The 60,948-nt window shown below is 37.3% G+C and overlaps 7 protein-coding genes across 9 annotated transcripts; 2 read left to right on the top strand and 5 right to left on the bottom strand.

Moving 5' to 3' along the window:
• Positions 1-10,976: 10,976 nt before the first annotated feature.
• Positions 10,977-12,422, bottom strand: LOC119559297. Its single transcript, XM_037872374.1, has 4 exons — positions 12,216-12,422; positions 11,984-12,147; positions 11,629-11,899; positions 10,977-11,573 (listed from the first exon to the last, which is right to left on the bottom strand). Exons 1-3 carry the CDS (start codon positions 12,375-12,377, stop codon positions 11,863-11,865), a joined length of 363 nt encoding a protein of 120 aa, XP_037728302.1. The 5' UTR covers positions 12,378-12,422; the 3' UTR covers positions 10,977-11,573; positions 11,629-11,862.
• A 1,971-nt stretch (positions 12,423-14,393) lies between these two features.
• On the bottom strand, positions 14,394-15,846 carry LOC119559293. The gene is made up of 4 exons (XM_037872370.1): positions 15,630-15,846; positions 15,398-15,561; positions 15,044-15,313; positions 14,394-14,988 (listed from the first exon to the last, which is right to left on the bottom strand). The coding sequence occupies exons 1-3, from the start codon at positions 15,789-15,791 to the stop codon at positions 15,277-15,279; spliced, it is 363 nt and encodes a 120-aa protein (XP_037728298.1). The 5' UTR covers positions 15,792-15,846; the 3' UTR covers positions 14,394-14,988; positions 15,044-15,276.
• Positions 15,847-17,995: 2,149 nt separating this feature from the next.
• On the bottom strand, positions 17,996-19,438 carry LOC119559295. The gene is made up of 4 exons (XM_037872372.1): positions 19,232-19,438; positions 19,000-19,163; positions 18,646-18,915; positions 17,996-18,590 (listed from the first exon to the last, which is right to left on the bottom strand). Exons 1-3 carry the CDS (start codon positions 19,391-19,393, stop codon positions 18,879-18,881), a joined length of 363 nt encoding a protein of 120 aa, XP_037728300.1. The 5' UTR covers positions 19,394-19,438; the 3' UTR covers positions 17,996-18,590; positions 18,646-18,878.
• A 1,108-nt stretch (positions 19,439-20,546) lies between these two features.
• Positions 20,547-21,501, top strand: LOC119559298. Of its 2 annotated transcripts, none has more exons than XM_037872377.1 (4): positions 20,547-20,764; positions 20,834-21,017; positions 21,075-21,212; positions 21,276-21,501. In XM_037872377.1, the coding sequence occupies exons 1-4, from the start codon at positions 20,719-20,721 to the stop codon at positions 21,409-21,411; spliced, it is 504 nt and encodes a 167-aa protein (XP_037728305.1). In that variant the 5' UTR covers positions 20,547-20,718; the 3' UTR covers positions 21,412-21,501. The 2 variants fall into 2 exon arrangements, with proteins under 2 accessions (XP_037728305.1, XP_037728303.1); XM_037872375.1 differs by having other exon boundaries at positions 21,072-21,212.
• A 95-nt stretch (positions 21,502-21,596) lies between these two features.
• LOC119559294 lies at positions 21,597-23,015 on the bottom strand. Its single transcript, XM_037872371.1, has 4 exons — positions 22,833-23,015; positions 22,601-22,764; positions 22,247-22,516; positions 21,597-22,191 (listed from the first exon to the last, which is right to left on the bottom strand). The coding sequence occupies exons 1-3, from the start codon at positions 22,992-22,994 to the stop codon at positions 22,480-22,482; spliced, it is 363 nt and encodes a 120-aa protein (XP_037728299.1). The 5' UTR covers positions 22,995-23,015; the 3' UTR covers positions 21,597-22,191; positions 22,247-22,479.
• Positions 23,016-24,147: 1,132 nt separating this feature from the next.
• LOC119559300 lies at positions 24,148-25,068 on the top strand. 2 transcript variants are annotated; one of them, XM_037872379.1, is made up of 4 exons: positions 24,148-24,365; positions 24,435-24,618; positions 24,676-24,814; positions 24,878-25,068. In XM_037872379.1, the coding sequence occupies exons 1-4, from the start codon at positions 24,320-24,322 to the stop codon at positions 24,920-24,922; spliced, it is 414 nt and encodes a 137-aa protein (XP_037728307.1). In that variant the 5' UTR covers positions 24,148-24,319; the 3' UTR covers positions 24,923-25,068. The 2 variants fall into 2 exon arrangements, with proteins under 2 accessions (XP_037728307.1, XP_037728306.1); XM_037872378.1 differs by having other exon boundaries at positions 24,673-24,814.
• A 104-nt stretch (positions 25,069-25,172) lies between these two features.
• LOC119559296 lies at positions 25,173-26,623 on the bottom strand. Its single transcript, XM_037872373.1, has 4 exons — positions 26,407-26,623; positions 26,175-26,338; positions 25,820-26,090; positions 25,173-25,764 (listed from the first exon to the last, which is right to left on the bottom strand). Exons 1-3 carry the CDS (start codon positions 26,566-26,568, stop codon positions 26,054-26,056), a joined length of 363 nt encoding a protein of 120 aa, XP_037728301.1. The 5' UTR covers positions 26,569-26,623; the 3' UTR covers positions 25,173-25,764; positions 25,820-26,053.
• Positions 26,624-60,948: the final 34,325 nt, after the last annotated feature.

Here is a 60,948-nt window from a genome sequence, read left to right as displayed (position 1 = left end):
CATTGATTTGAATTTTGCGAAGGTTTACAGAAATGGGCCTTCTCTCCATTTTTAAAAGCTCATAACTTGGCCAAAAGGACTCGGATTGCGAAATGGCATACCTTTATGGGCTTGTGGAATGATTATGTTGTTATCTACATTACAATATATAACTTTAAAGGTAGTAAAAAGTTTGACCGTTTTTATGTCATTGATTTTATTTTTGCGAAGGTTTACAGAAACGTGCCTTCTCTCCATCTTTAAAAGCCCATAACTTGGTCAAAAGGACTCAGAATTCGATATGGCATACCTTTATGGGCTTGTGGAATGATTATGTTGTTATCTGCATTAAAATATATAGCTATAAAGGTAGTAAAATATATGACATTTTTACGTCATTGATTTTAATTTTGTGAAGGCTTACAGAAATGGGCCTTCTCTCCATCTTTAAAAGAACATAACTTGGCCAAAAGGACTCGGATTTCGATATGGCATACCTTTATGGGCTTGTGGAATGATTATGTTGTAATCTGCATTAAGATATATAGATTTAAAGGTAGTAAAAAATATGACCGTTTTTATGTCATTGATTTTAATTTTGCAAAGGTTTACAGAAATGGGCCTTCCCTCCATATTTAAAAGCCCATAACTTGGCCAAAAAGACTCGGGTTTCGATATGGCATACCTTTATGGGCTTGTGGAATGATTATGTTGTTATCTGCATTAGAATATATAGCTTTAAAGGTAGTAAAAAATATGACCGTTTTTATGTCATTGATTTTAATTTGGCGAAGGCTTACAGAAATGGGCCTTCTCTCCATCTTAAAAAGATCATAACTTGGCCAAAAGAACTCGGATCTCGATATGGCATACCTTTAAGGGCTTGTGGAATGATTATGTTGTTATCTGCAATAAGATATATAGATTTAAAGGTAGTAAAAAATATGACCGTTTTTATGTCATTGATTTTAATTTTGCAAAGGCTTACAGAAATGGGCCTTCTCTCCATCTTTAAAAGCCCATAACTTGGCCAAAAAGGCTCGGGTTTCAATATGGCATACCTTTATGGGCTTGTGGAATGATTATGTTGTTATCTGCATTAGAATATATAGCTTTAAAGGTAGTAAAAAATATGACCGTTTTTATTTCATTGATTTTAATTTTGTGAAGGCTTACAGAAATGGGCCTTCTCTCCATCTTTAAAAGCCCATAACTTGGTCAAAAGGACTCAGAATTCGATATGGCATACCTTTATGGGCTTGTGGAATGATTATGTTGTTATCTGCATTAAAATATATAGCTATAAAGGTAGTAAAATATATGACATTTTTACGTCATTGATTTTAATTTTGCGAAGGTTTACAAAAATGGGCCTTCTCTCCATCTTTAAAAGCCTATAACTTGGCCAAAAAAGACTCTGGTTTCGATATGGCATACCTTTATGGGCTTGTGGAAAGATTATCTTGTTATTTGCATTAAAATATATAGCTTTAAAGGTAGTAAAAAATATCACCGTTTTTATGTCATTGATTGATTGAAATGGGCCTTCTCTCCATCTTTAAAAGCCCATAACTTGGCCAAAAAGACTCGGATTTCGATATGGAATACCTTTATGGGCTTGTGGAATGATTATGTTTTGTATCTGCATTAGAATATATAGCTTTAAAGGTAGTAAAAAGTATTACCGTTTTTATGTCATTGATTTTAATTTTGCGAAAGTTTACAGAAACGGGCCTTCTCTCCATCTTTAAAAGCCCACAACTTGGACAAAAGAACTCGGGTTTCGATATGGCATGCCTTTATGGGTTTGTGGAATGATTATGTTTTGTATCTGCATTAGAATATATAGCTTTAAAGGTAGTAACAAATATGACCGTTTTTATGTCATTGATTTTTATTTTGCGAAAGTTTACAGATATGGGCCTTCTCTCCATCTTTAAAAGCACACAACTTGGTCAAAAGAACTCGGATTTCGATATGGCATGCCTTTATGGGCTTGTGGAATGATTATGTTTTGTACCTACATTAGAATATATAGCTTTAAAGGTAGTAAAAAATATGACCGTTTTTATGTCATTGATTTTAATTTTGCGAAGGTTTACAGAAATGGGCCTTCTCTCCATTTTTAAAAGCCCATAACTTGGCCAAAAGACCTCGGATTTCGATATGGCATACCTTTATGGGCTTGTGGAATGATTATGTTGTTATCTACATTACAATATATAACTTTAAAGGTAGTAAAAAGTTTGACCGTTTTTATGTCATTGATTTTAATTTTGCAAAGGCTTACAGAAACGGGCCTTCTCTCCATCTTTAAAAGCCCATAACTTGGTCAAAAGGACTCTGATTTTTATATGGCATACCTTTACGGGCTTGTGAAATGATAATGTTATTATTTGCATTAGAATATATAGCTTTTAGGGTAGTAAATATTATGACCGTTTTTATGTCATTGATTTGAATTTTGCGAAGGTTTACAGAAATGGGCCTTCTCTCCATTTTTAAAAGCTCATAACTTGGCCAAAAGGACTCGGATTGCGATATGGCATACCTTTATGGGCTTGTGGAATGATTATGTTGTTATCTACATTACAATATATAACTTTAAAGGTAGTAAAAAGTTTGACCGTTTTTATGTCATTGATTTTATTTTTGCGGTTTACAGAAACGTGCCTTCTCTCCATCTTTAAAAGCCCATAACTTGGTCAAAAGGACTCAGAATTCGATATGGCATACCTTTATGGGCTTGTGGAATGATTATGTTGTTATCTGCATTAAAATATTGTAGCAGGATTGCTACGTCGTAGTATGTATGTATGTGTATGTTATTGTATTCCTTCTAGATCATTCATGTTAGTTCTAAGAATAAGTTGTTGTTGTTGTACGATGCCGCTCACTGTTCTCTAACTCTCTCTCTCAATCTCATCGCTCTCACACTCTCTCAATGAATCGGGGGTTGATGCGGATCGGGAGCTGAGAGCGAGGGCAGTTGAACGCCGACCGTGATCCTGAACATACCAAATTATAAAATAAAAGAAAAGACTAGAAGTATATATTTGTGTTGGTGTTTACCCCTACAAAATCAGAAGTGGGCCGATCACGAGCCAATTAATTAAAGTAAAGACAAAAGAAAATCAAAATGGAATTAAATAATGCTTCGATCGAACAATTAAAAAGGTGGTTGAGTGTGTTGAAGCTATCAACAACCGGAACGAAAAAGGAATTGATCTTGCGGTTAAATAAAGTACCAAAGGAAGTTCGTGGAAAAGTTGGTGAAATGGCGAAACAAAAAGATGATGAAGATGGCGACAAAAGTAAGGGCAATGACAGCAGCGACGAAATTTTCGAAGACGGCGGCGGAATTTTCCAGAAAGAAGGCGGCGACGGAAGTAACGGCAAAGACGGAGATAAAAGTAACGGCAAAGACGGCGGCATCCAGAGCTACGACGAAGAAGACGGCGACAAAAGTGACGGCGGCATTGAGAATTACATCGAAGAAGACGGCGAAACTAACGGCGAAGATGGTGCAGCGAATGACGAAGTGGCTGGCAGCATTCTCAGAATTATAGGCAAACGGAGCAACGAGAAAATTCTAGAAACGCAAAAAGCAGCGAACGTAAAGCGGTGGTGGAAAATTTTAACGAGAGCATCGACGTCTCGTTGGGCATGGCAACACAGGTATTGAGTGAGTTTTCTGGCGAGTCGTGTGCCCGCAAATGGACTACTCAGGTGCAGAATATCGCGACCATTTATGGAATAAGAGGAAAATTCGTAAAGATGCTAATGCTAAGCAAAATAAAGGGCAAAGCTTATGAGTGGCTGCATGCAAATTCTGACCGCGTGTTGCTACCGTTGGATGACCTAATGGCAGAGCTGATCTCAATGTTTGGAGAAAAATCATCGAAGTTGGAGATACGGCGCAAGTTCGAAGGGCGCAAATGGAAGCAAAGCGAAATTTTCGGGAGTTATGTCGACGTCAAGATAATGCTTGCTCAGGGCCTTAATATTGATGCAGATGAAATGTTGAGCTGCATCATCGAAGGTATCCCCAATCAAGGGCTACGCAATCAGGCGCATATTCAATGCTTTGTGGATGTTGGGCACATAAAGAGAGCGTTTGCGGATGTAAGCTTGCCAAAGCTATATGGAGTTGGCAGGCCGACGACATCAACGGATCCCAAGGACAGCAAGGAGACTCGTTGTTTCAATTGCAATGCAAAAGGGCATTGGGCGTACGAGTGCAGGAAGTCAAAGAGGGAGAAAGGATCGTGCTATGCGTGCGGTGAGATGGGACACTTTGTTGCGAAATGCTTGAAGAACAAAAACAAGAACGAGGGCGAAAACAAATATGTAAGATATGTTGAAATTAAGTTTGTAAACGATTCTAATACCAGGTTAATTGCAGAATGCCTCATAGATACAGGAAGCCCAATTTCATTTATTAAAATATCCAAAGTGCCAGAAGACATTTCGAAATTACCAGTTTTAAGTTCGTATTATGGTTTAAACAAAAGTTACCTGAAGACTTATGGAAAAATATTATGTTATGTTTTGAAAAATTTAAATAAAGTACATTTTAATTTAGTTATTGTGGCAAACGAATCTATGAGTCATGATGTAATCTTGGGACGAGATTTTATGGATGCTTGTAATCTAAATTTAAGCCTTGACACTTTGAAAATGGTTACAGTTGAGAATATTGAAAATCCTTCAGATGTTAGTGATGAAAAGCAGATAGTTAGCGATGATGTTAGTGATGAAAAGCAGATAGTTAGCGATGATGTTAGTGATGGAAAGCAGATAGTTAGCGATGATGTTAGTGATGAAAAGCTGATAGTTAGCGATGATGTTAGTGATGAAAAGCAGATAGTTAGCGATGATGTTAGTGATGAAAAGCAGATAGTTAGCGATGATGTTAGTGATGAAAAACAGATAGTTAGCGATGATGTTAGTGATGAAAAGCAAATAATTAGCGATGTTGTTAGTAATGTTAGGGATAAAAATACAATTTTTAGCGATGTTAATCATGGAATTAGGGACAGCAGGGAAACAATTAAAGAAATTTTTAGTAAAATCAGAGATAAAGAAGAAGTTACGAATAAAAATTATGTTGAGCCGGAAATAAATCTTGTGGAAAAGGAATTATTTAATATAAATTTAACGGATGAAAGTGTAGAACACAAAGTTGGTGATCATGTGAATTATAATGTTAGGTGTCAGTTTGTTAGGATGGTAGAAAGTTGTTATGTTAATAAAGAAAGGCCAAAGGAACCGGAGGTTAGATGCGAAATGAAATTAAGATTAGAGGACTCAAAACCTTTCAGTTGTTCGCCCAGACGTTTAGCTTACACAGAGAAAGAAAAATTACAGGTGATGTTAGACGAATACTTAAGTGAAGGAATAATAAGGCCAAGTTAATCTGAGTATGCATCTCCAATAGTGTTAGTTAAAAAGAAGTCAGGCGACTTACGACTACGTGTAGATTACCGAAAGCTTAACAAGACTATGGTGAAAGATAATTATCCGTTACCTTTGATTGACGATTTATTAGATACATTAGTAAATAAAACAATATTTTCGAAATTAGATTTAAAGCATGGCTGCTTTCATGTGTTTGTGGATAGGGAATCGATAAAATATACCTCATTTATGACGCCTTTGGGACAATTTGAGTTTATGCGGATGCCAATGGGGCTGAAGAATGCACCAGCGGTGTTTCAACGATTTATCAATAAGATTTTTGCAGACATGATAAGGGATGGTAAGGTAGTTATATACATGGACGATATCATGATTGCGAGTAAAGAAATGCAAGAACATTTAAGTGTTCTTAGAGAAGTTTTTGATCGATTAGCATGGAACAAACTAGAATTAAGATTGGACAAGTGTGAGTTTCTACAAGCAAGTGTACAATACTTAGGATTTTTGGTAACTAGCAAAGGAATACAGGCTAATGACAAAGGAATAGAAGCTGTTCGAGATTTTCCCGTTCCAGACAAAGTACACGGTGTTAGAAGCTTTCTGGGTTTGTGTTCGTATTTTAGAAGGTTCATTAAAGATTTTTCGATGATCGCTAAACCTCTATATGAATTGTTAAAAAAGGATAAAGAATTTGTATTTGAAGAAAAGGAATTGCAATGTTTTGAAATGCTTAAGAAAAAGTTAGTAGAAGCTCCAGTGTTAGGATTATATTATTACAAGGACGAGGTAGAATTGCATACAGACGCCAGTGCACAAGGTTTTGGAGCAGTTTTGCTGCAAAGAAAAGAGGATAAAAAGCTTCATCCAATATTTTATTTTTCGAAAGCAACAACAAAAGACGAAGCAAAGTATCATAGTTTTGAACTGGAAACGTTAGCAATAATTTACGCTCTTAGAAGATTTAGAATTTATGTGCAGGGTAGACGATTTAGAATAGTCACAGATTGTAACTCACTGACGTTGACGTTAAATAGAATTGAGTTAAACCCCCGTATTGCACGGAGGGCATTAGAATTGCTAGAATATGACTTTGAATTAGTTCATAAATCGGGAAAACTTATGCAACATGTTGACGCGTTAAGTAGAAATACAAACATAATGGTAGTAGAAACGAATAGCTTTGAAGATAATTTAATTATTTGTCAAGCGAAAGATGAAAAATTAAAAGATGTTAGAAAAAAGTTAGAAAATGAGGAAGATAAAATGTTTGAGATGAGGAATGGAGTTATATATAGAAAGTCGAATGATGGAAAGTTATTATTTTGTGTTCCAGAAGAAATGGAGGAAAAGATATTATACAAATATCACAATGAATTAGGTCATTTAGGAAGAGATAAAGTTATGGATGCTATTGTTAGGACGTATTGGTTTTCGAATATGAAAGAGAAAGTGGTTAGACATATTGAAAATTGTATAAGATGTGTAGCATATTTGCCAAAGTCAGGGAAAGGAAATGTGCCATTCGAAATTATACATATTGATCATTATGGACCGGTTGATAATGGAAGAGCAAAGAAACATCTATTTGTGGTTATAGACGGATTTACCAAAAATGTTAGGCTATATGCAACAAAGACGACGAACACAAAGGAAGTTATTATAGCATTGAAAGACTACTTCAGGTCTTACAGCAGACCAACTTGTATAGTTTCGGATAGGGGAAGCTGTTTTACGTCGGAAGATTTTGGAAAATTTATGGAAGAATTTAATATTAAACATGTCAAAATTGCGACTGGGTCACCTCAAGCCAATGGACAAGTAGAAAGGATTAATAGATGTGGGACCAATGATAGCTAAATTAGCAGATCCAGAACAGAAAATGCATTGGGACACAGTTGTGGAAGATGTTGAGTTTTCATTAAACAACACGAAGCAAAGAAGCATAGCACAAATGCCAAGTAAAATGTTGTTTGGAATCGAGCAGAAATGAAAAGTTATTGATGAATTGAGACAAAAGTTAGAAGAATTAGATAATGTTAGTGATGTTAGAGATTTAGACAAAATTAGAAAAGATGGTTCAGAAGCGCAAAGAAAATTACAAAAAGACAACGAACAGAGATACAATGAAAAAAGGACAAAGAGTTCGGAGTACAAAGTTGGAGACTATATTTTGGTAAACAATTTTGATAGCTCAGTAGGAGTTGCAAGAAAGCTAATACCTAAACACAAGGGCCCTTATGTTATAGATAAAGTTTTGAGAAATGATAGATACTTGATAAAAGATGTTGAAGGTTTTCAATTATCGCGTTGCCCTTATCAAGGTGTCTGGAGTAGCCAAAATATTAAGCATTGGATTGGAAAACGAAAATAAAGTTGTAAATATATCAAGAAATTTGTAAATAAAAAACTAAATTATAGAAACTAAGATAAATACAAGCCGAAATCAATTGTAAATTAACACAAGATCAGGGGATCTTAAAATGTCAGGACGGCCGAATTGTAGCAGGATTGCTACGTCGTAGTATGTATGTATGTGTATGTTATTGTATTCCTTCTAGATCATTCATGTTAGTTCTAAGAATAAGTTGTTGTTGTTGTACGATGCCGCTCACTGTTCTCTAACTCTCTCTCTCAATCTCATCGCTCTCACACTCTCTCAATGAATCGGGGGTTGATGCGGATCGTGAGCTGAGAGCGAGGGCAGTTGAACGCCGACCGTGATCCTGAACATACCAAATTATAAAATAAAAGAAAAGACTAGAAGTATATATTTGTGTTGGTGTTTAACTTCAGGGGAATACGTTATACCCCTACAATATATAGCTATAAAGGTAGTAAAATATATGACATTTTTACGTCATTGATTTTAATTTTGCGAAGGTTTACAAAAATGGGCCTTCTCTCCATCTTCAAAAGAACATAACTTGGCCAAAAGGACTCGGATTTCGATATGGCATACCTTTATGGGCTTGTGGAATGATTATGTTGTTATCTGCATTAAGATATATAGATTTAAAGGTAGTAAAAAATATGACCGTTCTTATGTCATTTATTTTAATTTTGCAAAGGTTTACAGAAATGGGCCTTCTCTCCATCTTTAAAAGCCCATAACTTGGCCAAAAAGACTCGGGTTTTGATATGGCATACCTTTATGGGCTTGTGGAATGATTATGTTGTTATCTGCATTAGAATATATAGCTTTAAAGGTAGTACAAAATATGACCGTTTTTATGTCACTGATTTTCATTTTGCAAGGGTTTACAGAAATGGGCCTCTCTCCATCTTTAAAAGCCTATAACTTGGCCAAAAAAGACTCTGGTTTCGATATGGCATACCTTTATGGGCTTGTGGAATGATTATGTTGTTATTTGCATTAAAATATATAGCTTTAAAGGTAGTAAAAAATATGACCGTTTTTATGTCATTGATTGATTGAAATGGGCCTTCTCTCCATCTTTAAAAGCCCATAACTTGGCCAAAAAGACTCGGATTTCGATATGGAATACCTTTATGGGCTTGTGGAATGATTATGTTTTGTATCTGCATTAGAATATATAGCTTTAAAGGTAGTAACAAATATGACCGCTTTTATGTCATTGATTTTTATTTTGCGAAAGTTTACAGATATGGGCCTTCTCTCCAGCTTTAAAAGCCCACAACTTGGTCAAAAGAACTCGGATTTCGATATGGCATGCCTTTATGGGCTTGTGGAATGATTATGTTTTGTATCTGCATTAGAATATATAGCTTTAAAGGAATTAAAAAATATTACCGTTTTTATGTCATTGATTTTAATTTTGCGAAGGTTTACAGAAATGGGCCTTCTCTCCATTTTTAAAAGCCCATAACTTGGCCAAAAGGCCTCGTATTTCGATATGGCATACCTTTATGGGCTTGTGGAATGATTATGTTGTTATCTACATTACAATATCTAACTTTAAAGGTAGTAAAAAGTTTGACCGTTTTTATGTCATTGATTTTAATTTTGCGAAGGTTTACAGAAATGGGCCTTCTCTCCATCCTTAAAAGCCCATAACTTGGTCAAAAGGACTCGGATTTCGATATGGCATACCTTTAAGGGCTTGTGGAATGATTATGTTGTTATCTGCATTAAAATTTATAGCTTTAAAGGTAGTAAGAAATATGACCGTTTTTATGTCATTGATTTTAATTTTGCAAAGGTTTACAGAAATGGGCCTCTCTCCATCTTTAAAAGCCTATAACTTGGCCAAAAAAGACTCGGGTTTCGATATGGCATACCTTTATGGGCTTGTGGAATGATTATGTTGTTATCTGCATTAAAACATATTGCCTAGTACTCACATCGACGAAAACCGCGAGCTAACCATAGGAGTGAGCGAGAGGCAAATACTCGACTAAAACTTTTCGTCGGGTCTGTTTTTCAGCGCGGTACTCAGATGAGCTAAGGAAATACCAGAAAAAATACCAGATTTTGCGAGTGAACTTTCGATGAACGCCGTTAGCCGCGGCCCAAAGAATAAGAAATTTATTCTTTGGCTGTGTTAGTCCAGAAGCGGGTGGAAACCAAAATTCAAAAATGGAATAAAAAACTCAAAAACCACGCCAAAAACGTCTTCAAAAGTTTAGTTCTGAGGAAAAAGTGCGCTTAATTCAAGCTGTGGAGGAGCGCCCAGTGTTGTGGGACTTGGTCCACAAAAAGCATTTCGATGCTGTGTTTATGAAGAGAACCTGGGAGGAGATTGCACTGGTCATGGACAAAGATTGTAGGTTATAATTTTGCGTTATTAAATATTTGTGAACATAAGTATATAATATATACTTGTTATGCTTAGATAATAGTTGCAAGCTGGCTTGGAAGTCCCTGCGGGACAGCCTCAAGTATCACAACAAGGTCAGAAAGCAGAAGAGTGGAAGTGCTGGAGGAGATCTACTGGAGAAGCCCAGTGGAAAGGAGTGTGCCGAGTGGGAATTCGCTCCGTACATGGACTTCTTGCCGGACGTGTCCTCGCAAAGAAGGTAGGTTCTGGCCAAATGAATTTGGTTACGTTTTACTAATCATTTCAATTATAGCAGAACCACCAGTAGTGCGATCTCAGACGAGATCTCCATTGAAGACTGGACACTGGACTCCACCACAATCAGCTACTCTGCAGCTGAAGCGGAGCTGGAGGCCGCGCTACAGGATGAGGTACCCGAGGAATTATATACCTACGTAAGTTGCTCTACTCGTGTTTGATTTTGTAACATTTATATGATTTTACTTTTACTTTCATAGGGAGAAGGAAAAAAGCCACCCCCAAAGAAGCGAAAGCTGGATGGTGATGGCTCACCAGCCGTGGCCATGTGTAACATGCTGGGGGAATTCCTGCAGCATCAGCGGGACAACACCACTGTTTCAAGGCCCATATTGACCTATTGGAATGGGGAGCTGAACGCCATGCGTCCGGAAGATGCTGCCAGGGTGGAGAAGAAGATGACGCAGCTTCTGTGGGACGAGAAAGAATCCCTATACTACTAATTTAGATTAATAAAAACATTTGTTGAACATTTCAATTATTTTAATTTTATTTTATTCATACACCAGCAGACTCGTCTTGCCAAGGTACTTGAGAATACCCAGCACTACCGTTCAGGTATTCCATCAGGTTGTTTCGAACTTCCTTACTGAAATCCTGGGGGCGACCTCGTCGGCAGGCTCGCAGGTCGACAAGCACGTTGCTCGGTACTTCGAGCAACGTGTAAGTTGTAGGGATTTTCCGCATTAAGAAATTATGCAGGGCGCAACAGGCTGCAATGACTTTCTGAGACTTGCTCGGGTTGCTCAGCAAAGTACGTTGCACAGCCATCCACCGTGCACTAAGAATTCCAAATGCATTCTCAATGCAACGACGAGCACGACTCAGCCTATAGTTAAATATTCGCTCCTTCCGATGCAGGTCCTTGCCACTGTATGGCTTCATAATGCATTTGTGAAGCGGAAATGCATCATCGCCGATTATGAAGTAGGGAGTTCGATGCCCGTTTATCACTTTGTCATCGGGAAACGGCAGCTCATCCATAAGTAGGCGTTTTCCAAGCGTACTGTGGGAAAATGCGTTCATGTCACCCTCGCTCCCGAACGCCCCGGCTTCTACATAAGTGAACCGGTAGTGAGCGTCGCAGATTGCCATGAGAACAATCGAATGAAATCCCTACATTATAATAGATTTACTTATTACATTTTCTTTGAAATTTAAAAATACATACCTTGTAATTGTAAAAAAGGCTTCCGCTATTAGTGGGGGCCTTTATCGTCACATGCTTCCCGTCGACGGCACCAAGACAGTTTGGAAAATTCCATTCGTCTTCGAAGTCTTTCGCCCACCTCAGCATGTTGTCGGTTGTCCACTTCGAAAATTCCCCTTGCAACGCAGTCCAAATTGCTGCACAAACCTGGTCGAGGACGATTCCGAAGTGTTGTTTGCTGATCCGATAAGTGGATCAAACATGGCGTTGCAGATCTCCAGAAGCAAGAAATCTAACAAAAGAATATTAAATCACAATATTAAAATACAATAATGGTATCAAAGTCTAAACATATATGTATATATATTCTACTTACTCCAAAACGATGGCCAACTTCGCTTTTAGCGGTGTAGCATCTGGCCGGGTGTTCCGCTTCGGGATAAGGTATTGCTCCACCAATCCAAGGAGTGCGTTGAAGCTGCTCTCCGGCATGTGGAAGTTTTCGAAGAACATGGATGGAGTGTTAACCAAGTTCTGAAACTTTAAAATAGAAGAAAATTCTCACGGGTGCAAAGAGTATTACTTTATTTTTCAACAATATTACTTACGTCTGAAGCATAGCGGCCTTTGAAGGAGCGTTCCTTGAGATACGGGCTCACCCAATATTTCCGCCTCTGTGTCCTTATTTCCGCCTCCTCCTGCTCTCCTGCGGCAATGCACATAGCCATGCCAACTGCAAAGGTAAAGCTCGCGTCCTTGGTGTTCCACATTTTGTAACTTTTAAATTTCAAATTTTCAATTTGTTTGATTTTTGTTTGTCAACAAACCCAGCTGATTGACAGTAAGACCATTCTATATGCTTTGCGGATGAACTTTGAAAACTTCGGTCACACTACAAAGAATAAGATTTTTCGACTAGTGAAACTCTTAGACGATCTGAGTACTAGGCTTATAGCTTTAAAGGTAGTAAAAAATATGACCGTTTTTATGTCATTGATTTTAATTTTGCGAAGGTTTACAGAAATGGGCCTTCTCTCCATCTTCAAAAGCCCATAACTTGGTCAAAAGGACTTAGATTTCGATATGGCATACCTTTATGGGCTTGTGGAATGATTTTGTTGTTATCTGCATTAAAATATATAGCTTTAAAGGTAGTAAAAAATATGACCGTTTTTATGTCATTGATTTTAATTTTGCAAAGGTTTACAGAAATGGGCCTTCTCTCCATCCTTAAAAGCCCATAACTTGGTCAAAAGGACTCGGATTTCGATATGGCATACCTTTATGGGCTTGTGGAATGATTATGTTGTTATCTGCATTAAAATTTATAGCTTTAAAGGTAGTAAGAAATATGACCGTTTTTATGTCATTGATTTTAATTTTGCAAAGGTTTACAGAAATGGGCCTCTCTCCATCTTTAAAAGCCTATAACTTGGCCAAAAAAGACTCGGGTTTCGATATGGCATACCTTTATGGGCTTGTGGAATGATTATGTTGTTATCTGCATTAAAACATATTGCCTAGTACTCACATCGACGAAAACCGCGAGCTAACCATAGGAGTGAGCGAGAGGCAAATACTCGACTAAAACTTTTCGTCGGGTCTGTTTTTCAGCGCGGTACTCAGATGAGCTAAGGAAATACCAGAAAAAATACCAGATTTTGCGAGTGAACTTTCGATGAACGCCGTTAGCCGCGGCCCAAAGAATAAGAAATTTATTCTTTGGCTGTGTTAGTCCAGAAGCGGGTGGAAACCAAAATTCAAAAATGGAATAAAAAACTCAAAAACCACGCCAAAAACGTCTTCAAAAGTTTAGTTCTGAGGAAAAAGTGCGCTTAATTCAAGCTGTGGAGGAGCGCCCAGTGTTGTGGGACTTGGTCCACAAAAAGCATTTCGATGCTGTGTTTATGAAGAGAACCTGGGAGGAGATTGCACTGGTCATGGACAAAGATTGTAGGTTATAATTTTGCGTTATTAAATATTTGTGAACATAAGTATATAATATATACTTGTTATGCTTAGATAATAGTTGCAAGCTGGCTTGGAAGTCCCTGCGGGACAGCCTCAAGTATCACAACAAGGTCAGAAAGCAGAAGAGTGGAAGTGCTGGAGGAGATCTACTGGAGAAGCCCAGTGGAAAGGAGTGTGCCGAGTGGGAATTCGCTCCGTACATGGACTTCTTGCCGGACGTGTCCTCGCAAAGAAGGTAGGTTCTGGCCAAATGAATTTGGTTACGTTTTACTAATCATTTCAATTATAGCAGAACCACCAGTAGTGCGATCTCAGACGAGATCTCCATTGAAGACTGGACACTGGACTCCACCACAATCAGCTACTCTGCAGCTGAAGCGGAGCTGGAGGCCGCGCTACAGGATGAGGTACCCGAGGAATTATATACCTACGTAAGTAGCTCTACTCGTGTTTGATTTTGTAACATTTATATGATTTTACTTTTACTTTCATAGGGAGAAGGAAAAAAGCCACCCCCAAAGAAGCGAAAGCTGGATGGTGATGGCTCACCAGCCGTGGCCATGTGTAACATGCTGGGGGAATTCCTGCAGCATCAGCGGGACAACACCACTGTTTCAAGGCCCATATTGACCTATTGGAATGGGGAGCTGAACGCCATGCGTCCGGAAGATGCTGCCAGGGTGGAGAAGAAGATGACGCAGCTTCTGTGGGACGAGAAAGAATCCCTATACTACTAATTTAGATTAATAAAAACATTTGTTGAACATTTCAATTATTTTAATTTTATTTTATTCATACACCAGCAGACTCGTCTTGCCAAGGTACTTGAGAATACCCAGCACTACCGTTCAGGTATTCCATCAGGTTGTTTCGAACTTCCTTACTGAAATCCTGGGGGCGACCTCGTCGGCAGGCTCGCAGGTCGACAAGCACGTTGCTCGGTACTTCGAGCAACGTGTAAGTTGTAGGGATTTTCCGCATTAAGAAATTATGCAGGGCGCAACAGGCTGCAATGACTTTCTGAGACTTGCTCGGGTTGCTCAGCAAAGTACGTTGCACAGCCATCCACCGTGCACTAAGAATTCCAAATGCATTCTCAATGCAACGACGAGCACGACTCAGCCTATAGTTAAATATTCGCTCCTTCCGATGCAGGTCCTTGCCACTGTATGGCTTCATAATGCATTTGTGAAGCGGAAATGCATCATCGCCGATTATGAAGTAGGGAGTTCGATGCCCGTTTATCACTTTGTCATCGGGAAACGGCAGCTCATCCATAAGTAGGCGTTTTCCAAGCGTACTGTGGGAAAATGCGTTCATGTCACCCTCGCTCCCGAACGCCCCGGCTTCTACATAAGTGAACCGGTAGTGAGCGTCGCAGATTGCCATGAGAACAATCGAATGAAATCCCTACATTATAATAGATTTACTTATTACATTTTCTTTGAAATTTAAAAATACATACCTTGTAATTGTAAAAAAGGCTTCCGCTATTAGTGGGGGCCTTTATCGTCACATGCTTCCCGTCGACGGCACCAAGACAGTTTGGAAAATTCCATTCGTCTTCGAAGTCTTTCGCCCACCTCAGCATGTTTCGGTTGTCCACTTCGAAAATTCCCCTTGCAACGCAGTCCAAATTGCTGCACAAACCTGGTCGAGGACGATTCCGAAGTGTTGTTTGCTGATCCGATAAGTGGATCAAACATGGCGTTGCAGATCTCCAGAAGCAAGAAATCTAACAAAAGAATATTAAATCACAATATTAAAATACAATAATGGTATCAAAGTCTAAACATATATGTATATATATTCTACTTACTCCAAAACGATGGCCAACTTCGCTTTTAGCGGTATAGCATCTGGCCGGGTGTTCCGCTTCGGGATAAGGTATTGCTCCACCAATCCAAAGAGTGCGTTGAAGCTGCTCTCCGGCATGTGGAAGTTTTCGAAGAACATGGATGGAGTGTTAACCAAGTTCTGAAACTTTAAAATAGAAGAAAATTCTCACGGGTGCAAAGAGTATTACTTTATTTTTCAACAATATTACTTACGTCTGAAGCATAGCGGCCTTTGAAGGAGCGTTCCTTGAGATACGGGCTCACCCAATATTTCCGCCTCTGTGTCCTTCTTTCCGCCTCCTCCTGCTCTCCTGCGGCAATGCACATAGCCATGCCAACTGCAAAGGTAAAGCTCGCGTCCTTGGTGTTCCACATTTTGTAACTTTTAAATTTCAAATTTTCAATTGGTTTGATTTTTGTTTGTCAACAAACCCAGCTGATTGACAGTAAGACCATTCTATATGCTTTGCGGATGAACTTTGAAAACTTCGGTCACACTACAAAGAATAAGATTTTTCGACTAGTGAAACTCTTAGCCGATCTGAGTACTAGGCTTATAGCTTTAAAGGTAGTAAAAAATATGACCGTTTTTATGTCATTGATTTTAATTTTGCGAAGGTTTACAGAAATGGGCCTTCTCTCCATCTTCAAAAGCCCATAACTTGGTCAAAAGGACTTAGATTTCGATATGGCATACCTTTATGGGCTTGTGGAATGATTTTGTTGTTATCTGCATTAAAATATATAGCTTTAAAGGTAGTAAAAAATATGACCGTTTTTATGTCATTGATTTTAATTTTGCAAAGGTTTACAGAAATGGGCCTTCTCTCCATCTTTAAAAGCCCGTTACTTGGCCAAAAAGACTTGGGTTTCGATATGCCATACCTTTATGGGCTTGTGGAATGACTATGTTGTTATCTGCATTAAAATATATAGCTTTTAAGGTAGTAAAAAATATGACCGTTTTTATGTCATTGATTTTAATTTTGCGAAGGTTTACAGAAATGGGCCTTCTCTCCATCCTTAAAAGCCCATAACTTGGTCAAAAGGACTCGGATTTCGATATGGCATACCTTTATGGGCTTGTGGAATGATTATGTTGTTATCTGCATTAAAATTTATAGCTTTAAAGGTAGTAAGAAATATGACCGTTTTTATGTCATTGATTTTAATTTTGCAAAGGTTTACAGAAATGGGCCTCTCTCCATCTTTAAAAGCCTATAACTTGGCCAAAAAAGACTCGGGTTTCGATATGGCATACCTTTATGGGCTTGTGGAATGATTATGTTGTTATCTGCATTAAAACATATTGCCTAGTACTCACATCGACGAAAACCGCGAGCTAACCATAGGAGTGAGCGAGAGGCAAATACTCGACTAAAACTTTTCGTCGGGTCTGTTTTTCAGCGCGGTACTCAGATGAGCTAAGGAAATACCAGAAAAAATACCAGATTTTGCGAGTGAACTTTCGATGAACGCCGTTAGCCGCGGCCCAAAGAATAAGAAATTTATTCTTTGGCTGTGTTAGTCCAGAAGCGGGTGGAAACCAAAATTCAAAAATGGAATAAAAAACTCAAAAACCACGCCAAAAACGTCTTCAAAAGTTTAGTTCTGAGGAAAAAGTGCGCTTAATTCAAGCTGTGGAGGAGCGCCCAGTGTTGTGGGACTTGGTCCACAAAAAGCATTTCGATGCTGTGTTTATGAAGAGAACCTGGGAGGAGATTGCACTGGTCATGGACAAAGATTGTAGGTTATAATTTTGCGTTATTAAATATTTGTGAACATAAGTATATAATATATACTTGTTATGCTTAGATAATAGTTGCAAGCTGGCTTGGAAGTCCCTGCGGGACAGCCTCAAGTATCACAACAAGGTCAGAAAGCAGAAGAGTGGAAGTGCTGGAGGAGATCTACTGGAGAAGCCCAGTGGAAAGGAGTGTGCCGAGTGGGAATTCGCTCCGTACATGGACTTCTTGCCGGACGTGTCCTCGCAAAGAAGGTAGGTTCTGGCCAAATGAATTTGGTTACGTTTTACTAATCATTTCAATTATAGCAGAACCACCAGTAGTGCGATCTCAGACGAGATCTCCATTGAAGACTGGACACTGGACTCCACCACAATCAGCTACTCTGCAGCTGAAGCGGAGCTGGAGGCCGCGCTACAGGATGAGGTACCCGAGGAATTATATACCTACGTAAGTTGCTCTACTCGTGTTTGATTTTGTAACATTTATATGATTTTACTTTTACTTTCATAGGGAGAAGGAAAAAAGCCACCCCCAAAGAAGCGAAAGCTGGATGGTGATGGCTCACCAGCCGTGGCCATGTGTAACATGCTGGGGGAATTCCTGCAGCATCAGCGGGACAACACCACTGTTTCAAGGCCCATATTGACCTATTGGAATGGGGAGCTGAACGCCATGCGTCCGGAAGATGCTGCCAGGGTGGAGAAGAAGATGACGCAGCTTCTGTGGGACGAGAAAGAATCCCTATACTACTAATTTAGATTAATAAAAACATTTGTTGAACATTTCAATTATTTTAATTTTATTTTATTCATACACCAGCAGACTCGTCTTGCCAAGGTACTTGAGAATACCCAGCACTACCGTTCAGGTATTCCATCAGGTTGTTTCGAACTTCCTTACTGAAATCCTGGGGGCGACCTCGTCGGCAGGCTCGCAGGTCGACAAGCACGTTGCTCGGTACTTCGAGCAACGTGTAAGTTGTAGGGATTTTCCGCATTAAGAAATTATGCAGGGCGCAACAGGCTGCAATGACTTTCTGAGACTTGCTCGGGTTGCTCAGCAAAGTACGTTGCACAGCCATCCACCGTGCACTAAGAATTCCAAATGCATTCTCAATGCAACGACGAGCACGACTCAGCCTATAGTTAAATATTCGCTCCTTCCGATGCAGGTCCTTGCCACTGTATGGCTTCATAATGCATTTGTGAAGCGGAAATGCATCATCGCCGATTATGAAGTAGGGAGTTCGATGCCCGTTTATCACTTTGTCATCGGGAAACGGCAGCTCATCCATAAGTAGGCGTTTTCCAAGCGTACTGTGGGAAAATGCGTTCATGTCACCCTCGCTCCCGAACGCCCCGGCTTCTACATAAGTGAACCGGTAGTGAGCGTCGCAGATTGCCATGAGAACAATCGAATGAAATCCCTACATTATAATAGATTTACTTATTACATTTTCTTTAAAATTTCAAAATACATACCTTGTAATTGTAAAAAAGGCTTCCGCTATTAGTGGGGGCCTTTATCGTCACATGCTTCCCGTCGACGGCACCAAGACAGTTTGGAAAATTCCATTCGTCTTCGAAGTCTTTCGCCCACCTCAGCATGTTTCGGTTGTCCACTTCGAAAATTCCCCTTGCAACGCAGTCCAAATTGCTGCACAAACCTGGTCGAGGACGATTCCGAAGTGTTGTTTGCTGATCCGATAAGTGGATCAAACATGGCGTTGCAGATCTCCAGAAGCAAGAAATCTAACAAAAGAATATTAAATCACAATATTAAAATACAATAATGGTATCAAAGTCTAAACATATATGTATATATATTCTACTTACTCCAAAACGATGGCCAACTTCGCTTTTAGCGGTATAGCATCTGGCCGGGTGTTCCGCTTCGGGATAAGGTATTGCTCCACCAATCCAAAGAGTGCGTTGAAGCTGCTCTCCGGCATGTGGAAGTTTTCGAAGAACATGGATGGAGTGTTAACCAAGTTCTGAAACTTTAAAATAGAAGAAAATTCTCACGGGTGCAAAGAGTATTACTTTATTTTTCAACAATATTACTTACGTCTGAAGCATAGCGGCCTTTGAAGGAGCGTTCCTTGAGATACGGGCTCACCCAATATTTCCGCCTCTGTGTCCTTATTTCCGCCTCCTCCTGCTCTCCTGCGGCAATGCACATAGCCATGCCAACTGCAAAGGTAAAGCTCGCGTCCTTGGTGTTCCACATTTTGTAACTTTTAAATTTCAAATTTTCAATTTGTTTGATTTTTGTTTGTCAACAAACCCAGCTGATTGACAGTAAGACCATTCTATATGCTTTGCGGATGAACTTTGAAAACTTCGGTCACACTACAAAGAATAAGATTTTTCGACTAGTGAAACTCTTAGCCGATCTGAGTACTAGGCTTATAGCTTTAAAGGTAGTAAAAAATATGACCGTTTTTATGTCATTGATTTTAATTTTGCGAAGGTTTACAGAAATGGGCCTTCTCTCCATCTTCAAAAGCCCATAACTTGGTCAAAAGGACTTAGATTTCGATATGGCATACCTTTATGGGCTTGTGGAATGATTTTGTTGTTATCTGCATTAAAATATATAGCTTTAAAGGTAGTAAAAAATATGACCGTTTTTATGTCATTGATTTTAATTTTGCAAAGGTTTACAGAAATGGGCCTTCTCTCCATCTTTAAAAGCCCGTTACTTGGCCAAAAAGACTTGGGTTTCGATATGCCATACCTTTATGGGCTTGTGGAATGATTATGTTGTTATCTGCATTAAAATATATAGCTTTTAAGGTAGTAAAAAATATGACCGTTTTTATGTCATTGATTTTAATTTTGCGAAGGTTTACAGAAATGGGCCTTCTCTCCATCCTTAAAAGCCCATAACTTGGTCAAAAGGACTCGGATTTCGATATGGCATACCTTTATGGGCTTGTGGAATGATTATGTTGTTATCTGCATTAAAATTTATAGCTTTAAAGGTAGTAAGAAATATGACCGTTTTTATGTCATTGATTTTAATTTTGCAAAGGTTTACAGAAATGGGCCTCTCTCCATCTTTAAAAGCCTATAACTTGGCCAAAAAAGACTCGGGTTTCGATATGGCATACCTTTATGGGCTTGTGGAATGATTATGTTGTTATCTGCATTAAAACATATTGCCTAGTACTCACATCGACGAAAACCGCGAGCTAACCATAGGAGTGAGCGAGAGGCAAATACTCGACTAAAACTTTTCGTCATGTCTGTTTTTCAGCGCGGTACTCAGATGAGCTAAGGAAATACCAGAAAAAATACCAGATTTTGCGAGTGAACTTTCGATGAACGCCGTTAGCCGCGGCCCAAAGAATAAGAAATTTATTCTTTGGCTGTGTTAGTCCAGAAGCGGGTGGAAACCAAAATTCAAAAATGGAATAAAAAACTCAAAAACCACGCCAAAAACGTCTTCAAAAGTTTAGTTCTGAGGAAAAAGTGCGCTTAATTCAAGCTGTGGAGGAGCGCCCAGTGTTGTGGGACTTGGTCCACAAAAAGCATTTCGATGCTGTGTTTATGAAGAGAACCTGGGAGGAGATTGCACTGGTCATGGACAAAGATTGTAGGTTATAATTTTGCGTTATTAAATATTTGTGAACATAAGTATATAATATATACTTGTTATGCTTAGATAATAGTTGCAAGCTGGCTTGGAAGTCCCTGCGGGACAGCCTCAAGTATCACAACAAGGTCAGAAAGCAGAAGAGTGGAAGTGCTGGAGGAGATCTACTGGAGAAGCCCAGTGGAAAGGAGTGTGCCGAGTGGGAATTCGCTCCGTACATGGACTTCTTGCCGGACGTGTCCTCGCAAAGAAGGTAGGTTCTGGCCAAATGAATTTGGTTACGTTTTACTAATCATTTCAATTATAGCAGAACCACCAGTAGTGCGATCTCAGACGAGATCTCCATTGAAGACTGGACACTGGACTCCACCACAATCAGCTCTCTGCAGCTGAAGCGGAGCTGGAGGCCGCGCTACAGGATGAGGTACCCGAGGAATTATATACCTACGTAAGTTGCTCTACTCGTGTTTGATTTTGTAACATTTATATGATTTTACTTTTACTTTCATAGGGAGAAGGAAAAAAGCCACCCCCAAAGAAGCGAAAGCTGGATGGTGATGGCTCACCAGCCGTGGCCATGTGTAACATGCTGGGGGAATTCCTGCAGCATCAGCGGGACAACACCACTGTTTCAAGGCCCATATTGACCTATTGGAATGGGGAGCTGAACGCCATGCGTCCGGAAGATGCTGCCAGGGTGGAGAAGAAGATGACGCAGCTTCTGTGGGACGAGAAAGAATCCCTATACTACTAATTTAGATTAATAAAAACATTTGTTGAACATTTCAATTATTTTAATTTTATTTTATTCATACACCAGCAGACTCGTCTTGCCAAGGTACTTGAGAATACCCAGCACTACCGTTCAGGTATTCCATCAGGTTGTTTCGAACTTCCTTACTGAAATCCTGGGGGCGACCTCGTCGGCAGGCTCGCAGGTCGACAAGCACGTTGCTCGGTACTTCGAGCAACGTGTAAGTTGTAGGGATTTTCCGCATTAAGAAATTATGCAGGGCGCAACAGGCTGCAATGACTTTCTGAGACTTGCTCGGGTTGCTCAGCAAAGTACGTTGCACAGCCATCCACCGTGCACTAAGAATTCCAAATGCATTCTCAATGCAACGACGAGCACGACTCAGCCTATAGTTAAATATTCGCTCCTTCCGATGCAGGTCCTTGCCACTGTATGGCTTCATAATGCATTTGTGAAGCGGAAATGCATCATCGCCGATTATGAAGTAGGGAGTTCGATGCCCGTTTATCACTTTGTCATCGGGAAACGGCAGCTCATCCATAAGTAGGCGTTTTCCAAGCGTACTGTGGGAAAATGCGTTCATGTCACCCTCGCTCCCGAACGCCCCGGCTTCTACATAAGTGAACCGGTAGTGAGCGTCGCAGATTGCCATGAGAACAATCGAATGAAATCCCTACATTATAATAGATTTACTTATTACATTTTCTTTAAAATTTCAAAATACATACCTTGTAATTGTAAAAAAGGCTTCCGCTATTAGTGGGGGCCTTTATCGTCACATGCTTCCCGTCGACGGCACCAAGACAGTTTGGAAAATTCCATTCGTCTTCGAAGTCTTTCGCCCACCTCAGCATGTTTCGGTTGTCCACTTCGAAAATTCCCCTTGCAACGCAGTCCAAATTGCTGCACAAACCTGGTCGAGGACGATTCCGAAGTGTTGTTTGCTGATCCGATAAGTGGATCAAACATGGCGTTGCAGATCTCCAGAAGCAAGAAATCTAACAAAAGAATATTAAATCACAATATTAAAATACAATAATGGTATCAAAGTCTAAACATATATGTATATATATTCTACTTACTCCAAAACGATGGCCAACTTCGCTTTTAGCGGTATAGCATCTGGCCGGGTGTTCCGCTTCGGGATAAGGTATTGCTCCACCAATCCAAAGAGTGCGTTGAAGCTGCTCTCCGGCATGTGGAAGTTTTCGAAGAACATGGATGGAGTGTTAACCAAGTTCTGAAACTTTAAAATAGAAGAAAATTCTCACGGGTGCAAAGAGTATTACTTTATTTTTCAACAATATTACTTACGTCTGAAGCATAGCGGCCTTTGAAGGAGCGTTCCTTGAGATACGGGCTCACCCAATATTTCCGCCTCTGTGTCCTTCTTTCCGCCTCCTCCTGCTCTCCTGCGGCAATGCACATAGCCATGCCAACTGCAAAGGTAAAGCTCGCGTCCTTGGTGTTCCACATTTTGTAACTTTTAAATTTCAAATTTTCAATTTGTTTGATTTTTGTTTGTCAACAAACCCAGCTGATTGACAGTAAGACCATTCTATATGCTTTGCGGATGAACTTTGAAAACTTCGGTCACACTACAAAGAATAAGATTTTTCGACTAGTGAAACTCTTAGCCGATCTGAGTACTAGGCTTATAGCTTTAAAGGTAGTAAAAAATATGACCGTTTTTATGTCATTGATTTTAATTTTGCGAAGGTTTACAGAAATGGGCCTTCTCTCCATCTTCAAAAGCCCATAACTTGGTCAAAAGGACTTAGATTTCGATATGGCATACCTTTATGGGCTTGTGGAATGATTTTGTTGTTATCTGCATTAAAATATATAGCTTTAAAGGTAGTAAAAAATATGACCGTTTTTATGTCATTGATTTTAATTTTGCAAAGGTTTACAGAAATGGGCCTTCTCTCCATCTTTAAAAGCCCGTTACTTGGCCAAAAAGACTTGGGTTTCGATATGCCATACCTTTATGGGCTTGTGGAATGATTATGTTGTTATCTGCATTAAAATATATAGCTTTTAAGGTAGTAAAAAATATGACCGTTTTTATGTCATTGATTTTAATTTTGCGAAGGTTTACAGAAATGGGCCTTCTCTCCATCCTTAAAAGCCCATAACTTGGTCAAAAGGACTCGGATTTCGATATGGCATACCTTTATGGGCTTGTGGAATGATTATGTTGTTATCTGCATTAAAATTTATAGCTTTAAAGGTAGTAAGAAATATGACCGTTTTTATGTCATTGATTTTAATTTTGCAAAGGTTTACAGAAATGGGCCTCTCTCCATCTTTAAAAGCCTATAACTTGGCCAAAAAAGACTCGGGTTTCGATATGGCATACCTTTATGGGCTTGTGGAATGATTATGTTGTTATCTGCATTAAAACATATTGCCTAGTACTCACATCGACGAAAACCGCGAGCTAACCATAGGAGTGAGCGAGAGGCAAATACTCGACTAAAACTTTTCGTCGGGTCTGTTTTTCAGCGCGGTACTCAGATGAGCTAAGGAAATACCAGAAAAAATACCAGATTTTGCGAGTGAACTTTCGATGAACGCCGTTAGCCGCGGCCCAAAGAATAAGAAATTTATTCTTTGGCTGTGTTAGTCCAGAAGCGGGTGGAAACCAAAATTCAAAAATGGAATAAAAAACTCAAAAACCACGCCAAAAACGTCTTCAAAAGTTTAGTTCTGAGGAAAAAGTGCGCTTAATTCAAGCTGTGGAGGAGCGCCCAGTGTTGTGGGACTTGGTCCACAAAAAGCATTTCGATGCTGTGTTTATGAAGAGAACCTGGGAGGAGATTGCACTGGTCATGGACAAAGATTGTAGGTTATAATTTTGCGTTATTAAATATTTGTGAACATAAGTATATAATATATACTTGTTATGCTTAGATAATAGTTGCAAGCTGGCTTGGAAGTCCCTGCGGGACAGCCTCAAGTATCACAACAAGGTCAGAAAACAGAAGAGTGGAAGTGCTGGAGGAGATCTACTGGAGAAGCCCAGTGGAAGGGAGTGTGCCGAGTGGGAATTCGCTCCGTACATGGACTTCTTGCCGGACGTGTCCTCGCAAAGAAGGTAGGTTCTGGCCAAATGAATTTGGTTACGTTTTACTAATCATTTCAATTATAGCAGAACCACCAGTAGTGCGATCTCAGACGAGATCTCCATTGAAGACTGGACACTGAACTCCACCACAATCAGCTACTCTGCAGCTGAAGCGGAGCTGGAGGCCGCGCTACAGGATGAGGTACCCGAGGAATTATATACCTACGTAAGTTGCTCTACTCGTGTTTGATTTTGTAACATTTATATGATTTTACTTTTACTTTCATAGGGAGGAGGAAAAAAGCCATGGCTCACCAGCCGTGGCCATGTGTAACATGCTGGGGGAATTCCTACAGCATCAGTGGGACAACACCACTGTTTCAAGGCCCATATTGACCTATTGGAATGGGGAGCTGAACGCCATGCGTCCGGAAGATGCTGCCAGGGTGGAGAAGAAGATGACGCAGCTTCTGTGGGACGAGAAAGAATCCCTATACTACTAATTTAGATTAATAAAAACATTTGTTGAACATTTCAATTATTTTAATTTTATTTTATTCATACACCAGCAGACTCGTCTTGCCAAGGTACTTGAGAATACCCAGCACTACCGTTCAGGTATTCCATCAGGTTGTTTCGAACTTCCTTACTGAAATCCTGGGGGCGTCCTCGTCGGCAGGCTCGCAGGTCGACAAGCACGTTGCTCGGTACTTCGAGCAACGTGTAAGTTGTAGGGTTTTTCCGCATTAAGAAATTATGCAGGGCGCAACAGGCTGCAATGACTTTCTGAGACTTGCTCGGGTTGCTCAGCAAAGTACGTTGCACAGCCATCCACCGTGCACTAAGAATTCCAAATGCATTCTCAATGCAACGACGAGCACGACTCAGCCTATAGTTAAATATTCGCTCCTTCCGATGCAGGTCCTTGCCACTGTATGGCTTCATAATGCATTTGTGAAGCGGAAATGCATCATCGCCGATTATGAAGTAGGGAGTTCGATGCCCGTTTATCACTTTGTCATCGGGAAACGGCAGCTCATCCATAAGTAGGCGTTTTCCAAGCGTACTGTGGGAAAATGCGTTCATGTCACCCTCGCTCCCGAACGCCCCGGCTTCTACATAAGTGAACCGGTAGTGAGCGTCGCAGATTGCCATGAGAACAATCGAATGAAATCCCTACATTATAATAGATTTACTTATTACATTTTCTTTGAAATTTAAAAATACATACCTTGTAATTGTAAAAAAGGCTTCCGCTATTAGTGGGGGCCTTTATCGCCACATGCTTCCCGTCGACGGCACAAAGACAGTTTGGAAAATTCCATTCGTCTTCGAAGTCTTTCGCCCACCTCAGCATGTTGTCGGTTGTCCACTTCGGAAATTCCCCTTGCAACGCAGTCCAAATTGCTGCACAAACCTGGTCGAGGACGATTCCGAAGTGTTGTTTGCTGATCCGATAAGTGGATCAAACATGGCGTTGCAGATCTCCAGAAGCAAGAAATCTAACAAAAGAATATTAAATCACAATATTAAAATACAATAATGGTATCAAAGTCTAAACATATATGTATATATATTCTACTTACTCCAAAACGATGGCCAACTTCGCTTTTAGCGGTATAGCATCTGGCCGGGTGTTCCGCTTCGGGATAAGGTATTGCTCCACCAATCCAAAGAGTGCGTTGAAGCTGCTCTCCGGCATGTGGAAGTTTTCGAAGAACATGGATGGAGTGTTAACCAAGTTCTGAAACTTTAAAATAGAAGAAAATGCTCACGGGTGCAAAGAGTATTACTTTATTTTTCAACAATATTACTTACGTCTGAAGCATAGCGGCCTTTGAAGGAGCGTTCCTTGAGATACGGGCTCACCCAATATTTCCGCCTCTGTGTCCTTCTTTCCGCCTCCTCCTGCTCTCCTGCGGCAATGCACATAGCCATGCCAACTGCAAAGGTAAAGCTCGCGTCCTTGGTGTTCCACATTTTGTAACTTTTAAATTTCAAATTTTCAATTGGTTTGATTTTTGTTTGTCAACAAACCCAGCTGATTGACAGTAAGACCATTCTAGATGCTTTGCGGATGAACTTTGAAAACTTCGGTCACACTACAAAGAATAAGATTTTTCGACTAGTGAAACTCTTAGCCGATCTGAGTACTAGGCTTATAGCTTTAAGGGTAGTAAAAAATATGACCGTTTTTATGTCATTGATTTTAATTTTGCGAAGGTTTACAGAAATGGGCCTTCTCTCCATCTTCAAAAGCCCATAACTTGGTCAAAAGGACTCGGATTTCGATATGGCATACCTTTATGGGCTTGTGGAATGATTTTGTTGTTATCTGCATTAAAATATATAGCTTTGAAGGTAGTAAAAAATATGACCGTTTTTATATCATTGATTTTAATTATGCAAAGGTTTACAGAAATGGGCCTTCTCTCCATCTTTAAAAGCCCGTTACTTGGCCAAAAAGACTTGGGTTTCGATATGGCATACCTTTATGGGCTTGTGTAATGATTATGTTGTTATCTGCATTAAATTTTATAACTTTAAGGGTAGTGAAAAATATGACGGTTTTTATGTCATTGATTTTAATTTTGCGAAGGTTTAAAGAAATGGGCCTTCTCTCCATCTTTAAAAGCCCACAACTTGGTCAAAAGAACTCGGATTTCGATATGGCATGCCTTTATGGGCTTGTGGAATGATTATGTTTTGTATCTGCATTAGAATATATAGCTTTAAAGGTAGTAAAAAATATGACCGTTTTTATGTCATTGATTTTAATTTTGCGAAATTTTACAGAAATGGGCCTTCTCCATTTTTAAAAGCCCATAACTTGGCCAAAAGGACTCGGATTTCGATATGGCATACCTTTATGGGCTTGTGGAATGATTATGTTGTTATCTACATGACAATATATAACTTTAGAGGAAGTAAAAAGTTTGACCGTTTTTATGTCATTGATTTTATTTTTGCGAAGGTTTACAGAAACGGGCCTTCTCTCCATCCTTAAAAGCCCATAACTTGGTCAAAAGGACTCGGATTTCGATATGGCATACCTTTATGGGCTTGTGGAATGATTATGTTGTTATCTGCATTAAAATTTATAGCTTTAAAGGTAGTAAAAAATATGACCGTTTTTATGTCATTGATTTTAATTTTGCGAAATTTTACAGAAATGGGCCTTCTCCATCTTTAAAAGCCCATAACTTGGTCAAAAGGACTCGGATTTTGATATGGCATACCTTTATGGGCTTGTGGAATGATTATGTTGTTATCTGCATTAGAGTATATAGCTTTAAGGGTAGTAAAAATTATGACCGTTTTTATGTCATTGATTTTAATTTTGCGAAGGTTTACAGAAATGGGCCTTCTCTCCATCTTTAAAAGCCCGAAACTTGGTCAAAAGAACTCGGATTCGATATGGCATGCCTTTATGGGCTTGTGGAATGATTATGTTTTGTATCTGCATTAGAATATATAGCTTTAAAGGAAGTAAGAAATATGACCGCTTTTATGTTATTGATTTTAATTTTCCAAAGGCTTACAGAAACGGGCCTTCTCTCCATCTTTAAAAGCCCATAACTTGGTCAAAAGGACTCTGATTTCGATATGGCATACGTTTATGGGCTTGTGGAATGATTATGTTGTTATCTGCATTAAAATATATATTTTTTAAGGTAGTAAAAAATATGACCGTCTTTATGTCATTGATTTTAATTTTGCGAAGGTTTAAAGAAATGGGCCTTCCCTACGTCTTTAAAAGCCCATAACTTGGTCAAAAGAACTCGGATTTCGATATGGCATACCTTTATGGGCTTGTGGAATGATTATGTTGTTATGTGCATTAAAATATATAGCTTTAAGGGTAGTAAAAATTATGACCGTGTTTATGTCATTGATTTTAATTTTGCGAGGGTTTACAGAAATGGGCTTTCTCCTTATCTTTAAAAGCCCATAACTTGGTCAAAAGAACTCGGATTTCGATATGGCATACCTTTATGGGCTTGTGGAATGATTATGTTGTTATGTGCATTAAAATATATAGCTTTATAGGTACTAAAAAATATGACCGTTTATATGTCATTGATTTTAATTTTGCGAAGGCTTACAGAAATGGGCCTAATTACAGAAATGGGCCTTCTCTCCATCTTTAAAAGCCCATAACTTGGTCAAAAGGACTCGGATTTCGATATGGCATACCTTTATAGGCTTGTGGAATGATTATGTTGCTATCTGCATTAAAATATATAGCTTTAAAGGTGGTACAAATTATGACCGTTTTATGTCATTGATTTTAATTTTGCGAGGCCTTACAGAAATGGGCCTTCTCTCCATCTTTAAAAGCCCATAACTTGGTCAAAAGGTCTCGGATTTCAATATGGCATACCTTTAGGGGCTTGTGCAATTATTATGTTGTTATCTGCACTTAAATATATAAGTTTAAAGATGGTAAAAAATATGACCGTTTTTATGTCATTGATTTTTAATTTTGCGAAGGTGTAGCGTGTAACGTTCGACGGAAGTGTATTGAATCGAAGGATCTGTACTTGCGGGGCACGCTATAGGGTCCGGCACTAACTCGTCGGCTTTGGGGGTGTTGTTCTTGCTTTATACTGATCCTGACACTGTCTACACATTATTATTAACAGACTAAGAATTAAGCGTGCTTGCGACAAAATTATAAGTTAGTTAACTAAACCGGAAGAAATATAAATAAATTCGGAAAAATTAGAATTTAAAGACACAAGAAAAGAAAAGAAAGAGAGAAATCTTAAAGCAGCGAAGACACGGATGTTGTTGTGCTCGCATGTTGCCCACCCTACCTATGATCACCTGCCGCAAGAGCATGGCTCTGGTGACCCCTTATGCACCCTACGACCGAGAAAACATCAGCTGAGTTCAGTAAATTTTGGAATTTAAGCTTGCATTTTTATAACAAATTCAAGGAAAGAAAACATAATGAATAGTAATTCCATAATAGTAATTCATGATAATGTAATGGGTATAAAAATAATGATAATGTTTAAGCAATAGTATATAATCTTAATTATGAGAACATATATAAGGGGTTTTTGTAAGCTAAGGGCGGTTGTTTCAAAGTTGAGAATTTTAATTCGTTTCAGGGTAAGCTATTAATTTAATTTGTTTGGTTTAATTCAATTAGGATTAATAAAAATATATTTTTTTTTGATAAAATTACAAAAATCAAATTCAAGTTAATTCTATGTAGGTACTTAATATTAGTTAGATAATATTTTCGTTAATTTAATGCTTCATTAGATTCGGGTTTCATTTATTTTTATTTTTTTTTTGGCAGTTCAAATAAAAGTCTTGTTTAGTTTTCAAAAGATAAAGGTGGATATAGGAAATAAACATTTAGTTTTCAAACTCACGGCAACTTTTCCACCGACGAAAGATCGATCTCCCGACGCAGGTGTGCTGTAAAAAGATTATGGCGTTTTGCACCATAGGGTTAAAGTTAACTTAAAAATATATTTTGAAAACAATTTAAAAGGAAACTTTCTTGCCAATTTATCCCGATTCTTTAGAGGCGCTAAATTGTTATTTAAGTTTAGGTAGTATCTACAATAACCTAATTAAGATTCGCTCCATTATATTTTAAAATTTCCATAGATCTTTTTTTTTTTTTTTTCATGGGGTTCCCTGTGGTTGCAGGTTAAATATGCTCGCCATTGGGGAAAGCGATTTGGATGATTGCCAGAGATAATACAAAGAATTAGCAGAGGGTAAACCCCGTTAAAATTTGCGCCTTTGTGCATTGGGGTAAGGCTGCTGCTGATGTGTATGTGCGGCCTAGAGATTTCCCGCGGTGTAGCTGCGTAAGTGTGCGCCAAAAGATTACACGTCCATGTGTATAAGTAGCTGCTCGTAAATGCGCGCATGTGAAAAAGGGTTAGCTGCGCATGCGTATTCGTTGGTGCCGGGTTAGGTACACATGTCGTCTACGGGGGTGCTCCTCGGTGCAGGCGTCGATTACGGCGGTACCAGGTTATGTACGCATGCAGCTATGGGGGTGCTCCTCGGTACAGGCGTCGATTTCGGCGGTACCAGGTTATGTACGCATGCAGCTATGGGGGTGCTCCTCGGTACATGCACGTGGATTTTCGTTGGTGGTACCTGGTTTACATGCTCCTGATCTCGTCGACTTTACATACTGCTAACTGGGCACAACCTGACGATTGGGGAACGGTTACAGCAAATACCTAATAAAATATTCTATTCTCGAGCATATCTACCTTACGATTGTGCCCCGAAGACGTTTTGGGGGTTTTAGGGCTTTTTCGGGCCGTTGCCGACAGAAATCCCGCCAATCCAACCAAAAAAAATAATATAACTTGCTGTTGGCCTGCTGGTCGAAACCCTCTCGTATAGCCGGGACGACGCTAAGTTTTTCCACTTCAGCTGCCTGAGACACGGGCGGGGGTTAGACACAGAAAGAAAACCAATTCGCCGGGAAACTTACTCGGTCTACGCTTTGACGGGTGATTTTTTTTAATTTAAATTTTTTCACTATCGAATCGCAATACTTGCGAGATGCACGCGTACCCGAGCTAAAGTTTCGAACTTGTTTGGGACTGGGAACTTAATTTTTTAGTGCATGTGCACGCCGCGACTGCTCGATTGAAAAGAAATAGAACGGAACCGGGTAATATTGGTCTAGGCTGCCAGCGGAAATGCATCGCAGCCGGTAATCACGCCATATTGGTAATTAAGCTTTCCAGAGCTCCCCTGGTACAGCTGATCATGCCAGTCCAGACAGTTGGCATCCCCAAAAAAAAAATACTAACTAAGCTGGGCTTACTAACATCTGTAGTTTGAAACCAAGCATAACAGCGCTACCCTAGTACAGCTGATTACTATCGCCACGGTCAGGTGTCATCTCAAAAAAAAAAATACTAAGCCAGGCTTACTAATATTTATGGTTTGAAACTAAGCTAAGCTCAACCAAAACCTAAAAAAAATATTTTTCTGGCCGAACTAAAAAAAAAGAAAAATTCCGTTGCTTCAGTCGCCGCTACAAAGCCCCCCCGAAAAATCAGGCTAGGGTATATCCTTTATGATGCCCTAGACTGATTACGACTGAAGGCACGTTACTGACGGATATCTTTCGCATGATATGTGCCTAATAAACGTCCTTGTAAGTCTTCTAGTTCGTAATAAGCGTTTTCTAGCTTCTTCCGAACTCTTGCTTTCACAAACGAAGGACCGAACTTGGCATTATAGCCTGTCTGAAAACAGCTTTGTTTGAAATTTCGACGACATGGCCGAAAACCATGTAGTATGGAGAGGTACCTGTACTAGCATGAACCGATGATCTTAAAGCACAACATATCCTACTTAGATACTCGTCCCAGTCCTTCTGATCAGGACGCAAATAAGCCCTAATTGCAGAGATTACAGAACGATTTACGCGCTCAGACGCGTTAGCCTGGGGCGAATGCACTGCAGTCAGTGTGTGAGTAACACCGTACTGTTGCATAAGCTTCTGAAAAGCATGAGAGCGAAATTGCGAACCGTTGTCGGATAACACCGTTTCCGGAGCTCCATACGCCATAAACAACTCCCCTTCAAGGTATTTTATAACAACACTAGTTTCAATCTTTCTAACTGCTTTTAGAAACACATACTTGGAAAAATGATCTAAAACGATGAAAATACCAATGTTCCCACTTCTTGACCTAGGATAAGGTCCAAGGAAGTCAATAAAAAGACGTTGGAAAAATCGCTGACTTTCAGGGGCTTTTCCTAAGGGAGGACGCAGTACGAAATTTGGAGCTTTTGTGGTTTTACACACTTCACAGGCATTTATATAAGTCTTTATATCCGACACAAGGCCAGGCCAGAAATAGTATCGCCTCACTCTCTCAATCGTTTTATGTATTCCACAGTGTGACGACAAAGGGCTATCGTGCGCTCGCGAAAGGATTTCGGGCACTAATTCTCTGGGTATCCACAGCTTCCACGCATACTCATCGTGAACTTGCTCTCCTGTCAAGTGTTCGGCTTTGCGATAAACGTAACCGCTGTCGGTCTTAAGATCGGGAAAACTAGCTTGGTTTGCTGCTACTTTCTCTACAAGATCAACATACCCAGCGGACTTAAAATGTTTCGAACTAAGATCAACGAGCAACCCTTCACGCAAGTCTAAGGCGGCTACTGTATCCTCGTTAACGCGAGACAATGAATCGGGAACTATGTTAAGGGATCCCTTACGATGTTCCATATCGAAACTATACCTCTGCAACGCTAACGCCCATCGAGCTAAGCGAGAATTTAGGTCATGATTAGACATTAACCATTTCAAAGATGCGTGTTCGGTTATGATTTTAAATTTATGTCCTTCCACATAGGCCCTAAAATTTTAAAGAGCTACAATCGCTGCTAGGCATTCTTGTTCAGTGACCGTATAGTTACGCTGAGCCTTGTTCAATTTCTTCGAAATAAACGCAATCGGACGCTCGTCTCCTTCCTCAGAGACTTGTACTAAAACGGCACCTACACCGGTTTTGCTTGCATCGCAATGTATTGCAAATGGTTTATGAAAATCGGGGCTACATAAAACCGGAGCCTCACTAAGACATCGTTTTAACTGTTCAAAAGCTTTAATCGCCTCATCAGTCAAACTAAACCTCCGCTTCGTGGTCATCAAATCAGTCAGAGGAGCGGATAGTGATGCAAAATTTGGAACAAACTTGCGGTACCACCCACACAAACCCATAAAACTTCTCAAGCTACGCAAAGTCCTGGGTAGCGGAAAATTCGTGATGGCAGTCACCTTTTCAGGATCGGTGCGTATTCCGCCGTCACCTATTATATGGCCTAAATAGCGTACACGCAGCATGCAGAAATGACTTTTGCCAATATTGATTGTCAAACCGGCACGCCTTATGTGAAGAGCTACCTCTCTGAGTACTTCGAGATGCCTTTCAAAACTAGCAGAAATTACCAATAAATCGTCTAAGTAAATGAACACCTCGTTCCTGAGATGAGCCGGGACGACCTTGTCCATCAACCGCGACATGGTGCTCGTGGCATTGCACAGCCCGAACGGCATGACTTTAAATTGGTAGAGGGGTCTACCAGGAACTGTGAACGCCGTCTTGTCTCGAGATGCAACATCTAAAGGCACCTGCCAATAAGCATCCTTAAGATCAAGACTAGATATGTACTCTGCCTTAGGCAAACGGCTTAAAATGCCACTAATTTGGGGAAGTGGGTATGCATCCTTTTCGGTTAAACTGTTTACCTTACGACAATCGAGACAAATTCTAACTTTTCCAGGTTTTGTTACCATTACGATTGGAGAAGACCAAGCACTTTCTGACTCCTCTATCACCCCCAATTGTATCATTCTATCGATCTCGGCGTACATAGCCTTTTCTACAGCGGGAGAAACAGGGAAATGACGTTGTTTTATTGGCTTAGCCATGCCCACATCGATCGAATGCACAATCAAATTGGTCTTGCCGAGACCTTCTTGAGTAAAAGAGGAAAAACAACTGATTACATTCATTAGTTTGGCTCTCTCAGCCTCGGACAAATCATGTTGATCGGTTTCGACCTTTCCGTTACTATCGGTAGACTCTAGCTCGGAAATATTTAAACATTTTGGAAGCAGATCGAACAGCCTCCAGAAATCTATTCCCAAACACAAATCTTGCTTCAGTGAGGGTATTATGTAAATCGTGAATGGATTTTTGACGTTATTATATTCAACGTCCAATTTTAATCGTCCTACTATCTGTTGAGATCTTCCATCTGCAGTAGCTGCATTAGCTGTTATCGTTTTGTAATCGTACTTGTCTAATACTTCACAAGCTAACTGTCCTCCAACACAACTAATCGCTGCCCCAGAATCTAATAATCCATAAACAGTACGATTGAGAAGACGAATTGGCAAGAATGGCCGCGGATCCTTACGCCTTTCAGAAAGAGAGCTGAGGTACGCTACCCCGAGTTTACATTCCCTAACATTCTTCTTTTATTCGCTTCGAACTACGAGATTTAGTCTGTTCTAACTCAGGTGTGTGGTCAACGGTCGTGATAGCCACGGTTTTTAATTCTGGGATTTTGCTGTGTAGCAAAAGTCTAGCAGATAATTTTTGTTCGTCAGGGAGGGTGAGTGACACAACTGTGGCTGCGTCATCTATTCGTCGGTCATTGTTGCTTGACTTCGAACGGTGATCGAAGCCTTCTGTCTGAATGGCGACTTCGACATGCCGGTTTTGTAGTTTTTTGAACACTTACTACAATTTGGTTTGTATGTGTTGGCTGTTCCACAGCCGTAACAAAAGATTCGTCTCTCAGACACACAGTCCTGATATCGGTGCCCTTCCTTGCGACAGTTCCAACATAACAGAGAAAAAGCCTCAATATCCACCTCATTTTCGGATTCTATTTCTGTTTCCATGTTTTCTTGTTCTTTATTGAGCTCGGAGACTTCCCGCTTGAATAGAGACCCTCGAGCGTATCCTGAATATCGTTTAATATCGGCCAAAAAGTCTTCACGTCGACGACAAATCTCTCTTAATTCCGAAACTGATCTAATCTCGATATTTAAAAGTTCATGTATAATTTCGGGACGTAGGTTGTTCTTAAGGACCCGTACTAATTTATGCGGCGTCCATGGAACTTCTAGCTGATCAACTAGTCCTGATATAGCCTCATAAAAGCAATCGAAAGTTTCATTTGGCTTTTGCTTAGTGTTCCTTATCAGTTCCTCTATATCTCCATCATCCCTACTTGGTCTAAACTGTTGACGTAAGGCTGCACAAAATGCATCCCAGACAACTTCACCGTGTGCTTTGTGATATCGCCAATAAAACTCGTTGGCTTTCCCTTCAAAAAGCACGCTTGCATTTTTACACAGTACCGTGAAATTTCCTTCTAACGTTTCCTTTGTGAGTGTCTCTACTCTGTATATAAAATTGTCGACAGACACCCCTACTCCAGAATATTTAATTTTCCATCCATTAAGTATATGCACAACTTTATCCGGTCGGTTTAGCAAATCAGTCGTGGTGCTTCTTTGAAAACCTGGAGAGACCGTAAGAAGCCGGGAATTTTCTAGTGGTTCATTCGTTAAACCGGACTGACTATTCATACTTTCTATGCTTCGAGCAGCAGGTTGTTGAATGTTACCATTGCTACTAATTTGTGACGCCAAAGCTCTTGTTATACTGTCTGTCAATGAACTTTCAATCAATTCTGTCACTTTTTCCGAAAGGGTAGAGAGTAGTCTCCGCTCCATAGCAAGTAAAGTCATAGCGTTAGCGGTTATGAAGCCCGCCGCATTATTACTGCAATTTGTATTAACTCCTGATGTGGAAGGTCCCTCATCCGTTGCTGGTGTATCCCTACTCTCTAAAGGCTGCTTACTTTTTGATCGACTGCGAGTTTGTAGCCCTGAGCTATCAAGTGGCTTAACGACTGCAGGCCTACAAGCTGATTTGCATACTGGACATTGTGCGCTTTTCTTAAAATGCGCTTCTATGTACTTCCTATGAAATTCATGTTGACACGAGGTTACGAAAATTTCGGCGACGGTAATATCGGATTTACATAACGGACAAATTGTAGCTGGGCCACCTTCTGCCCCCTTATTCGGCGATCGGTCCACACCCATAATGCACACCGATAAAAAAGTATTCTCAGGACAATTTCAAAAAAAAAAATTTCTTACGCCAACGTTAACCAACTACAATCAAAGTTTTAAACAAGTAAAAGTGTTTATGTTTCTATAAACAAAAAATTGTAAAAAACAAAAAAAAAAGTATATACGGAAACGAAAACAAGTAATAGTTTCTATAAACAAAATTTTAAACTCAAAAAAATACATACGGAAAAGATATTAACTGAACTCCTTGCTAGATGTCCTACGAGTCGAGGGTGTTTTAAGTTTCTCTGAAATTATTGAAATTACAGAAGTAAAAAAAATTGTTTAGGCTTTATAAAAACCTCTTTCAAAAAATACAAAAGGAGGGAAGTAGTTACTTTCTTATTTCGGACAGCGGACAGCGACCTGTTCAAAACATATTCGCATGTATTCCAGCCTATGAAAAGGGAATATAATACTTCAGGAAAATGATAAAAAAAAAAGATGGCCACTAACTATTTGTGGATACGGCACTGCTTTAAAGTGATGCCAGTATTTTCCGAACAGTTAAATTAATGTCTATCTTTAATTTACAGAGCATAGTTAGTTCAACGACTTGGTATTTTAAGCTGGGACAGAAGACCTAAATTGATTTTTTTGGATTTTCTGTTTTCCTCAGACTAATAGCCACCTCATCATCTCTTCTAGATTTAGGAAAATTCTTTAGTTAGCTTATAATTCCGGACAGCTTTGAATACTTATATTCAGAAAGCATGTTTTCCAAGAAATAAAAAAATAAAGAAAGAATTTTTTTTAAGAAAATAAGAAATAAAGTTTTAAGGAAATTGAATTTATCTACCAGTGAGTCTTAATGAATAAAAATTACTCAGTAAGGCCCCTACACGTTGGGCGCCACTTTTTCTTATTAATAATAATGAATTATAACTGTAGCGTGTAACGTTCGACGGAAGTGTATTGATTCGAAGGATCTGTACTTGCGGGGCACGCTATAGGGTCCGGCACTAACTCGTCGGCTTTGGGGGTGTTGTTCTTGCTTTATACTGATCCTGACACTGTCTACACATTATTATTAACAGACTAAGAATTGAGCGTGCTTGCGACAAAATTATAAGTTAGTTAACTAAACCGGAAGAAATATAAATAAATTCGGAAAAATTAGAATTTAAAGACACAAGAAAAGAAAAGAAAGAGAGAAATCTTAAAGCAGCGAAGACACGGATGTTGTTGTGCTCGCATGCTGCCCACCCTACCTATGATCACCTGCCGCAAGAGCATGGCTCTGGTGACCCCTTATGCACCCTACGACCGAGAAAACATCAGCTGAGTTCAGTAAATTTTGGAATTTAAGCTTCCATTTTTATAACAAATTCAAGGAAAGAAAACATAATGAATAGTAATTCCATAATAGTAATTCATGATAATGTAATGGGTATAAAAATAATGATAATGTTTAAGCAATAGTATATAATCTTAATTATGAGAACATATATAAGGGGTTTTTGTAAGCTAAGGGCGGTTGTTTCAAAGTTGAGAATTTTAATTCGTTTCAGGGTAAGCTATTAATTTAATTTGTTTGGTTTAATTCAATTAGGATTAATAATAATATATTTTTTTTTGATAAAATTACAAAAATCAAATTCAAGTTAATTCTATTTAGGTACTTAATATTAGTTAGATAATATTTTCGTTAATTTAATGCTTCATTAGATTCGGGTTTCATTTATTTTTATTTTTTTTTTTGGCAGTTCAAATAAAAGTCTTGCTTAGTTTTCAAAAGATAAAGGTGGATATAGGAAATAAACATTTAGTTTTCAAACTCACGGCAACTTTTCCACCGACGAAAGATCGATCTCCCGACGCAGGTGTGCTGTAAAAAGATTATGGCGTTTTGCACCATAGGGTTAAAGTTAACTTAAAAATATATTTTGAAAACAATTTAAAAGGAAACTTTCTTGCCAATTTATCCCGATTCTTTAGAGGCGCTAAATTGTTATTTAAGTTTAGGTAGTATCTACAATAACCTAATTAAGATTCGCTCCATTATATTTTAAAATTTCCATAGATCTTTTTTTTTTTTTTTTCATGGGGTTCCCTGTGGTTGCAGGTTAAATATGCTCGCCATTGGGGAAAGCGATTTGGATGATTGCCAGAGATAATACAAAGAATTAGCAGAGGGTAAACCCCGTTAAAATTTGCGCCTTTGTGCATTGGGGTAAGGCTGCTGCTGATGTGTATGTGCGGCCTAGAGATTTCCCGCGGTGTAGCTGCGTAAGTGTGCGCCAAAAGATTACACGTCCATGTGTATAAGTAGCTGCTCGTAAATGCGCGCATGTGAAAAAGGGTTAGCTGCGCATGCGTATTCGTTGGTGCCGGGTTAGGTACACATGTCGTCTACGGGGGTGCTCCTCGGTGCAGGCGTCGATTACGGCGGTACCAGGTTATGTACGCATGCAGCTATGGGGGTGCTCCTCGGTACAGGCGTCGATTTCGGCGGTACCAGGTTATGTACGCATGCAGCTATGGGGGTGCTCCTCGGTACATGCACGTGGATTTTCGTTGGTGGTACCTGGTTTACATGCTCCTGATCTCGTCGACTTTACATACTGCTAACTGGGCACAACCTGACGATTGGGGAACGGTTACAGCAAATACCTAATAAAATATTCTATTCTCGAGCATATCTACCTTACGATTGTGCCCCGAAGACGTTTTGGGGGTTTTAGGGCTTTTTCGGGCCGTTGCCGACAGAAATCCCGCCAATCCAACAAAAAAAAATAATATAACTTGCTGTTGGCCTGCTGGTCGAAACCCTCTCGTATAGCCTGGACGACTTAATTTTTTAGTGCATGTGCACGCCGCGATTGCTCGATTGAAAAGAAATAGAACGGAACCGGGTAATATTGGTCTAGGCTGCCAGCGGAAATGCATCGCAGCCGGTAATCACGCCATATTGGTAATTAAGCTTTCCAGAGCTCCCCTGGTACAGCTGATCATGCCAGTCCAGACAGTTGGCATCCCCAAAAAAAAAATACTAACTAAGCTGGGCTTACTAACATCTGTAGTTTGAAACCAAGCATAACAGCGCTACCCTAGTACAGCTGATTACTATCGCCACGGTCAGGTGTCATCTCAAAAAAAAAATACTAAGCCAGGCTTACTAATATTTATGGTTTGAAACTAAGCTAAGCTACACCAAAACCTAAAAAAAATATTTTTCTGGCCGAACTAAAAAAAAAGAAAAATTCCGTTGCTTCAGTCGCCGCTACAAAGGTTTACAGAAATGGGCCTTCTCTCCATCTTTAAAAGCCCATAACTTGGTCAAAAGTACTCGGATTTCGATATGGCATACGTTTATGGGCTTGTGGAATGATTATGTTGTTATCTGCATTAAAATATATAGCTTTTAAGGTAGTAAAAAATATGACCGTTTTTATGTCATTGATTTAAATTTTGCGAAAGTTTACAGAAATGGGCCTTCTCTCCATCTTTAAAAGCCCATAACTTGGCCAAAATGACTCGGATTTCGATATCGAATACCCTTATGGGCTTGTGGAATGATTATGTTGCTATCTGCATTAAAATATATAGCTTTTAAGGTAGTAAAAAATATGACCGTTTTTATGTCATTGATTTTAATTTTGCGATGGCTTACAGAAATGGTCCTTCTCTCCATCTTTAAAAGCCCATAACTTGGTCAAAAGGGCTCGGATTTCAATATGGCATACCTTTAAAGGCTTGTGGAATGATTATGTTGTAATCTGCATTAAAATATATAGCTTTAAAGGTAGTTAAAAATATGACCGTTTTTATGTCATTGATTTTAATTTTGCGAAGGTTTACAGAAATGGGAATTCTCTCCATCTTTAAAAGCCCATAATTTGGTCAAAAGGACTCGGATTTCGATATGGCATACCTTTATGGGCTTGTGGAATGATTATGTTGTTATCTGCATTAAAATATATAGCTTTAAGGGTAGTAAAAATTATGACCGTGTTTATGTCATTGATTTTAATTTTGCGAGGGCTTACAGAAATGGGCCTTCTCCCCATCTTTAAAAGCCCATAACTTGGTCAAAAGAACTCGGATTTCGATATGGCATACCTTTATGAGCTTGTGGAATGATTATTGTCATCTGCATTAAAATATATAGCTTTAATGGTAGTAAAAAATATGACCGTTTTTATGTCATTGATTTTAATTTTGCGAAGGCTTACAGAAATGGTCCTTCTCTCCGTCTTTAAAAGCCCATAACTTTGTCAAAAGGGCTCGGATTTCAATATGGCATACCTTTAAAGGCTTGTGGAATGATTATGTTGTAATCTGCATTAAAATATATAGCTTTAAAGGTAGTTAAAAATATGACCGTTTTTATGTTATTGATTTTAATTTTGCGAAAGCTTACAGAAATGGGCCTTCCCTCCATCTTTAAAAGCCCATAACTTGGCCAAAAGGACTCGGATTTCGATATGGCATACCTTTATGGGCTTGTGGAATGATTATGTTGTTATCTGCATTAAAATATATAGCTTTAAGGGTAGTAAAAATTATGACCGTGTTTATGTCATTGCTTTTAATTTTGCAAGGGTTTACAGAAATACTTTAAAAGCCCATAACTTGGTCAAAAGAACTCGGATTTCGATATGGTATACCTTTATAGGCTTGTGTCATGATTATGTTGTAATCTGCAATAAAATATATAGCTTTAGAGGTAGTACAAAATATGACCGTTTTTATGTCATTGATTTTAATTTTGCAAAGTTTTACAGAAATGGGACTTCTCCATTTTTAAAAGCCCATAACTTGGCCAAAAGGACTCGGATTTCGATATGGCATACCTTTATGGGCTTGTGGAATGATTATGTTGTTCTCTACATGACAATATATAACTTTAGAGGAAGTAAAAAGTTTGACCGTTTTTATGTCATTGATTTTATTTTTGCGAAGGTTTACAGAAACGGGCCTTCTCTCCATCTTTAAAAGCCCATAACTTAGTCAAGAGGACTCGGATTTCGATATGGCATACCTTTATGGGATTGTGGAATGATTATGTTGTTATCTGCGATAAAATATAAAGCCTTAAAGGTAGTAAAACATATGACCGTTTTTATGTCATTAATTTTAATTTTGCGAAGGTTTACAGAAATGGGCCTTCTCTCCATCTTTAAAGGCCCATTACTTGTCCAAAAAGACTCGGATTTCGATATTGAATACCTTTATGGGCTTGCGGAATGATTATGTTGTTATCTGCATTAAAATATATAGCTTTAAGGGTAGTAAAAATTATGACCGTTTTTATGTCATTGATTTTAATTTTGCGAAGGTTTACAGAAATGGGCGTTATCTTAGTCTTTAAAAGGTTATAACTTGGCCAAAAAGACTCGGATTTCGATATTGAATACCCTTATTGGTTTGTGGAATGATAATGTTGTTATCTTCATTAAAATATATAGCTTTAAGGGTGGTAAAAATTATGACCGTATTTATGTCATTGATTTTAATTTTGCGAAGGTTTACAGAAATGGGCCTTCTCTCCATCTTTAAAAGCCCATAACTTGGTCAAAAGAACTCGGACTTCGATATGGCATACCTTTATGGGCTTGTGGAATGATTATGTTGTTATCTGCATTAAAATATATAGCTTTAAAGGTAGTAAAAAATATGACCGTTTTTATGTCATTGATTTTAATTTTGCGAAGGTTCACAGAAATGGGCCTTCTCTCCATCTTTAAAAGCCCATAACTTGGCCAAAAAGACTCGGATTTCGACATGGCATACCTTTATGGGCTTGTGGAATGATTATGTTGTTATTTGCATTAAAATATATAACTTTAAGGGTAGTAAAAAATATTACCGTTTTTATGTCATTCATTTTATTTTTGCGAAGGCTTACATAAACGGGCCTTCTCTCCATCTTTAAAAGCCCATAACTTAGTCAAAAGAACTCGGATTTCGATATGGCATACCTTTATGGGCTTGTGGAATGATTATTTTGTTATCTGCATTAAAATATATAGCTTTAAAGGTAGTAAAAAATATGACCTTTTTTATGTCATTGATTTTAATTTTGCGAAGGTTTACAGAAATGGGCCTTGTCTCAATCTTTAAAAGCCAATAACTTGGTCAAAAGGACTCGGATTCGATATGGCATACCTTTATGGGCTTGTGGAATGATTATGTTGTTATCTGCATTAAAATATATAGCTTTAAGGGAAGTACAAATTATGACCGTTTTTATGTCATTGATTTTAATTTTGCGTAGGTTTACAGAAATGGGCCTTCTCTCCATCTTTAAAAGCCCATAACTTGGTCAAAAGAACTCGCATTTCGATATGGCATACCTTTATGGGCTTGTGGAATGATAATGTTGTTATCTGCATTAAGATATATAGCTTCAAGGGTAAAAAAAAATATGACCGTTTTTATGTCATTGATTTTAATTTTGCGAAGGTTAACAGAAATGGGCCTTCTCTCCATCTTTAAAAGCCCATTACTTGACCAAAAAGACTCTAATTTCGATATTGAATACCTTTATGGGCTTGTGGAATGATAATGTTGCTATCTGCATTAAAATATATAGCTTTAAAGGTAGTAAAAAATATGACCGTTTTTATGTTATTGATTTTAATTTGCGAAGGTTTACAGAAATGGGCCTTCTCTCCATCTTTAAAAGCCCATAACTTAGTCAAGAGGACTCGGATTTCGATATGGCATACCTTTATGGGCTTGTGGAATGATTATGTTGTTATCTGCGATAAAATATAAAGCCTTAAAGGTAGTAAAACATATGACCGTTTTTATGTCATTAATTTTAATTTTGCGAAGGTTAACAGAAATGCCCATTTCTTCTTCTCTCCATCTTTAAAGGCCCATTACTTGTCCAAAAAGACTCGGATTTCGATATTGAATACCTTTATGGGCTTGCGGAATGATTATATTGTTATCTGCATTAAAATATATAGCTTTAAGGGTAGTAAAAATTATGACCGTTTTTATGTCATTGATTTTAATTTTGCGAAGGTTTACAGAAATGGGCCTTCTCTCCATCTTTAAAAGCCCATAGCTTGGTCAAAAGAACTCGGATTTCGATATGTCATACCTTTATGGGCTTGTGGAATGATTATCTTGTTATCTGCACTAAAATATATAATATGACCGTTTTTATGTCATTGATTTTAATTTTGCGAAGGTTTACAGAAATGGGCCTTATCTCCATCTTTAAAAGGTTATAACTTGGCCAAAAAGACTCGGATTTCGATATTGAATACCCTTATTGGTTTGTGGAATGATAATGTTGTTATCTGCATTAAAATATATAGCTTTAAGGGTGGTAAAAATTATGACCGTTTTTATGTCATTGATTTTAATTTTGCGAAGGTTTACAGAAATGGGCCTTCTCTCCATCTTTAAAAGCCCATAACTTGGTCAAAAGAACTCGGACTTCGATATGGCATACCTTTATGGGCTTGTGGAATGATTATGTTGTTATCTGCATTAAAATATATAGCTTTAAAGGTAGTAAAAAATATGACCGTTTTTATGTCATTGATTTTAATTTTGCGAAGGTTTACAGAAATGGGCCTTCTCTCCATCTTTAAAAGCCCATAACTTGGCCAAAAAGACTCGGATTTCGACATTGCATACCTTTATGGGCTTGTGGAATGATTATGTTGTTATCTGCATTAAAATATATAACTTTAAGGGTAGTAAAAAATATTACCGTTTTTATGTCATTCATTTTATTTTTGCGAAGGCTTACATAAACGGGCGTTCTCTCCATCTTTAAAAGCCCATAACTTGGTCAAAAGGACTCGGATTTTGATATGGCATACCTTTATTGGCTTGTGGAATGATTATGTTGTTATCTGCATTAAAATATTTAGCTTTAAGGGTAGTAAAAATTATGACCGTTTTTATGTCATTGATTTCAATTTTGCGAAGGTTTACAGAAACGGGCCTTCTCTCCATCTTTAAAAGCCCATAACTTAGTCAAAAGAACTCGGATTTCGATATGGCATACCTTTATGGGCTTGTGGAATGATTATTTTGTTATCTGCATTAAAATATATAGCTTTAAAGGTAGTAAAAAATATGACCGTTTTTATGTCATTGATTTTAATTTTGCGAAGGTTTAAAGAAATGGGCCCTCTCTCCATCTTTAAAAGCCAATAACTTGGTCAAAAGGACTCGGATTCGATATGGCATACCTTTATGGGCTTGTGGAATGATTATGTTGTTATCTGCATTAAAATATATAGCTTTAAGGTAATAAAAAATATGACCGTTTTTATGTCATTGATTTTAATTTTGCGAAGGTTTACAGAAATGGGCCTTCTCTCCATCTTTAAAAGCCCATAACTTGGCCAAAAGGACTCGGATTTCGATATGGCATACCTTTAAGGGCTTGTGGAATGATTATGTTGTTATCTGCATTAAAATATATATCTTTAAAGGTAGTAATAAATATGACCGTTTTTATGTCATTGATTTTAATTTTGCGAAGGTTTAAAGAAATGGGCCTTCTCTCCATCTTTAAAAGCCCATAACTTGGCCAAAAAGAATCGGATTTCGATATGGAATACCTTTATGGGCTTGTGCAATGATTATGTTGCTATCTGCATTAAAATATATAGCTTTAAAGGTAGTAAAAATTATGACCGTTTTTATGTCATTGATTTTAATTTTGCGAAGGTTTACAGAAATGGGCCTTCTCTCCATCTTTAAACGCCCATAACTTGGTCAAAAGGACTCGGATTTCGATATGGCATACCTTTATGGGCTTGTGGAATGATTATGTTGTTATCTGCATTAAAATATATAGCTTTAAAGGTAGTAAATCATATGACCGTTTTTATGTCATTGATTTTAATTTTGCGAAGGTTTACAGAAATGGGCCTTCTCTCCATCTTTAAAGGCCCATTACTTGGCCAAAAAGACTCGGATTTCGATATTGAATACCTTTATGGGTTTGTGGAATGATAATGTTGTTATCTGCATTAAAATATATAGCTTTAAGGGAAGTACAAATTATGACCGTTTTTATGTCATTGATTTTAATTTTGCGTAGGTTTACAGAAGTGGGCCTTCTCTCCATCTTTAAAAGCCCATAACTTGGTCAAAAGAAATCGGATTTCGATATGGCATACCTTTATGGGCTTGTGGAATGATAATGTTGTTATCTGCATTAAGATATATAGCTTCAAGGGTAAAAAAAAATATGACCGTTTTTATGTCATTGATTTTAATTTTGCGAAGGTTAACAGAAATGGGCCTTCTCTCCATCTTTAAAAGCCCATTACTTGACCAAAAAGACTCTAATTTCGATATTGAATACCTTTATGGGCTTGTGGAATGATAATGTTGCTATCTGCATTAAAATATATAGCTTTAAAGGTAGTAAAAAATATGACCGTTTTTATGTTATTGATTTTAATTTTGCGAAGGTTTACAGAAATGGGCCTTCCTCCATCTTTAAAAGCCCATAACTTAGTCAAGAGGACTCGGATTTCGATATGGCATACCTTTATGGGCTTGTGGAATGATTATGTTGTTATCTGCATTAAATTGTATAACTTTAAAGGAAGTAAAAAATATGACCGTTTGTATGTCATTGATTTTAATTTTGCGGAGGTTTACTGAAATGTGTCTTCTTTCCATATTTAAAAGCCCATAACTTGGTCAAAAGGACTTGGATTTCGATATGGCTTACCTTTATGGTTATGTTGTTATCTGCAAAATAACATAAAAATAAATAAAATATATAATATGACCGTTTTTATGTCATTGATTTAAATTTTGCGAAGGCTTACAGGAATGGGCCATCTCTCCATCCTTAAAAGCCCATAACTTGGTCAAAAGGACTCGGATTTCGATATGGCATACCTTTATGGGCTTGTGGAATGATTACGTTGTTATCTGCACTAAAATATATAATATGACCGTTTTTATGCCATTGATTTTAATTTTGCGAAGGTTTACAGAAATGGACCTTATCTCCATCTTTAAAAGGTTATAACTTGGCCAAAAAGACTCGGATTTCGATATTAATTACCTTTATTGGTTTGTGGAATGATAATGTTGTTATCTGCATTAAAATATAAACAGCTTTAAGGGTGGTAAAAATTATGACCGTTTTTATGTCATTGATTTTAATTTTGCGAAGGTGTACAGAAATGGGCCTTCTCTCCATCTTTAAAAGCCCATAACTTGGTCAAAAGAACTCGGATTTCGATATGGCATACCTTTATGGGCTTGTGGAATGATTATGTTGTAATCTGCATTAAATTGTATAACTTTAAAGGAAGTTAAAAATATGACCGTTTTTATGTCATTGATTTTAATTTTGCGGAGGTTTACTGAAATGGGTCTTCTTTCCATATTTAAAAGCCCATAACTTGGCCAAACGGACTCGGATTTCGATATGGCATACCTTTATGGGCTTGTGGAATGATAATGTTGTTATCTGCATTAAGATATATAGCTTATAGGGTAAAAAAAAATATGACCGTTTTTATGTCATTGATTTTAATTTTGCGAAGGTTAACAGAAATGGGCCTTCTCTCCATCTTTAAAAGCCCATAACTTGACCAAAAAGACTCGAATTTCGATATTGAATACCTTTATGGACTTGTGGAATGATAATGTTGCTATCTGCATTAAAATATATAGCTTTAAAGGTAGTAAAAAATATGACCGTTTTTATGTTATTGATTTTAATTTTGCGAAGGTTTACAGAAATGGGCCTTCTCTCCATCTTTAAAAGCCCATAACTTAGTCAAGAGGACTCGGATTTCGATATGGCATACCTTTATGGGCTTGTGGAATGATTATGTTGTTATCTGCAATAAAATGTATAACTTTAAAGGAAGTAAAAAATATGACCGTTTGTATGTCATTGATTTTAATTTTGCGGAGGTTTACTGAAATGGGTCTTCTTTCCATATTTAAAAGCCCATAACTTGGTCAAAAGGACTTGGATTTCGATATGGCATACCTTTATGGTTATGTTGTTATCTGCAAAATAACATAAAAATAAATAAAATATATAATATGACCGTTTTTATGTCATTGATTTAAATTTTGCGAAGGCTTACAGAAAGGGCCATCTCTCCATCCTTAAAAGCCCATAACTTGGTCAAAAGGACTCGGATTTCGATATGGCATACCTTTATGGGCTTGTGGAATGATTATGTTGTTATCTGCACTAAAATATATAATATGACCGTTTTTATGTCATTGATATTAATTTTGCGAAGGTTTACTGAAATGGACCTTATCTCCATCTTTAAAAGGTTATAACTTGGCCAAAAAGACTCGGATTTCGATATTGAATATTGGTTTGTGGAATGATAATGTTGTTATCTGCATTAAAATATAAACAGCTTTAAGGGTGGTAAAAATTATGACTGTTTTTATGTCATTGATTTTAATTTTGCGAAGGTCAAAAGGACTCGGATTTTGATATGGCATACCTATATGGGCTTGTGGAATGATTACATTGTTATCTGCATTAAAGTATATAGCTTTAAAGGTAGTAAAAAAATATGACCGTTTTTATGTCATTGATTTTATTTTTGCGAAGGTTTACAGAAATGGGTCTTCTTTCCATATTTAAAAGCCCATAACTTGCTCAAGAGGACTCGGATTTCGATACGGCATACCTTTATGGGCTTGTGGAATGATTATGTTGTAATCTGCATTAAATTGTATAACTTTAAAGGAAGTTAAAAATATGACCGTTTTTATGTCATTGATTTTAATTTTGCGGAGGTTTACTGAAATGGGTCTTCTTTCCATATTTAAAAGCCCATAACTTGGCCAAACGGACTCGGATTTCGATATGGCATACCTTTATGGGCTTGCGGAATGATTATGTTGTTATCTGCATTAAAATATATAGCTTTAAGGGTTGTAAAAATTATGACAGTTTTTATGTCATTGATTTTAATTTTGCGAAGGTTTACAGAAATGGGCCTTATCTCCATCTTTAAAAGCCCATAACTTGGTCAAAAGAACTCGGATTTCGATATGGCATACCTTTATGGGTTTGTGGAATGATAATGTTGCTATCTGTATTAAAATATAAAGCTTTAAAGGTAGAAAAAAATATGACCGTTTATATGTCATTGGTTTTAATTTTGCCAAGGTTTACAGAAATGGGCCTTCTCTCCATCTTTAAAAGCCCATTACTTGCCCAAAAAGACTCGGATTTCGATATTGAATACCTTTATGGGTTTGTGGAATGATAATGTTGTTATCTGTATTAAAATATAAAGCTTTAAAGGTAGAAAAAAATATGACCGTTTATATGTCATTGGTTTTAATTTTGCCAAGGTTTACAGAAATGGGCCTTCTCTCCATCTTTAAAAGCCCATAACTTGGTCAAAAGAACTCGGATTTCGATATGGCATACCTTTAGGGGCTTGTGGAATTATTACGTTGTTATCTGAATTAAAATATATAGCTTTAAAGGTAGTACAAAATATGACCGTTTTTATGTCATTGATTTTAATTTTCCGAAGGTTTAAAGAAATGGGCCTTCTCTCCATCTTTAAAAGCCCACAACTTGGTCAAAAGAACTCGGATTTCGATATGGCATGCCTTTATGGGCTTGTGGAATGATTATGTTTTGTATCTGCATTAGAATATATAGCTTTAAAGGTAGTAAAAAATATGACCGTTTTTATGTCATTGATTTTAATTTTGCAAAGTTTTACAGAAATGGGACTTCTCCATTTTTAAAAGCCCATAACTTGGCCAAACGGACTCGGATTTCGATATGGCATACCTTTATGGGCTTGTGGAATGATAATGTTGTTATCTGCATTAAGATATATAGCTTATAGGGTAAAAAAAAATATGACCGTTTTTATGTCATTGATTTTAATTTTGCGAAGGTTTACAGAAATGGGTTCTCTCCATCTTTAAACGCCCATAACTTGGTCAAAAGGACTCGGATTTCGATATGGCATACCTTTATGGGCTTGTGGAATGATTATGTTGTTATCTGCATTAAAATATATAGCTTTAAAGGTAGTAAATCATATGACCGTTTTTATGTCATTGATTTTAATTTTGCGAAGGTTTACAGAAATGGGCCTTCTCTCCATCTTTAAAGGCCCATTACTTGGCCAAAAAGACTCGGATTTCGATATTGAATACCTTTATGGGTTTGTGGAATGATAATGTTGTTATCTGCATTAAAATATATAGCTTTAAGGGAAGTACAAATTATGACCGTTTTTATGTCATTGATTTTAATTTTGCGTAGGTTTACAGAAGTGGGCCTTCTCTCCATCTTTAAAAGCCCATAACTTGGTCAAAAGAAATCGGATTTCGATATGGCATACCTTTATGGGCTTGTGGAATGATAATGTTGTTATCTGCATTAAGATATATAGCTTCAAGGGTAAAAAAAAATATGACCGTTTTTATGTCATTGATTTTAATTTTGCGAAGGTTAACAGAAATGGGCCTTCTCTCCATCTTTAAAAGCCCATTACTTGACCAAAAAGACTCTAATTTCGATATTGAATACCTTTATGGGCTTGTGGAATGATAATGTTGCTATCTGCATTAAAATATATAGCTTTAAAGGTAGTAAAAAATATGACCGTTTTTATGTTATTGATTTTAATTTTGCGAAGGTTTACAGAAATGGGCCTTCCTCCATCTTTAAAAGCCCATAACTTAGTCAAGAGGACTCGGATTTCGATATGGCATACCTTTATGGGCTTGTGGAATGATTATGTTGTTATCTGCATTAAATTGTATAACTTTAAAGGAAGTAAAAAATATGACCGTTTGTATGTCATTGATTTTAATTTTGCGGAGGTTTACTGAAATGTGTCTTCTTTCCATATTTAAAAGCCCATAACTTGGTCAAAAGGACTTGGATTTCGATATGGCTTACCTTTATGGTTATGTTGTTATCTGCAAAATAACATAAAAATAAATAAAATATATAATATGACCGTTTTTATGTCATTGATTTAAATTTTGCGAAGGCTTACAGGAATGGGCCATCTCTCCATCCTTAAAAGCCCATAACTTGGTCAAAAGGACTCGGATTTCGATATGGCATACCTTTATGGGCTTGTGGAATGATTACGTTGTTATCTGCACTAAAATATATAATATGACCGTTTTTATGCCATTGATTTTAATTTTGCGAAGGTTTACAGAAATGGACCTTATCTCCATCTTTAAAAGGTTATAACTTGGCCAAAAAGACTCGGATTTCGATATTAACTACCTTTATTGGTTTGTGGAATGATAATGTTGTTATCTGCATTAAAATATAAACAGCTTTAAGGGTGGTAAAAATTATGACCGTTTTTATGTCATTGATTTTAATTTTGCGAAGGTGTACAGAAATGGGCCTTCTCTCCATCTTTAAAAGCCCATAACTTGGTCAAAAGAACTCGGATTTCGATATGGCATACCTTTATGGGCTTGTGGAATGATTATGTTGTAATCTGCATTAAATTGTATAACTTTAAAGGAAGTTAAAAATATGACCGTTTTTATGTCATTGATTTTAATTTTGCGGAGGTTTACTGAAATGGGTCTTCTTTCCATATTTAAAAGCCCATAACTTGGCCAAACGGACTCGGATTTCGATATGGCATACCTTTATGGGCTTGTGGAATGATAATGTTGTTATCTGCATTAAGATATATAGCTTATAGGGTAAAAAAAAATATGACCGTTTTTATGTCATTGATTTTAATTTTGCGAAGGTTAACAGAAATGGGCCTTCTCTCCATCTTTAAAAGCCCATAACTTGACCAAAAAGACTCGAATTTCGATATTGAATACCTTTATGGACTTGTGGAATGATAATGTTGCTATCTGCATTAAAATATATAGCTTTAAAGGTAGTAAAAAATATGACCGTTTTTATGTTATTGATTTTAATTTTGCGAAGGTTTACAGAAATGGGCCTTCTCTCCATCTTTAAAAGCCCATAACTTAGTCAAGAGGACTCGGATTTCGATATGGCATACCTTTATGGGCTTGTGGAATGATTATGTTGTTATCTGCAATAAAATGTATAACTTTAAAGGAAGTAAAAAATATGACCGTTTGTATGTCATTGATTTTAATTTTGCGGAGGTTTACTGAAATGGGTCTTCTTTCCATATTTAAAAGCCCATAACTTGGTCAAAAGGACTTGGATTTCGATATGGCATACCTTTATGGTTATGTTGTTATCTGCAAAATAACATAAAAATAAATAAAATATATAATATGACCGTTTTTATGTCATTGATTTAAATTTTGCGAAGGCTTACAGAAAGGGCCATCTCTCCATCCTTAAAAGCCCATAACTTGGTCAAAAGGACTCGGATTTCGATATGGCATACCTTTATGGGCTTGTGGAATGATTATGTTGTTATCTGCACTAAAATATATAATATGACCGTTTTTATGTCATTGATATTAATTTTGCGAAGGTTTACTGAAATGGACCTTATCTCCATCTTTAAAAGGTTATAACTTGGCCAAAAAGACTCGGATTTCGATATTGAATATTGGTTTGTGGAATGATAATGTTGTTATCTGCATTAAAATATAAACAGCTTTAAGGGTGGTAAAAATTATGACTGTTTTTATGTCATTGATTTTAATTTTGCGAAGGTCAAAAGGACTCGGATTTTGATATGGCATACCTATATGGGCTTGTGGAATGATTACATTGTTATCTGCATTAAAGTATATAGCTTTAAAGGTAGTAAAAAAATATGACCGTTTTTATGTCATTGATTTTATTTTTGCGAAGGTTTACAGAAATGGGTCTTCTTTCCATATTTAAAAGCCCATAACTTGCTCAAGAGGACTCGGATTTCGATACGGCATACCTTTATGGGCTTGTGGAATGATTATGTTGTAATCTGCATTAAATTGTATAACTTTAAAGGAAGTTAAAAATATGACCGTTTTTATGTCATTGATTTTAATTTTGCGGAGGTTTACTGAAATGGGTCTTCTTTCCATATTTAAAAGCCCATAACTTGGCCAAACGGACTCGGATTTCGATATGGCATACCTTTATGGGCTTGCGGAATGATTATGTTGTTATCTGCATTAAAATATATAGCTTTAAGGGTTGTAAAAATTATGACAGTTTTTATGTCATTGATTTTAATTTTGCAAAGGTTTACAGAAATGGGCCTTATCTCCATCTTTAAAAGCCCATAACTTGGTCAAAAGAACTCGGATTTCGATATGGCATACCTTTATGGGTTTGTGGAATGATAATGTTGCTATCTGTGTTAAAATATAAAGCTTTAAAGGTAGAAAAAAATATGACCGTTTATATGTCATTGGTTTTAATTTTGCCAAGGTTTACAGAAATGGGCCTTCTCTCCATCTTTAAAAGCCCATTACTTGCCCAAAAAGACTCGGATTTCGATATTGAATACCTTTATGGGTTTGTGGAATGATAATGTTGTTATCTGTATTAAAATATAAAGCTTTAAAGGTAGAAAAAAATATGACCGTTTATATGTCATTGGTTTTAATTTTGCCAAGGTTTACAGAAATGGGCCTTCTCTCCATCTTTAAAAGCCCATAACTTGGTCAAAAGAACTCGGATTTCGATATGGCATACCTTTAGGGGCTTGTGGAATTATTACGTTGTTATCTGAATTAAAATATATAGCTTTAAAGGTAGTACAAAATATGACCGTTTTTATGTCATTGATTTTAATTTTCCGAAGGTTTAAAGAAATGGGCCTTCTCTCCATCTTTAAAAGCCCACAACTTGGTCAAAAGAACTCGGATTTCGATATGGCATGCCTTTATGGGCTTGTGGAATGATTATGTTTTGTATCTGCATTAGAATATATAGCTTTAAAGGTAGTAAAAAATATGACCGTTTTTATGTCATTGATTTTAATTTTGCAAAGTTTTACAGAAATGGGACTTCTCCATTTTTAAAAGCCCATAACTTGGCCAAACGGACTCGGATTTCGATATGGCATACCTTTATGGGCTTGTGGAATGATAATGTTGTTATCTGCATTAAGATATATAGCTTATAGGGTAAAAAAAAATATGACCGTTTTTATGTCATTGATTTTAATTTTGCGGAGGTTTACTGAAGTGTGTCTTCTTTCCATATTTAAAAGCCCGTAACTTGGTCAAAAGGATTCAGATTTCGATATGGCATACATTTATGGGCTTGTGGAATGATTATGTTGTTATCTGCATTAAAATATATAGCTTTAAAGGTAGTAAAAAATATGACCGTTTGTATGTCATTGATTTTAATTTTGCGGAGGTTTACTGAAATGGGTCTTCTTTCCATATTTAAAAGCCCATAACTTGGCCACACGGACTCGGATTTCGATATGGCATACCTTTATGGGCTTGCGGAATGATTATGTTGTTATCTGCACTAAAACTTATAGCTTTAAGGGTTGTAAAAATTATGACCGTTTTTATGTCATTGATTTTAATTTTGCGAAGGTTTACAGAAATGGGCCTTTTCTCCATCTTTAAAAGCCCTTAACTTGGTCAAAAGAACTCGGATTTTGATATGGCATACCTTTATGGGCTTGTGGAATGATTATGTTGTTATCTGCATTAAAATAAATAGATTTAAGGGTAGTAAAATATATGACCGTTTTTATGTCATTGATTTTAATTTTGCGAAGGTTTACAGAAATGGGCCTTCTCTCCATCTTTAAAAGCCCATAACTTGCTCAAGAGGACTCGGATTTCGATACGGCATACCTTTATGGGCTTGTGGAATGATTATGTTGTAATCTGCATTAAATTGTATAACTTTAAAGGAAGTTAAAAATATGACCGTTTTTATGTCATTGATTTTAATTTTGCGGAGGTTTACTGAAATGGGTCTTCTTTCCATATTTAAAAGCCCAAAACTTGGCCAAACGGACTCGGATTTCGATATGGCATACCTTTATGGGCTTGCGGAATGATTATGTTGTTATCTGCATTAAAATATATAGCTTTAAGGGTTGTAAAAATTATGACCGTTTTTATGTCATTGATTTTAATTTTGCGAAGGTTTACAGAAATGGGCCATCTCTCCATCCTTAAAAGCCCATAACTTGGTCAAAAGGACTCGGATTTCGATATGGCATACCTTTATGGGCTTGTGGAATGATTATGTTGTTATCTGCACTAAAATATATAATATGACCGTTTTTATGTCATTGATTTTAATTTTGCGAAGGTTTACAGAAATGGACCTTATCTTCATCTTTAAAAGGTTATAACTTGGCCAAAAAGACTCGGATTTCGATATGGCATACCTTTATGGGCTTGCGGAATGATTATGTTGTTATCTGCACTAAAACTTATAGCTTTAAGGGTTGTAAAAATTATGACCGTTTTTATGTCATTGATTTTAATTTTGCGAAGGTTTACAGAAATGGGCCTTCTCTCCATCTTTAAAAGCCCATAACTTGGTCAAAAGAACTCGGACTTCGATATGGCATACCTTTATGGGCTTGTGGAATGATTATGTTGTTATCTGCATTAAAATATATAGCTTTAAAGGTAGTAAAAAATATGACCGTTTTTATGTCATTGATTTTAATTTTGCGAAGGTTTACAGAAATGGGCCTTCTCTCCATCTTTAAAAGCCCATAACTTGGCCAAAAAGACTCGGATTTCGACATTGCATACCTTTATGGGCTTGTGGAATGATTATGTTGTTATCTGCATTAAAATATATAACTTTAAGGGTAGTAAAAAATATTACCGTTTTTATGTCATTCATTTTATTTTTGCGAAGGCTTACATAAACGGGCGTTCTCTCCATCTTTAAAAGCCCATAACTTGGTCAAAAGGACTCGGATTTTGATATGGCATACCTTTATTGGCTTGTGGAATGATTATGTTGTTATCTGCATTAAAATATTTAGCTTTAAGGGTAGTAAAAATTATGACCGTTTTTATGTCATTGATTTCAATTTTGCGAAGGTTTACAGAAACGGGCCTTCTCTCCATCTTTAAAAGCCCATAACTTAGTCAAAAGAACTCGGATTTCGATATGGCATACCTTTATGGGCTTGTGGAATGATTATTTTGTTATCTGCATTAAAATATATAGCTTTAAAGGTAGTAAAAAATATGACCGTTTTTATGTCATTGATTTTAATTTTGCGAAGGTTTAAAGAAATGGGCCCTCTCTCCATCTTTAAAAGCCAATAACTTGGTCAAAAGGACTCGGATTCGATATGGCATACCTTTATGGGCTTGTGGAATGATTATGTTGTTATCTGCATTAAAATATATAGCTTTAAGGTAATAAAAAATATGACCGTTTTTATGTCATTGATTTTAATTTTGCGAAGGTTTACAGAAATGGGCCTTCTCTCCATCTTTAAAAGCCCATAACTTGGCCAAAAGGACTCGGATTTCGATATGGCATACCTTTAAGGGCTTGTGGAATGATTATGTTGTTATCTGCATTAAAATATATATCTTTAAAGGTAGTAATAAATATGACCGTTTTTATGTCATTGATTTTAATTTTGCGAAGGTTTAAAGAAATGGGCCTTCTCTCCATCTTTAAAAGCCCATAACTTGGCCAAAAAGAATCGGATTTCGATATGGAATACCTTTATGGGCTTGTGCAATGATTATGTTGCTATCTGCATTAAAATATATAGCTTTAAAGGTAGTAAAAATTATGACCGTTTTTATGTCATTGATTTTAATTTTGCGAAGGTTTACAGAAATGGGCCTTCTCTCCATCTTTAAACGCCCATAACTTGGTCAAAAGGACTCGGATTTCGATATGGCATACCTTTATGGGCTTGTGGAATGATTATGTTGTTATCTGCATTAAAATATATAGCTTTAAAGGTAGTAAATCATATGACCGTTTTTATGTCATTGATTTTAATTTTGCGAAGGTTTACAGAAATGGGCCTTCTCTCCATCTTTAAAGGCCCATTACTTGGCCAAAAAGACTCGGATTTCGATATTGAATACCTTTATGGGTTTGTGGAATGATAATGTTGTTATCTGCATTAAAATATATAGCTTTAAGGGAAGTACAAATTATGACCGTTTTTATGTCATTGATTTTAATTTTGCGTAGGTTTACAGAAGTGGGCCTTCTCTCCATCTTTAAAAGCCCATAACTTGGTCAAAAGAAATCGGATTTCGATATGGCATACCTTTATGGGCTTGTGGAATGATAATGTTGTTATCTGCATTAAGATATATAGCTTCAAGGGTAAAAAAAAATATGACCGTTTTTATGTCATTGATTTTAATTTTGCGAAGGTTAACAGAAATGGGCCTTCTCTCCATCTTTAAAAGCCCATTACTTGACCAAAAAGACTCTAATTTCGATATTGAATACCTTTATGGGCTTGTGGAATGATAATGTTGCTATCTGCATTAAAATATATAGCTTTAAAGGTAGTAAAAAATATGACCGTTTTTATGTTATTGATTTTAATTTTGCGAAGGTTTACAGAAATGGGCCTTCCTCCATCTTTAAAAGCCCATAACTTAGTCAAGAGGACTCGGATTTCGATATGGCATACCTTTATGGGCTTGTGGAATGATTATGTTGTTATCTGCATTAAATTGTATAACTTTAAAGGAAGTAAAAAATATGACCGTTTGTATGTCATTGATTTTAATTTTGCGGAGGTTTACTGAAATGTGTCTTCTTTCCATATTTAAAAGCCCATAACTTGGTCAAAAGGACTTGGATTTCGATATGGCTTACCTTTATGGTTATGTTGTTATCTGCAAAATAACATAAAAATAAATAAAATATATAATATGACCGTTTTTATGTCATTGATTTAAATTTTGCGAAGGCTTACAGGAATGGGCCATCTCTCCATCCTTAAAAGCCCATAACTTGGTCAAAAGGACTCGGATTTCGATATGGCATACCTTTATGGGCTTGTGGAATGATTACGTTGTTATCTGCACTAAAATATATAATATGACCGTTTTTATGCCATTGATTTTAATTTTGCGAAGGTTTACAGAAATGGACCTTATCTCCATCTTTAAAAGGTTATAACTTGGCCAAAAAGACTCGGATTTCGATATTAATTACCTTTATTGGTTTGTGGAATGATAATGTTGTTATCTGCATTAAAATATAAACAGCTTTAAGGGTGGTAAAAATTATGACCGTTTTTATGTCATTGATTTTAATTTTGCGAAGGTGTACAGAAATGGGCCTTCTCTCCATCTTTAAAAGCCCATAACTTGGTCAAAAGAACTCGGATTTCGATATGGCATACCTTTATGGGCTTGTGGAATGATTATGTTGTAATCTGCATTAAATTGTATAACTTTAAAGGAAGTTAAAAATATGACCGTTTTTATGTCATTGATTTTAATTTTGCGGAGGTTTACTGAAATGGGTCTTCTTTCCATATTTAAAAGCCCATAACTTGGCCAAACGGACTCGGATTTCGATATGGCATACCTTTATGGGCTTGTGGAATGATAATGTTGTTATCTGCATTAAGATATATAGCTTATAGGGTAAAAAAAAATATGACCGTTTTTATGTCATTGATTTTAATTTTGCGAAGGTTAACAGAAATGGGCCTTCTCTCCATCTTTAAAAGCCCATAACTTGACCAAAAAGACTCGAATTTCGATATTGAATACCTTTATGGACTTGTGGAATGATAATGTTGCTATCTGCATTAAAATATATAGCTTTAAAGGTAGTAAAAAATATGACCGTTTTTATGTTATTGATTTTAATTTTGCGAAGGTTTACAGAAATGGGCCTTCTCTCCATCTTTAAAAGCCCATAACTTAGTCAAGAGGACTCGGATTTCGATATGGCATACCTTTATGGGCTTGTGGAATGATTATGTTGTTATCTGCAATAAAATGTATAACTTTAAAGGAAGTAAAAAATATGACCGTTTGTATGTCATTGATTTTAATTTTGCGGAGGTTTACTGAAATGGGTCTTCTTTCCATATTTAAAAGCCCATAACTTGGTCAAAAGGACTTGGATTTCGATATGGCATACCTTTATGGTTATGTTGTTATCTGCAAAATAACATAAAAATAAATAAAATATATAATATGACCGTTTTTATGTCATTGATTTAAATTTTGCGAAGGCTTACAGAAAGGGCCATCTCTCCATCCTTAAAAGCCCATAACTTGGTCAAAAGGACTCGGATTTCGATATGGCATACCTTTATGGGCTTGTGGAATGATTATGTTGTTATCTGCACTAAAATATATAATATGACCGTTTTTATGTCATTGATATTAATTTTGCGAAGGTTTACTGAAATGGACCTTATCTCCATCTTTAAAAGGTTATAACTTGGCCAAAAAGACTCGGATTTCGATATTGAATATTGGTTTGTGGAATGATAATGTTGTTATCTGCATTAAAATATAAACAGCTTTAAGGGTGGTAAAAATTATGACTGTTTTTATGTCATTGATTTTAATTTTGCGAAGGTCAAAAGGACTCGGATTTTGATATGGCATACCTATATGGGCTTGTGGAATGATTACATTGTTATCTGCATTAAAGTATATAGCTTTAAAGGTAGTAAAAAAATATGACCGTTTTTATGTCATTGATTTTATTTTTGCGAAGGTTTACAGAAATGGGTCTTCTTTCCATATTTAAAAGCCCATAACTTGCTCAAGAGGACTCGGATTTCGATACGGCATACCTTTATGGGCTTGTGGAATGATTATGTTGTAATCTGCATTAAATTGTATAACTTTAAAGGAAGTTAAAAATATGACCGTTTTTATGTCATTGATTTTAATTTTGCGGAGGTTTACTGAAATGGGTCTTCTTTCCATATTTAAAAGCCCATAACTTGGCCAAACGGACTCGGATTTCGATATGGCATACCTTTATGGGCTTGCGGAATGATTATGTTGTTATCTGCATTAAAATATATAGCTTTAAGGGTTGTAAAAATTATGACAGTTTTTATGTCATTGATTTTAATTTTGCGAAGGTTTACAGAAATGGGCCTTATCTCCATCTTTAAAAGCCCATAACTTGGTCAAAAGAACTCGGATTTCGATATGGCATACCTTTATGGGTTTGTGGAATGATAATGTTGCTATCTGTATTAAAATATAAAGCTTTAAAGGTAGAAAAAAATATGACCGTTTATATGTCATTGGTTTTAATTTTGCCAAGGTTTACAGAAATGGGCCTTCTCTCCATCTTTAAAAGCCCATTACTTGCCCAAAAAGACTCGGATTTCGATATTGAATACCTTTATGGGTTTGTGGAATGATAATGTTGTTATCTGTATTAAAATATAAAGCTTTAAAGGTAGAAAAAAATATGACCGTTTATATGTCATTGGTTTTAATTTTGCCAAGGTTTACAGAAATGGGCCTTCTCTCCATCTTTAAAAGCCCATAACTTGGTCAAAAGAACTCGGATTTCGATATGGCATACCTTTAGGGGCTTGTGGAATTATTACGTTGTTATCTGAATTAAAATATATAGCTTTAAAGGTAGTACAAAATATGACCGTTTTTATGTCATTGATTTTAATTTTCCGAAGGTTTAAAGAAATGGGCCTTCTCTCCATCTTTAAAAGCCCACAACTTGGTCAAAAGAACTCGGATTTCGATATGGCATGCCTTTATGGGCTTGTGGAATGATTATGTTTTGTATCTGCATTAGAATATATAGCTTTAAAGGTAGTAAAAAATATGACCGTTTTTATGTCATTGATTTTAATTTTGCAAAGTTTTACAGAAATGGGACTTCTCCATTTTTAAAAGCCCATAACTTGGCCAAACGGACTCGGATTTCGATATGGCATACCTTTATGGGCTTGTGGAATGATAATGTTGTTATCTGCATTAAGATATATAGCTTATAGGGTAAAAAAAAATATGACCGTTTTTATGTCATTGATTTTAATTTTGCGAAGGTTTACAGAAATGGGTTCTCTCCATCTTTAAACGCCCATAACTTGGTCAAAAGGACTCGGATTTCGATATGGCATACCTTTATGGGCTTGTGGAATGATTATGTTGTTATCTGCATTAAAATATATAGCTTTAAAGGTAGTAAATCATATGACCGTTTTTATGTCATTGATTTTAATTTTGCGAAGGTTTACAGAAATGGGCCTTCTCTCCATCTTTAAAGGCCCATTACTTGGCCAAAAAGACTCGGATTTCGATATTGAATACCTTTATGGGTTTGTGGAATGATAATGTTGTTATCTGCATTAAAATATATAGCTTTAAGGGAAGTACAAATTATGACCGTTTTTATGTCATTGATTTTAATTTTGCGTAGGTTTACAGAAGTGGGCCTTCTCTCCATCTTTAAAAGCCCATAACTTGGTCAAAAGAAATCGGATTTCGATATGGCATACCTTTATGGGCTTGTGGAATGATAATGTTGTTATCTGCATTAAGATATATAGCTTCAAGGGTAAAAAAAAATATGACCGTTTTTATGTCATTGATTTTAATTTTGCGAAGGTTAACAGAAATGGGCCTTCTCTCCATCTTTAAAAGCCCATTACTTGACCAAAAAGACTCTAATTTCGATATTGAATACCTTTATGGGCTTGTGGAATGATAATGTTGCTATCTGCATTAAAATATATAGCTTTAAAGGTAGTAAAAAATATGACCGTTTTTATGTTATTGATTTTAATTTTGCGAAGGTTTACAGAAATGGGCCTTCCTCCATCTTTAAAAGCCCATAACTTAGTCAAGAGGACTCGGAT

The sequence above is a fragment of the Drosophila subpulchrella genome, unplaced genomic scaffold (assembly GCF_014743375.2).
Source record: "Drosophila subpulchrella strain 33 F10 #4 breed RU33 unplaced genomic scaffold, RU_Dsub_v1.1 Primary Assembly Seq20, whole genome shotgun sequence".
Lineage (NCBI taxonomy): Eukaryota > Metazoa > Arthropoda > Insecta > Diptera > Drosophilidae > Drosophila > Drosophila subpulchrella.
Note: the sequence above shows the minus strand (reverse complement) of the source record. Positions and strands in the feature narration are given on the sequence as shown.

Coding starts and splice junctions, on each gene's coding strand:
- LOC119559294 (XM_037872371.1), bottom strand. CDS start 22,994: ATGTGGAACACCAAGGACGCGAGCTTTACCTTTGCAGTTGGCATGGCT. Junction 22,765..22,832: donor AAGGCCGCTATGCTTCAGAC/GTAAGTAATATT, acceptor TCTATTTTAAAG/TTTCAGAACTTGGTTAACAC. Junction 22,517..22,600: donor AAGTTGGCCATCGTTTTGGA/GTAAGTAGAATA, acceptor TTCTTTTGTTAG/ATTTCTTGCTTCTGGAGATC.
- LOC119559293 (XM_037872370.1), bottom strand. CDS start 15,791: ATGTGGAACACCAAGGACGCGAGCTTTACCTTTGCAGTTGGCATGGCT. Junction 15,562..15,629: donor AAGGCCGCTATGCTTCAGAC/GTAAGTAATATT, acceptor TCTATTTTAAAG/TTTCAGAACTTGGTTAACAC. Junction 15,314..15,397: donor AAGTTGGCCATCGTTTTGGA/GTAAGTAGAATA, acceptor TTCTTTTGTTAG/ATTTCTTGCTTCTGGAGATC.
- LOC119559296 (XM_037872373.1), bottom strand. CDS start 26,568: ATGTGGAACACCAAGGACGCGAGCTTTACCTTTGCAGTTGGCATGGCT. Junction 26,339..26,406: donor AAGGCCGCTATGCTTCAGAC/GTAAGTAATATT, acceptor TCTATTTTAAAG/TTTCAGAACTTGGTTAACAC. Junction 26,091..26,174: donor AAGTTGGCCATCGTTTTGGA/GTAAGTAGAATA, acceptor TTCTTTTGTTAG/ATTTCTTGCTTCTGGAGATC.
- LOC119559295 (XM_037872372.1), bottom strand. CDS start 19,393: ATGTGGAACACCAAGGACGCGAGCTTTACCTTTGCAGTTGGCATGGCT. Junction 19,164..19,231: donor AAGGCCGCTATGCTTCAGAC/GTAAGTAATATT, acceptor TCTATTTTAAAG/TTTCAGAACTTGGTTAACAC. Junction 18,916..18,999: donor AAGTTGGCCATCGTTTTGGA/GTAAGTAGAATA, acceptor TTCTTTTGTTAG/ATTTCTTGCTTCTGGAGATC.
- LOC119559300 (XM_037872378.1), top strand. CDS start 24,320: ATGAAGAGAACCTGGGAGGAGATTGCACTGGTCATGGACAAAGATT. Junction 24,366..24,434: donor ACTGGTCATGGACAAAGATT/GTAGGTTATAAT, acceptor TGTTATGCTTAG/ATAATAGTTGCAAGCTGGCT. Junction 24,815..24,877: donor CCGAGGAATTATATACCTAC/GTAAGTTGCTCT, acceptor TTACTTTCATAG/GGAGGAGGAAAAAAGCCATG.
- LOC119559297 (XM_037872374.1), bottom strand. CDS start 12,377: ATGTGGAACACCAAGGACGCGAGCTTTACCTTTGCAGTTGGCATGGCT. Junction 12,148..12,215: donor AAGGCCGCTATGCTTCAGAC/GTAAGTAATATT, acceptor TCTATTTTAAAG/TTTCAGAACTTGGTTAACAC. Junction 11,900..11,983: donor AAGTTGGCCATCGTTTTGGA/GTAAGTAGAATA, acceptor TTCTTTTGTTAG/ATTTCTTGCTTCTGGAGATC.
- LOC119559298 (XM_037872375.1), top strand. CDS start 20,719: ATGAAGAGAACCTGGGAGGAGATTGCACTGGTCATGGACAAAGATT. Junction 21,018..21,071: donor GACGTGTCCTCGCAAAGAAG/GTAGGTTCTGGC, acceptor TTTCAATTATAG/CAGAACCACCAGTAGTGCGA. Junction 21,213..21,275: donor CCGAGGAATTATATACCTAC/GTAAGTTGCTCT, acceptor TTACTTTCATAG/GGAGAAGGAAAAAAGCCACC.